This window comes from Electrophorus electricus, chromosome 4, assembly GCF_013358815.1.
Source record: "Electrophorus electricus isolate fEleEle1 chromosome 4, fEleEle1.pri, whole genome shotgun sequence".
Taxonomy (NCBI): domain Eukaryota; kingdom Metazoa; phylum Chordata; class Actinopteri; order Gymnotiformes; family Gymnotidae; genus Electrophorus; species Electrophorus electricus.
The window spans coordinates 9,048,150-9,118,611 of record NC_049538.1 but is presented as its reverse complement, the minus strand read 5'-3'; the positions used below and the strand labels follow the sequence as shown (position 1 = coordinate 9,118,611).

Below are 70,462 nucleotides of genomic sequence, written 5' to 3'. Positions count from 1 at the left end.
AATATGCAGTCATAGCTTTTTTTTGCAGTGTAGTTTTAAAATGCCAAAAACACAATATTGTTGTGGTTTAAGAATGCACTTGTAGTGAGATATAGTGTTGCCTTAAACTTTCATTTACACAGGTACTGGATGCTGGATGTAAGTAAAGTATATGCGAGTGGTTCCAATGCCTGGGACACAGCAGTTCATGATGCTTCAGAAGAGTATAAACACAGAATGGTAAAGTGCACCTGTTTTTTATGTGTGTACATGTTTGGATGTGTCTGTGTGTATTTTATGTAAATATTTTCAGTGTTGAGACTGAGAAAGCTAATTTATCTTGTTGGTAGTACATGCTCCTTATGCCCCTCCCCTTACACTTTATTCTTCCTTCAGCACAACCTTTGTTGTGACAACTGTCACTCTCATGTTGCTATGGCGTTGAACTTGATGCACTATGACAACAGCACCTCATGGAACATGGTGAACCTTTGCTTGCTTGCTCTTATCCATGGCAAGCATGTCAGGTAAGGTCAATGTAGAACCTTACTTTGGACTGTTTACTTCATATAGTTTAGGTTTTCCTGCAGCCATATGTTACATAATGTCAGATTCAACTTAAAATGGAGTAATTAAGTTAAATGCAAGTTTAAAGGTAGTAATACAATACATACAAATGTACAAGCCTATTAAGGAATACACGAAAGAAGATATGGAGTGGGTGGTTGAGTCTGTATGGGTGGGTGGATGGGGATTCTGCCTGTGTAGATGGGTGTGCATGCATCCACACAGAATAATTGGTGAAAATATAAAGTTTTCCTTTCTCTTGTTTAAGTACAGAATTGTGTCCAGTTCAAAACTGAGAGACTAAGTTTGAGATGTTGGAATGTGTGAAAAGGGTTTACAAACATAATTTGTGTGTCACTGTTTTAGGTAAATATCACATTCACATTTTATTACTCTTGTTGAAGTATTTATTGTATTATCATGAAATTTCTCTCCAAGGATCCCCCCTTCCCCCCCCGGTGAATAATATTGATGGTTAATAAAACCCAGTAACATTTGCATCCTCTATTGCACAGTCAATTGTTTGTATGCAACTTTGACAATTAAGGGCTAATGTGTAAACAGTCAGTACTTGCTGGCACTTTGCAAAACCACATCACACAAAATGTAGTCCAAAAATTTAAATTAGGCAGGTTTCAGTGAACATCCTAAAACATTTTGCAGACTTGTCTGCCATCTATCAGAAATATCAGTCCATATTGCTAGCACTTAGTTAATCTCACTGTCTAGCTTGTTGATCCATTGGTTCCTTTTTAAAAAAAATATCATTCATTTTTAAAGGAAGGTATTCCTGACAGAAACATACTGTGGCTTACATGTCCACTGCTATGGTTGTTCTACTGCTTTTCTCTCATTCCTCATCTAATAGTGTGATAATAAAGTTAGGTCAGTTTGGATTGCAGTGTGAGTGCTCACTTTCAGGAGTGCTCTTGGAAGGATCTCTGTCACGTGTAAGAGCTATTAGGTTTGTTTATGTCTAGACTGTATTGCATTATCGCAACACAATATTCTCATTGAAGAAGACTCAAGAAAATGGGCTAGCAAAGATTCCTTGTCTTGAAGCTGAACTGTAAATGCTAGAGTCTATAGAATTAGCAATACATTCTCTGTTATATACAGATAAGGCAATAAATTGCAAATAAGGCCATAAGTTCTGCGTTATGAGCATCCTTTTCTCGTGGACCATGTATGGTCTTTTAAAAGCAGGCAAAAATGAAAAGGGCAGAAGTGCCTGTCTTAAATGAACTTGAATGATTTGTTTTGCAGGTGTCTTGAATGTGGAAAGTGAGTGTATCCTGAAGTCCACTTATGGTGAACATAATGATGCTGATAATCTCACCAAATCAGAACTCCATAAATTATCTAAGAAAGTGAATACTGATTAGCATTATATAAGCTATATGGTGATAGTTTAATTAAATGTATGACAGTCTTTGGATGTTTTTTGGTTAGTCAGAAATTCAGTTTAGAGTAAATGTACAAGTTAATTAAAAAGTGGCAATAGTACAGTATTATCTTTATTTCTTTATCATGAGCTTGAGTCTCTTCCAGTTTGTCTCTACTGTTGACCTAGAGTATGAAAATTGTAGCAGCATTTGGTTGGATTTTGCTTCCTGCTGAACCTCTGTGTTGTTCAGAGATCGTAACAGAGATTCACCTAGTGGGTTTGATGGGACCACTCCACTTGCTGGACATGCATGTGCCTACAGATCTAGAAGTGCTTTGTACAAGGCTGATATGGATGAAAGGGATTTGTTTGCCCCAGTACCTGGAATTTGGATGCAATGTCAACAGACACACAGCAGGTGTGCAAGTCAGACTGAACCAGCTGGTGTCTAGATAAAGAGGATGAGATAATATGAAGCAATATTATTTTTACGACAGAGGTGCAAAGAAAATGCAGGCAGTCCTGATATTGTGACTGAAATTATGTTTATGTTGCATGTTTGTAACCATGGACTATATAGTAGCAAAAAAACAAATCTAAATGTGAATACAAACTTGTCTTGTTCCTGGATAAAAAGCTACTACTACTGTTAGTTCTATAAAAGCACTTTTTAAATTATCGCAGCTAGTATCATGATGGACCAATAAAATATTGTAAGCAAAAAAAAAGATATCTTAAGAATCCTGTGAAGAATCATACTGTCATGTTAGTACGTTGTCAAATGTATTTATATAGCTAGCACTTTTTGTTATATAACAGCTCTTGCAGTAATATTGCATACCTTCTATTTCTGATATCAAATCAATGTTCAGTTCTGCTGAGGGAGTTACAGCTCTCTCTGATCTTGTCTAATTCTAGTTCAGGATTAAGCATCAAAGTGCAATTGATTTTCATGATTTTACACTGATACTTTAAAACTTTATTCAAAGATAAATATCAATAGTGGGTATGAATACAGTGTTAATGAAAGAGCTACTTAAGTCCTACCAATGTCAGTAGCTGTGAAAGTCAATATTAAATACTTTGTGTGTGTGTGTGTGTTTGCACGTGCATGTGTGCATGCATGTGCCTTTGTGCGTGTGTGTGCATTGGCCATTTTTGTACTTGGAAAAAGCATAGCTAACCATCAGTTATCTTGAATCACTTAGTGCTATATGAAATAAGCACAATAATACATCTGCGTTTTACATTTAGTCATTTGGCAGACACTTAACGTCTTAACGTTTTTATTAGTCCTATGCATCTTCTACCTGTTCTTTGTCTGACCCACCCTTGCTCTTTTTCTTCTCCTCTCTCCTCCTCTTCATCTTTGTCTTCCTCTACAGTTGCGCTGGCTTTCTGAAGACCTGGCTGCCATTCCTGATACTAACCAGTGTGGTCGTGTCCTTGGCTCTCTATGTGAACTTGCGGTGACCAAAGCGGGACGCAGGAAGGGACTACAGAGCCCTGCGTCCTGATGGAGATCCAGGTCTCCACTACAAATGGGGACTCCAATGACTGTCCGGACCAGTGGGGTAAAGTCAACCCTGTCCTGACTCTAATGTAGAGGAGCCCAGTATAGGAACCCTAATGTTAAGCCTCTTTGTTGTAGGGTAAAGAGAGAAAACCTACAACAGGTTTGTCACATGCTGATGTAAGAAATGCTACACTCAAAAGCTTGTCTTCCAAGATACAGTTTTCATGTTGCTTTTAAAATCAGTGATGCTGCATTTTTGTTTGGTTGCAAATTAAATTATTCTGTCCCAAAGGTATTAATGTAGGGAATTTAATGGAAATCATTTTATCAGTCTCTGATATGTGTCTCTTCAATGCACATCCTCCTAAAGAAGAGACTGACATATGATATGAATTTCGTGATGAAATCTGATATAGACAGTCAGGTTCTTTACATTTTTTTCCCCTCCTTTAAGCGTTTGTCGTCTATAGCTAAAACCTGGATCTCTACCCATTTTCCTTTTTAAATTGGCAACATGGTTGATAAAAGCTTTAGTATACATTTTCTTCTTCTTACTGTGCTGCACAGCAGCATGCTTTCAAGTACATTAACACTTGTACATTACTGTAATTCTGTGTACTGATTTGCCCTTTCAATCTAACTATTAAGTAAGTCTTTTGCATTATATTTAACATTGCAGTGGCAGCATAAAGTTCCTTCTATATTAAGGGTATGTTTTTTTTAAAGCCTTTTTTTCTTTTGTTTATTTTGATAAAGCCTAAAAATGGAAACTATTTCCTTTAAGAATTATTTTTTGATACATGTATTAGATGGATCCAAGTACATATGCAGTACATCTAAGATTCTATTTCCATTGTATCCGAGCATTACTACTAAAACAGCGACGTCTTGTAACTTCTTTCATAACTGTATTGCACACCTGCAGGTGGTATGTATGTGGAATGCTAGCGCAGAATGTCTGTTGCTTCAGCGCTGTACCAAAATACTTTCATTTTTAAGTCTTTCTGTTGACTTGAAATACATGAATGTTAGCTGATGGCTACTCCTGTTTTTTCATGAGAATACATCACCGATGCAGCCGGCCACTGAAATGAAATTAGCCCTTCCCTTTGCAGGGAGAGTTTTTTCCAAATACAAGCCAAATCAGTTTCATTGAGGCAACTTAATGAAAATTAAATCTCTCAGTAATGACTCAGCTACATCTTTGTAACATCTCAAAACGAAGGCTTGACTTTATTGCTTATAGTTCTGCAGCAACATTGGTGGTGAAGCTTAAAGCCTGATCAAAGAAGTACATGAAGTGTCATCACACCTTTGATCCACAAGATGAAAATGATTGATTTGGGTTTTGAGTTTGGCCCCTTCCCCACTTTTAATGCAGGAGAGTTGTTTCAGGGTCAGTGGTGCCACAATATCAATGAAAGGAGTTCAAAGTTTTTAACACAGTACACACCTTGTTTACAAAGTGATAACGTCCACAGTGAATCCACATTCATTTGCAGTGAATTCAGAACATTAATAAATGTTAAACTTAACGGATCCAGATGTCAACCCGCACAAATGATGTTTTTAATGATTTTCTAACTAATAATTTTATTTTGCGGTGATTAGGTATAATTTCAGAATTGATTCCAACTCATTTTTGGGTATCTTCAAATCATTAAGAGTAATATAAAATTAAGTTTGTGTCCCACTGAAGACTGAAGTCTTTCTAAATGCATCCACATGGTGCTTGGATGACCTATGGTAAAAATGTGCTCTGCAGTTCATTCTGACCACGATGTCAAGCCTTATTGTTTCCCTTTACCCACTGTACATATTAACTTTGCATTTAGTTTCAAATACCAGTTGAACCCTGCTGTAATCCTAGACCATGGTCAGGACACCAAATCCGTTACTATGGTTCCTGTGTCTGAATCAAATCCCCCCATTGTTTGGAATCAAACAGAAAAGCCCTGAGCCCCCATTCCTGCTCTCTTGCTCCTTTTCGCTTTCACTCCTTCTCCCTCTCACACTCCCTCACTCTTTGGATGTGTTGCCAGGAACAGCAGGTAGCCATGGGTCCTCAAGCTCTTCAGAGGCTCCTGTTAAAGACCCTGGAATCTGCTTGAGTGTGTGAGGAGAGTGGCCCCTGCTGGTATTGGCCAGAGCTTATCAGATTAGAAACACATTGTGATATGTCATTGACTCTCACTGAGATTCTCACATATGGGCCTCTCGTTTTTCAGGCATGAGCCAGCAGACCTTGAGCACTTTTGTTTGCACTGCTTTTCCCAGTCAATGCAGTTCAAAGACTCTCATTTTCATTTTGATAGGCCGGTTTTCGAAGGTTTTATACTTTTATAAGGTACTGGCATAGACGGTGTAATGTTTTAGGAATGCATGTTTAAATTTATTGATTTTAATGTGGTAATAATTGTATGGCTGTTGTTGCATTACTTCAGCCTTAGGTTCTTTGTCCCCTTTTTTTGTTGTGTCAGTACTATACTGTTCATGGCATTATGTCAGACTTTATGGCATAATTCATACTCTTTGTTTCTACTGAGTATTAGATGTCTTCATTATATTTAGCTTGTATGATGTGCTCATCAATCAGACGGCTTGTACAGCCTGTGTGATTTGGGTTACTCATGTGGTTTGAGTGCATGCACGGATGTCTGCCTGCCTGCTAGCATGTTCTTTGTGTACACCTTCACCCATACACCTGTACGTTAGAGGGTATGAGAGAGTGGTAGCGTGTATGTCTACATGTAGACATCATTAACTCTGGTACTAGATTTTTTAGGTATTTAACCTATTTTCTGCAGGTTATCACTATTTATATGCATATTTTGATATTAAGATATCTAAAGATTATTTTTAAGGTTGTATTTTACTGATTGAGAAATTAAAGTAGCACTATAAATAAATGATTATGGTTTGCCTGCTTGATATGCATTGTTGACCCAGTTGCCTGTGACAAATGGCTGTTGAGGTTCAATAGATAAATTAGTCTTTATAAAGAGCAGAATGTTTGTTCTCTCCCTTGCTTACCTCAAATGTGCTAAAGTGGCTGCAAGAAACATGCAGCATGTAAGACACAGTGAAAATGTTTATTAGGGCCTCTCTGTTTTGATTTGAACTAATTCCTTAATCTGTTATCCCTGACTATATAATAGATTCATCATTCTGGAACATGAGGTATGCTATACCCGTGGGCGTAGGTGTTGGGGTTAGCTCTCTTTACGACTACTGAAAATAACCTAAGACCTAGTAATGTCTTATTTAAGAGGGATTTGGTTTATATAATACATTGCCTTAGCAGTGTATCCAGGAGGAAGTTTGTGGAATGTGGATACCTGTAGTTTAACCAAGTACTCTGAATACAAAATGCATTGTTCTGTTAAGACCCAGTCATGAAGAGGTAAAAAAAAAAAAAAAAAAAAAAAAAAAAAAAAAACTACCTGACACTTTTCCACTTTACTCTTGATAATGTCAAATGTTACCTAACTGGTTTGATTTGTCAAATAAAAGATCTTCCAATAATAATGTAATTTGTGCATTGTCTTTTAGTTAAAATAAAATAATATATTGATAGTGTCAGTGTTTTTGTTTTATTGAATATTATATTATTTTTATATGTTCTGATATTAGATGTATATGACCCTTTCTTGGTGAATGAGGACTTATTTAACAATTTAAGACTGTTTACTTTGTAACATTAAGGTCTGATTATCTGCATTAAACCATTTAAAGACCTTGTCTAAGACTAGCATTAAAATATGTTAGAGACATCAGTCTAAGATGTAGTAGTCTGTCAGATTCTGTAAACGTTGACCAAATATTGGCCCTTGACCTTAGCTGAATTGGTGTTGCTAGTAACATCACACCATTTGTAGCAGCAAACTCGCAGACGCCTGACAACGATAAGGGGGCAGATTTTAACAATGAAGGTTTTACAGTCCCAAGATTTGACATTTGGCTGTCAACAGACGACCGCTATAGTTGATAAGCTTTTGTCATAAAATTCAAGGAGTCCCGTCGTGTTATAAAGGAGAGGCGGGGAGTTCACAGGCACTCGGCCCTGCCCTCTCCATAATACATACAAACCCAGCGACTCCTGTAAGGTGATCATCCTTAAGCAATTGCTCTACGCTGGTCTTCTGCAACATTCTCTACTGTCCGAGACATTTGGTGAGGGGTAAAACACAAGTGGCTCTTTAGGGGAAAAAGATTTTTAGGACCATTTGCTAATTTAATCTAGTAACTGAAACTGAACGAACGCTGTTCGCCAAAATAGTCAGTGGTTTTATAGTCTCATAAGGTACTCTACACATTTCAGATTTTATGGAATAGCTAGAGAACAAATGTTTTTAGTGCTCTTTTAAATGACCAAATAATAAATGAGGATATTGAGCACTTTAATTAGAAACAGCCAAACCGATATAATATGCAAAGCATAGCTTTTTATTATACAATGTTTCCGTAATACACTAAGTGATATAAATGTGTAACGGTTTGCTATAAATACGTAAAGCACACTTGTATACAGAACTTATCTCCATCTGAAGTGCACGGCGAAGTGAAGGTAAGGAGCGAGCGCGGAGCCCCTCCCTCTCGAGCGTGAGGAGCGACGGTTCTTTAAATGCATTGTTGCAGAATAGCGACGCAGCGGATCAAACGCCCTTAACCGCCAGCCCGCTTTTCTCATGTTAATCAGTGGCTGCCTCTCACTTACACGTGGGGTTTCAGAGATGCAAAAGAGCAAAGCACACGGAGTGGTCGTTCATAAGTTAACCTAAAAAGGACTACGCGAGATTGATATTATTTGGAGGAACTTCGCATTACGTTCCTGGCATTTAAGGGAGGTCCTGGCGTATATATGTGGGGATTCTGAACTTGTTCGATATTTATGTTTGGGTTTGGTGGTGGGGGGGGGGGGGTTTCTAACTAGGATGCACAGAACGGAAAACATCGAAAATATCCGTCACGGCTGATCTTTCGGAATGAAACTTGACTGTCAACTCTTAATCTACTTGAAGTCAGTTGAGGTGAAACGTTTAATTTAACGAGCAGCGTTTAAAACATTAGGCTGCATAACTACTTAATCTTCAGTCTCGTGTAGTTTTCCAAAATGCCCGACTTGCGGATACTGTTCTTTGCACTGTTTTGTGTTCACCCCACGCGGTCATCGTTGTGTCCTCTTGGTTGCGAATGTTCAGAAGCCGCGCAAACTGTTAAATGTGTTTCTAAGGATCTTCGGAGTATACCGTCCGGCATTCCTGGTTACACGAGGAATTTGTTCATCACGGGTAACCAGATTAGGCGGATTGGTCCACAGGCATTCAAGGGACTCGACAATGTGACAACGTTATCACTCAGCAACAACAGGTAAAAGGACATTTCAGCATGCATTTGAACATTAATGTTCTTTCATCGATCATTTTGAAGTTTGTCTACCTTTGTTTTTACTGTATTGTTATGCATCAGCTAATTAATTTATTGATATGTACTGGTTCAACACAAGGTCTTAAAGACATTTTTACATTTTTGCCTGTCTACTTATGACTTAATGCAGACTGCAAAGCAATAGAATTTTATTCTATTTTTCTGTGGTGTAGAATATGTGAGGTGGAGTCTCACACCTTCTCCACCCTCCGAAGCCTCAGATCATTGGACCTGAGCAGCAACCAGCTGGCAGTGATCCACCCTGAGGCTTTCACAGTGCAGAGCCGCATGCTGAGAGAGCTGAATCTCAGCAGGGCGCTCTATAACCACTCCTCCATCACAGACCTGGCCACGTCTCTGCGCTGGAGCAGCCTTGAGGGTCTGCTCGGGTTGGACCTGTCCAGCAACGGCCTTGTCTACTTGCCCCCTCGCATCTTCTCTCACCTGAGCAGCTTACGCCGTCTTCAGCTGGCCAACAACTCCATAGTGTCGATCTACAACGAGACCTTCTCCGGTCTGGAGTACCTCGAGGAGCTGGATCTCAGCCTTAATGCCCTTAAGACCTTCCGGGAAGAGGGGCTGTTAGAGTTGGAGCACCTTCCCAGGGCAAAACTGAACCTGGGACAGAATCCCTACACCTGTACTTGTGGAATCGAGCCCTTTGCAGCCTGGCTAAATGTCTCACAGGGGAAAGTGGTGGATGTGGAGCGCCTGATCTGCATGTTCCCCGTTGATCTGCGCAACACGTCCCTGCTGACGGCGGCGAGGTTGATTCTGGGGTGCCATCGGGCAGGCGAGGGTGACAACCTGGCTCTGCAGACCTCCTATGTCTTTTTAGGAATTGTGCTGGGCTTTGTGGGACTCATGTTCCTCTTTGTGCTTTACCTGAATCGCAAAGGCATTAAGAAGCGCATTTATGATTTGCGTGACACTTGCAGAGAGGTGTGGGAGGGATATCATTACCGTTATGAAATCGATTCTGATCCCAGGCTGGCGCAGGTCTCCACCACTGCAGATGTGTGATTTGGATTCTTGTTATGAGCTAAGCTCTTCCAAGCCAAGCTCCTCATCTGAACTTGTTTTCTAGCACATTTATATTGGGAGGAAATCATGTGTCTTGTAAATACATGGACATGTTGCTATTAAAGTAGTTATTACATAGGTTTTTTCTCTCAGTCTATGAAAAGCATGCACTGCCTTTTCACGTTTTCAGGAGCCATCATAACAAGCACACTGCACGCTCAGTTTCTGGCTTATAAGTACATCCCACCCTCCAACTTCATTCAAAGTATTGTCGCCCAGTGACAAGGCTAAGATAGTGGATTACCCCATTAAAATAAAGATGCATTCTCTCTGCTTTCAAATGTTCACCACCTACAGAATCAGAGTACAGCTAAGTGCCTTGGTCAAACATAGATCTCAGACATCATGACCACTATGACATTCTATCCAGATCTGAGGCTGCACATTGCAGCCTTGATAAGAAGTAACTTATCAATTGCACATTGATTTTTAAAGCTTTGGGAACTATTCTAATGCATGCTGTTGCTGCATGTTCCTCTGAGGTCTGTTGAGTGGTAAAGCTGCCCAGTGATTACCAGGCTGAGCAGGCTGTTGGACTTCTCTGTCCACGTGCCCATGGGGAGCCTGCTAAGAATGTGGCGCCCTTTCTCCCCGAATCATTCCAGCATGAGTATAACCTCTTCTAAGCTCTCCGCGGAGCCGAGGAGAAAGACGCTTCCTTTGTGCAGGATAAACCAAGGGAGGGAGAGAAATGAAAAGTAGGATCTTTTGGGAAAGGGAACCAGCTGTGGAAATCTCTGGTCCCCTTTCTCTCTCTCTCTCTCTCTCTCTCTCTCTCTCTCTCTCTCTTTTTCGGAAGAAACTTTTGCTTTGTTTTTACTCCTCTCATTTTTATTGTCAGGCTGATGAGAACCAGCCCTGGAAGAGGTTTCCTGAAGACAGCAGTGAGCCTGCTGGCTCTTTGAAGGCACAGCCTGGCTCAGCTCCTAGTACGCTCAGCAGATTTTTCTGTTTAAGGGACTTTGTGGTGATAAGATACAGATGAAACTGGAACGGCTATGCTTAAGGGTTCCTTTCCTTTTTCTAAGTACAGACATGTTCCCGATGTGCTAGAGATCAATAGCATGGACTTGGGCATTAAGGTTTTGGACATGTTTTTCAAATCAGTGCCAGTGAGTATGATTAGTCTGACATTTTTAAATTAATTACTTGGTCCAAGCGATGCATGTACATGTAGAAAGGGTTTCCCTAAGGGTTTCCTTTAATTCGCCATGAATTAAATCACAAAGTTAAGGAAATTCCTTAAATCTGCTTTCCTAAAAGTGTCATAGTATAAATGTTATTATAAGGTGTTAGTATCATTTTGTGTTGAAACCTTGACACAAAATGTTAATTTGTGTCTGTAAAAGGCAGTCAGGGAGCCTCTGCAGAAACCTTGTCTTCCAAAGTGGTTTGTTGTAGCTCTTTACTTGACTTTTACTGAATATTTCGGTAAAGAGAACATAATGATGCTTACAGGTTGCCAAGTGCAAAAATTCTTTACTGAATTCTTCTACATTTATGAGGTATCCATGCATGTCGTGCATCAAATAGACAAACTCATTGGGCAGAGTTTCTTCTGCATGCTTAATAAAATTTCAAAATGTAAATTTCTGCCTGTGTCCTTTTACTTGGATACTCACCCGAACAAGGAAAATGTTTTTGGGATCATTTTTCTTTAATTCATTATTCAGGTTTTTAATTTGTTCCATATTTATATGCAGGCACAGTGAGGACTCTGGTTTTTCTAAAATCCAAAGCAACTGCACCACAAGAGTCCCTTGGAAAAGGCTTGAGATATAAGTGATACCTCACAAAAATATTAGTCTTTCATTTATACAATATGCTCATTGTGTTTCTGTTTCATTTGGACTGTTCGGTTTTCAAAGTAAATTAATGGATGAAATCAGATATTTACAAAGAGATAAGAAAACAAGTAAGCCTACTCCAGTCATACAAAGGACTGCTGAACTAGCTCATAGTGTGTGTGGTGAAGTGGCCTTTGTCTTCCTAATGCTCAGATGCCTTGTGATAGTAACTCGCCACACGCTCATCCACAAAAGGTTCATTATGTGACCTCACACATGCAATCTGTCCTTCTCTGCCAGTGGCCAGGGGCATGGTGAAAGCACTCTGAGAGGAGAGCTGTCATTCTTAAAATGGCACCTCAACGCAAGTCTGTTTGGAGGTTTTGTTGCCTATGTGTCATATTTGTGTCATATTTAGCACGTGAACTGAGACAGGAATACATTTGTCACCTCAAATAGCGAGGTGCTGTCAGGAACATCAGAGGTCAAACTAAACTGGGTTCCAGGGAAGACACTGGAGGTGTTCCATATCAAAGTCTGTATGTGGCAGAGGTGTTCTGGACACACACTGAGCTTTGACCTTGTGTAACAGGATGTTCAGTACAGTCAAAGTTTAACTCATATCGCACATTTAAAAAATATATTTTGTCCAAAGTGATGTACAAGAGTTCAAATCAAAATAAGCAGACACAATATAGTCAAGTAGTAGAAAGAATATTAGCAAAAAAAGGGCTATGATAAAAGAAAGTAATGAAACAAAGTAATGTTTACAAATAAAACACTGCAGACCTTATGTAGAGAGATAAACCAAAGAGAAAATATAGGTATTAAGGCAGGATATGAAAGTGCTAAGAGAAGGAGAAAACCTGACCGAAAGCGATAGTGCTACCTTTTGAACTGAGACCAATGAATATTCAAAACCAGTTTGTTTGAAGGCCTAAGAGGACTGACTAAAGGCAGAATGGGACCAGATTAGGTCTGAAATATGGTGCAGTTCAAAAAATAAATAAATAAAACCTTAAATTCAGTTTAAATGTAACTGGTAGACAGTGAAGATAGTCTAGTACAGGAGATATATTGTCGTCTTTCCTGGTACCAGTTAAGAAACATGCTGCTTTTTGGAGCAGCTGGAGGCATGAGAGCATGACAGACTGTCTGATCCCAACATTGAGAGAATGAAATTATGAAATAAAGTCATGGACAACAATTCTCAAGTCTTTAACCAAAGGAATGGATTTAATTTGCAGATGGTTCCAAATCAGAAAAAAAAATTGTCTTACTACAGAGTTTAAATTGTTGGTCAAATTTTATGTCCAAAGATAACACCAATATTTTTTTTACATAGGTGTGTAGATTACAGGACAAAAGGCCTAGGTTGTTACTAATGTCTTTGAGGGACCAGAGGTCCCTTTCATGTAGAAAATTTAATTTAGTAAAAGTAGGATTATTTTTGTCCAAACACCCTTACCTAGAATATTAAGCCTATGGCTATAAATGAACTTGTGTTGCAGGTTATGGAAGACATATGTGTATTGTTTCTTAATTAATAAATCCTGTTAGTCCTTAAAAGAAAAATATAGCATCCAACAAATCTTAAATATACTGGCTTACACTGACATTGTACAATGACATTGTAAAAAGTGGACAAATATATATTAAATTGATAAAAACAGCAGTGGCAGCAGTCTTGATGCTGAAATTTTGTCTGTCTATTTTTATATATTCTACTGTGTCATAGAAAGCACATAAGGAAGTACCTTTACGATTACTCAACAAATCAGTTTGGTTTGGAAAGACTTTTCGTTTCCGCCACATAATTCATACAATGGTACATGTTGGGCAAAAGTCTTCCTTATTTATTATCTATATTATCCTGGACCTCAAGTGCAAAACTAATGAACAAAATTTTAACACCACACATCTTCACTGATCAATCACATTTCAGGTCTAGTAAATTAGGTCAATTAATTTCAGCATGCTATTCAATGACTCAGTGATTCACAATTTAATATACTTAGGTTTGAGAGACCTTCGTAGAGGCTTTTGTGAACTGACAGGTGAACAGGTGAGCAGGTGGACTTCAAACTACTGATGTCCTTAAAAACAACTGAATAGTGCTGTATGCATAATATTATGGCATGCGTGTTAGAATGTAAGAACAACCCAATTAGTCATGACCCCATGATTGTCCGAGGAGCTAAAAGTAGTGTTTCGTTGCATTGTCTGCCTGGATACCCCTATGCCAAAAATAAATGTATTTTTTTTTATCTCACTAACAGGAAAGTCTGCTGAGAAGACAAAATTTTGTACAGCTTCTAATTTCTTTTGTTGTTTTGAGGTGGCTATTAACGAGCTCAAAGCTATTTCATTTAGCAGGATTGCTGTGCTGCTTTTGGAGCCAGTTTTTACACTTTCCAAATTGTATCTTTTCATGAAAGCCCTGGAGAGGTTTTGCTATTAATTTTTTAAAAAAAAGCCCTCTGGGGATGTTTCTACTTTGCTTTTTGAGAAACATTCATATGCTGTAATTAGTCACTTATTTGTAGTTCTGTTGGGGTGATGTTTTTGTGTGTGTGTGGAAACATCTTGGCACCATTAAGTACATTTAATAGGCATGACAGAGAATATAACTTCAAAAGTGAATCCCACATCTGCAAAGAATTGAACATGTTAAAGGGAAACCCACAATAGTCATCGTCATGACGACAGCGACTTAATGGCATCTGGCTTACTGTAGGGTTTGTATTGCAGGAAGAGCTGAGAGCGACAGACAGCTGTAAGCTTTTTGTCTTTCTCTCTCTCTCTCTCTCTCTCTCTCTCTCTCTCTCTCTCTCTCTCTCTGATCCTCTTTTTAAAACGTTTCTGTGTTAATCTCACTCAAATATTTCTATTTTACATTTGCTATTACAGCATTTGATTTTTTTTCTCCTCCAGATGATTCACTTCATGCACTCTTATCTATCTCTAGCCTCATACTCCTGTAAGATCCTCACCTTATACAAAAACACCTGCACTTTTTTAAACCTTTAGAGGTGATATGCAAGTCACAGTAGTCTAGTTTAGTGGGTCACGTCTGCCTGTGAGGACAGTCATTGGTATTGCTGAAACACGGCTTCTCCCCAAGGATCCAATCTACTGCTCTCAGCAGTAATGGCTTATAGGGAGCTATGGATTGCATAGTGTTGCTCCAAACACTGTGCCTACAGGCTCCATTTCTATCTATGATCAGTTCAGTTTCATATGAAAAACAAAATGCTGTATCTAAAGTGATCTCAATTTTGGACAGCTGTTCCAAATGTTTTCATTCTTGTTTTTGGGAACACAGAGCTAATTAATTTGATTTTCACATGCTCACTTGCTCTTTGTATGTCCTCCTTGACCAGTAAAAGTATCAGGTTTACTCAGGATAGCCTCCTCAGCCTCCACCAGGATGTTCAACCTTCCCAATGACAAAGGGCAGCTCTAAGCACTACTGGTTGCTAGGGTTGTGTCCCATTGTCTGACTGTTGGCTTGATCAATGAGGCCTTATTGTATTCTGAGGGTTGTAAAAGGAGGAGAGTTGGTACAGCTGGATGTAGAGCCATTAATGCCTCTCTGGCTCTATTCATCACTTTCCATATTGACTGTCATACACATACTCACCAGGCTACACTGGTGTATGTTTAAGCTACACAGACTCAGCCTTATTGTTTATACATTAGCCTACACATATACCTGCATAAAATATAGCTACACCTGTTTACACATATGTGTGCATACACATGAATACATGTTCAAACCCAAAAAATATTCAATTTCCCAAAGTAAAATAGTACATTGAGTAGATCCTTGACCATCATATCCATGTGTATCAGTATCTATGTGTGTGGGATTGCAAGAGAAATGTGATAGTTTCCCCAGGTTATGGTGTTATGTGAGACAACAATAATTAAATCTGTAACAGTTCAGAGAATACAGAAACAAGCAATCAATTACCAGTAGAGAAGGTAATACTGAGACAGTCATTAAACAATGCAAATACTGCTGCAGCTGAATGGAAAAAAAAAAACTATGGATGAAATTCCACAGTCATATTTTTATTCAAAGTATTAAAATATTGTATTTTAATACAATGCCTACAAGCCTATAGTAAGACTAACCACACTTTATAATTAATCATTATGCATGTGAAAAGGGTGATTACCCGTCTATCATGGTAGAAGAACGTATAAGAGATATCTTTACTCACTATGTCATACTTAATATGTACTCACATTATTCACAGTCTATTGTCCATGAACTTGGTATATGCATTATTAAAAAGATGTTGTTGAGAACATGAAGTGGAACAACTGGATACTTTCGGTCTTTAAGATGGGACAGGTCAGATGAGATCTGACAATGGAAGGATATGATCAGTTGTATTAAGGATGCTTCTTTTATTGCATACATTTTAAATGATCTGAACATAATACATTCATTGTACTGTTTTGCATAACACCAGAAAACACCAAATTACTCCAGACAGCTTGCAATGTGCCAATGGGGGAGCTGCCCACTAATGACAAACAAACACATCACAAGAGTCCTCAAGAAATATGCCTGGTTATATCTTTATTACAATATTTATTTTTATGAAAATGACATATTTAAAGAGTTTAGAAGTTTGAAAGACTAAAGAAGTCAGTACAGTGATTATTTGCTTACAGTTGGTGTCATCAAAGCATTTGACAAATATCCTTTCTGACACAATGCTTGACTTTATACAGTCACAAAACTCAGGAACTCCTACAAGTTGGCACAAATATGGGAAATGGGTTCCAAAACCCAAACAAATACACATGGAACCCAAAGAAACTGACCACAACAATACAACCACTCAATGACATCCTTAAAGCCTGACCTCAGCAGAGCTTTTTGCTTTTTGATCTGTGAGTGCATTCTAACTGTGCTTTGTTCTTGCAAGATTCCTTGGGTTGATGGCCTCCCCCATGTCTCCTCAGACCTTGGTATCCCCCCCCCCCCCCCCCGAGCCTGTTGTGGGTTCAGAGCAGAGCCTCCTCACTTCTCCCTTGTCTGATGATGTATCTGACCATAATACTTGTAAGAACATTTAGTTTGCTGTGGTTGCCTACATGTACATAATTTTGTAATTTTGCATCAGTGCAATGTCTGTGACATGATGTGTTTGTAACTTTATTGATTTTTAACTTTAATAATGATTACCTGCTTTCTTGTGCTAGAATTTAAAAGAACTTACTTAATCTCCCGTTTCATATTTTGATTTCTTTGCATTGCATGTTTTGTTATGTGTGTGGTCGTTCAAATAGTTGTGAGAAGAAAGCACATACCATACCATTGACACTTTCAGTTCCACCCCTGACATATACTTTAGTGAGGTGCTCTGCGGGAAGAAATACTGAATACTGAATCTGTGAAGATAAATCTGTCCAGTGTAACTAATGCACAATCAAGCTATCAATCAATAGGACTTACTCTCAAGGAGCCTGGAAGATTAATGGGGCTAAGTCCTGCTGTTTGAGCGTTTATGCACCACTCCATTGTGCTACTGTTAATTATATGTCCTGACCTGTTTCCTAATACAAAAAGAGCAATGTTCAAACTGCATCCATGTAATTCATGCTACTGAGCTTTAGCACAGGGCAAATAACAAATCTAGCCTCACTTCTTAGCTTAAGATACCAAAATGCTTACATTAAAAGTCTTCATTTCCCGTACTGGGCAACCATGAGAAATCTCCAGGACTGACCAGTGACAACACTCAACTCACTTCTTGCCTCGCAGTTTGCATGGTTTATGAAGAATACAGAATGATCAAACAACTGTCTGAGATTTTTCAAAGTGAACAGCAAAAAAAACCAAACAATTCTTTAAATAAACAAAAGACAGCAAAGTATATGTCTCCCCATCATGGTAAAGCAAATAACTAGAAATAACTATCCCATAGGCCGTTAAAAGCATAACCCCAGTAGCAGTAATACAGAAATGCCAAAAAGCCTGTGTTGCGAATAATTATTGATGGATTAGCATAGCAAGTGCAGGGTGTCTCTCTCTTCAGGTAATGTGACCTCTTGTTTCCTGAAGAGGAATGGGTATTAAGCTCCTTATGGCTCAGGTTATTGTTATTACCTCCATTATTTGAGATGACCAGATGCTTGAGCAGGAGGGGGAACGGCACACCCCACTGACAACGGTGTTGTGTGATTGGCTTGGACTAGAAGAACATTCTTGAGGTCAAAGGGCAAATTCTTCCAGAGCTAACATGCCATCTGCCCGGCGGAGGACTGCTTCTACTACTCCTTTTTTATGTGAAAGCCTCATTTTGTACACTAAGATAACTACAAAAAACTAAGATGACAACTATCTATACGTACCCTATAGCATATGGCTACAGCAACACACACACACACACACACAAAAGCAAGTGCATATTAAAACCTTATATACCATAAACTGTTAGAGCTGCAAAAAGCAAAGGTTTTGGAGCCTTCTAATCTGAATGATTTCACTCTATTTATACAATGAAACAATATATCAATTATGCCTATCGACATAATCTATTGACATTGTTCTTCTCACAGTCAGCATATGATGTGATGTCTAGACAAAGATATCTGATCTAATTATATTGTTTCTTAACATAGTCAAGAGATACAACGGAGAGTCAGCTCCAACGCTATTCCATCAGCTCCATTATTTTTATTTTTATTGGCTTCACAAAAAGCTCTTTCAACTATTCTTCTCCTTTTTTCTAGCCTTCATGTTAGAACTGCTATTGAAACGTCAGCATATTCAAAGTCGCATTGCTCATTTATGTATTTATTTAAACAGATTCTGTTAAGTTTTATATTAGGCAGCACCACAATGATGTTTTACAATGATCTGGGTACAGATCCTAACGAGTTACCCAACGGTGAGAACAGTAAAGAAACACCATCAACACATCATCCTCCCAGACAGTCACGCTGCAGGCAAAGAAGGCATGGGAAAAACATACAAAATATAATTAAAAATGGAGACATTTGCATGATAGAGCAAAGATCTATGTGGGGAGTTAATAACCAACATTAAAAGTCTATCGATTATCTAGCAGAACTAATAATCTGGACAGCACACAGAATACTAGAAACACGAGGTGATTACAAGTTGGGAGCCAGGTTTTATAGCTAACAAAAGATGTGAGAGCATGAAATCAAAGGTTGTCCATGGAGCATCCGAATGAGATTAAGGGAAGTCAGCAATCTGCAGCAGAATAATGAGTGACACATGCAAATAGACTACAAAGCAATCAAGCATGCCAGGGTTAGAAAGCAACCAGAGTCACAGCAGGGATTCTACTGCAAGGTCTCACACTGGGGTTATATTAGGCATCACCACAGAAGCACACATTCAGAATACAGGCAAGAAATAGACAACTCTGAGTTTTAGCAAACTGTAACCTAATTAAGAGTACAGTAAATAGTGGGGAGAAATAATATCAATAACACAAAGTAGCATAAAAAGACACTGACAAGTGCAATTTTCTTTACAATTATTTCCTATATTGTGGCACATCTGTAATGATTGTGGCACAATGTGTCCTTTACAAGAAGTGATGGGTGATGGAAGCTGTCCAAACTAGGTGTGACAATCTGTGTGTGATGATCCAGGTATGTCATAATGGTGTGGGATTTTTTTAAAGCTGCCAGCAATAGCATGATCAAGAGCCAGCAATTATTTTTTATCTGGTCTTGAAAATAAACTAGATGATTTTTGTTCTTAATAGTGAGAGCTTAAACCATTAAATGAATATGTCAGAATACTTTTAGTGGTTTAGAAAAGGTGGATATATCTACTTCAACTGAATGTAGTTTACTGTATAAAAATGTATTGTAACTTTTTAATAGGCAATTATGCCTGCAGTGGATAGGTTATTTACAATGACCAACAATGATCCCTTCAAGAAATAAAACTGAGCTGATTTAGTATTGGGTGTTTTTCTGCAATTTGTTTTAGGTTTTGTTACAATTAGTACTTAGAAGTGTCACATTTCTGAATATAGTTGTCTAGTACAGACACGTGGTCTGGCTTTGGTTTTGATGGGTTGTTAATGAGCTGTCAGTTCTATTGGCTGCTACAGGAGTTTGTACACTGTCTAAAAAACGACAGTGGGTAAAATACGTCTTTGGCAACCCACAACCGAATATTTAATAAGAGCCCATATCTAAAGTTGTTTTTGTCTAGCTGTTAAAAAAAACCAAAAAAAACCCAAACAGTATATTTCTATTAACCTACATAAAATGGATTGTTTCTTCAGATTAAACTGGAAACTGGGAAGCTAGTTTAACCATTCTCAGTTTTTATTATTTTAAAAGCTGATGAAGTCTGAAAGTTTTTTCATATTTTATGAACAGTATCCACCAAGTGAGGCTTGGTGTCATCTATGGCTCATCCAGCATGGTATGTTAACTGTGGTAGTAGGGCACAAAACACTACTCATCTGGTCAATCAGGCACAGCTGACATCTGATCCAGCTGGTTAGTGTAAGCTCTAGGACTCATGACAGGTGCTTGCTACAAGTTTCCTTTAGTTTTGTTGTGTACATGGAAGAATTATGTCACTCAAAGCATAAAATGTGTTCAGCTTGCTGGGCAAGGCACTGTGCCATACACAATCTTCATGTACATGATTTGCTTCAAATGAATACTGAGCTGCCAGACATCTTTCTGCATCTCTAAATGACTTAGTTTTTATCTTTTACCTTTAGAGAATAGAATAGCTTTGTTGCCAATGTGTAAGAACAATGACTCTATGGGTAACTTGTTGATCATTCCAACAATCAGACTTCAAATCATGTGAGCTCTTAAAATAATTTGTAAAAGATGCTACTGGTGAATTTCAGGCAGTCTGGGTAACATTCACTGGAGCTTTAGGACTTGGACTTGAATTTAAAATGGTGGTTTGAAATGCTGGCAAGATTTTCTTCAAATTGTTTCTGGATTGGCAAACTTGATTTCTTATTGGCAGGTTTGGGGAACTGGATTTGTTCCAGGATTTTGTATGTCAGGAAAATGTATTTCTTTGTGCAAATTAAAAACAATGTACTGAACTACCTGATGATATGTAAAATCAGTCATAAACTGCAGTCTAGTTCACTGCAGGACAGTGTTTTCTGCATACATTCCACATGCTGCGGGGTTTTTCTGAAGTAATGCATTTCTTACAAAACTCCTGACAAACTGTTAGATTTACACAACAGATACAGATTTTTTCACCTCTGATGAGGAGTAATTTCCACTGATTAATGAAACATGCTTTCACTTTGATTTATGAAATGTCCTTTTCCTTTTCTTTTCTGTATCCTCACACTGAGACTCCTGATTAAATAACTTCTGTCAGTGGGAGAGTTTTTGCTGATGCTGGCAAAGGAAAACACATTTCACTTCTTCTCTCTCTCTCTCTCTCTCTCTCTCTCTCTCTCAAAACCTACCTTCAAAACGTACTGGCACATAATGGCCACTGACTCAATGCAATGCTCACTGATAACTGCAGAAAAAGTCATTTCAACTCCATGTAAATTTCACATGAACACACGAATACTCATTCTAGTCCCCTGCTGTACAGTAGTAGTGTGCCTGGGGGTTCCTTCTCATGCAGAAGACCTTGTTTCAATGTCTTGGCTTCTCTAGGAACTAGTGGATTGGAAAAGGAGCAGTATCAAGGATGAAATGACTTGCCAGGGAAAGTAGGGCATCGTGACAGATCTTCTCTACAGCTGGCGTCACTGGCATTGGGAGATGGACGGGTTCCTTTCATTCTGGACCGTGTGAGGAAGACACTAATGATCCCTATCAATCAAGAGTGCACTAGCCAGGATGGAATACTGTGAGAGCCATGCGTGAGTGTGTGAGATGGAAGCAGAGGTGTGTTGGTTTCGTAGATATGTACTCTGAAAGTTGTATTTATGCCAACAAAAAGTTCACAAGGATGAACCAGAATTATAGCAGCTGGTTGTGAATAATTGTTGAGAAATATTTGGGAAGGAAAATCTAATTTGGTGGTGGAATACTTATTGACACAATATGACTTGCTTCCTAGGTGACAGGATGACTAAATATTAGGGAAAGACCCAATTTTATTCACTTTATTGTCTTTCAAATGGATTTATTAAAGATGAAGAGATATTGAGGGTTAGATCAAGGTTGTGCAGTGGAGCAAAGATTTTGGTCACTTTTAAAGAGGGGTTCATAAATCACACTAGGAAACAAGCTATAAGACTAGGAAACAAGGCATAAGAGTCACAAAAGCATGGTCTAGTCAGAATGTATACAAAGGCAGCTTTTAAGTCTATTTATTACTTCTAACTCCAGAATCTCTGACATTCTTACTGGAGAGCTGCACTCTATGACCAAAGGTATATGGACATATGATCACAACATCTGTGAGCTTGTTGGACATCCTATTCCAAATACATGAGCATTAATATAGTGGTATTGTTGAAATTTGTGCCCATTTGGTCAAAAAAGTCCCTGAAATTGAATGAGAAGGCCTGGATTGTAACGGATATTCTAATTAATTTTTCTAATTAATTTTTCCATGATTAATGTCGATGCCAAAATATACCGATTATTTGTGCAGTAAGCGCAACTAAACCAACACTATTACAATTTAAAAACACCAGTCTGTCAATCAATGTTTGAAAACAGCTACACAATAGTGGCAAACAATTTTTTATTATATACACTGGAATTTCTTCTTTGCTTTTTGGATCCGAATCTCATTCATTTACACCTGTGTTGTCACTGTAATGAAAGTCCGCAGAAACCTGCGTTACAAACGGACTGTGGAAGTTCGCTAGTGTGCAATAGCCCACTTACAACACAAATGGAAGAATTTAGACAGCCATCCGGTTCGGAAGACCGGAGGTTTAGGTTGAAAACTGGAGTTCTTTGTTCAAAGTCATGTGTCACTTGACGATAGCTACCTAATTACCGACTTGTAATGATAATGACTATCAGCTGCAACTAACTGGCATACAACTCTCTAACTTGAATGTTAGCGGTCTTTTAAAGTTATTTTAGTAGTTGTGTAGGAGAAAGTAATAAGTTCTCTCGCAAGTGTATGACGATTTGTGAATAGCGTTGTATTTTTGGTTTGTGCGTGCCAAGATGTATTCTGGGATCCGTTTGGGGTAAGTCTGATGTCAAATAAGTGAGCTGCTGATGTTTTGATTTGGGATTACTCAAGCTGTAATTTTTTTTTTTTTTTTTTAAACAGGACGTTACTTGGCTTAGTGTTTTTACCTCATGTGAGATGTTCTGGAAATATTGTGGGTAAGAAGTTTTTGCTAAATAAATTGATACATCTGTTAGAATTTACACTCTGATTTACAGTGATCAATGATCATATAGAGCCTGACTAAGCTTGTATTTACTTCATTTTGCCTTTCTTCAGATGGAACCGCAGGACGTTCTCTAAATTTTAAGTATAACATGGGCAACAGTGCAAGGCCACAGCAAACCTTGGGTCAAGTTTTTTTTCAAAATCCACAGAATCTTACCCCCAGCTCCTACAGCATAAGCTTTAGTCAAGGCACCCACAGCAGCTTGGTAGCACCTGGCCTTTCTCAACCTTTGCCTCCCTATAAACGTGTTTCCTCTTACCAAATGTCAAGTCCCTCCAAAAATATCTGGCCATCCAGCAGCAGTGCCACCTTATTTAAGATGGCAGATTCTGGATACTCTATGCATGGGCTCCAATATGGCTCTGGTTCTGAGCATATGAAGCCATATAGAAGTGAATCCAGATCGAATATTGCTAAACCTTCCATTGTCAGTTCTGCAGAGATAATTTTAAGACCAGAAACTGGAGGATCCCAGGATTTTGTGGACCCAAACAATCCTGGTGTTGGCAAACAACTTCCTGTGTACAGTACTGTGTCTAGACCAAGTCCTTATAGATCTCAAATCAGCCACAAGTCTGGGAATATCTGGCCAGGCACCACTGCTTCCAACTCATTCCAGAGTGACGTTCTTCATTCCTCTTCAGCTGAGGTAATTTTGTCTAAACCTCAGTTTAGACCTAAAAAACCTTTTAGTCATTTTACACCTGCTCATCATTTTACAGCCAGTTCTGGAGCAATTCATCTAGTTAATGCAGTAAATCCTTCTGCATCTGATGGACGTGTTTTGACCAGTTTTCGAAGTCAGAGTGTTCCTGGTCCAAAAGAAATGGGTTCGTCCTCTGCAATTGGATATGGCTTTGAGTCAGGATACCATGACCAGGAATCACATGGTAATGGTTTCCAAGCTTCTTTCAAACCAGCCTCTATGTATCCTGTCCAAATGTCAAAGCATGCTGAACAGACCCATTTTGGAACCCTAGCTAAACACATGTCTCAGCCAATAGGAAGTAAAGCATCTGGCATTCAAGATGGCACTTGGATATCTAAATGCACTATTGATATTCCATCTCATTATGGCCAAGGTTCCATCCGAAGATGTGCTCTCCTTAGCAGCAACCCAGATTTGCTTCAAAATCAAGGCTCCACTAATTCCACTTTAACAACTTGGATGCTGCTTTTCAGTCAGAAAAAGCCAACTCGTAGTTCAGTTATTGTCCCTGATGAAACACTGCAACCAATTGCAGTACAGAATGCAAACCCTTCTATGATGAGCTCACACGACAAATTTGGTAACAGAGCACAAACTCTTCAGAGCCAAGACATTTTCCAAGGTGTAAATATGTTTTCATCTAGAACAAATGCCCAGGGACCAGCCCGGAGAGTGAGTGTGCCTGCTCTACCAAGTGGTGGTAATGTATACCTTCCACGTGTAGGCTCACCTCAGTCTAATATACACAAGAGATGTGAAATGCATGGAAGTGCACCACCTGCTGGCAGCTCTGTACCATTAGCTTGGAACAGGGGAAAGTCATTCAAGTCGTAATGGCCACAACTCCATGTGTCAGTCAAACCAACAGAGTAGAGGGATCCAATGATGCTGTATACAACTTGGTTATGGAAATGCATTAATTCACTGCACCATAGCACACCCCAGAGAAGAGACACAAGTGCTTGGAGTGTTCAGTCATTACCTATGAGAGTGCGTTGAGTCAAAATGGCTAAAGCAAGGCATTCTTGAATAGGTGTCTGCTGCCTCTCCACAAATTCCAGGAGCTGTTTCACATGGATTTTTTTTTTTCCTCTTAGTGGTGGAACAATGGAGTATAAGTCTAGGGGAACCCTGAACCTTTTCCCATTCCAGTAGGAGGAAGAACTTGTTTGTAGTGAGTTTGTCTGCCAGTTGGACTGCACTTTCTCCAGGGAGCCATGACGACAAGTTTGTGGTGAGGAGTCCAACACTGACTGCTGAAAGTACAATGAACATGAACTTGGAGTAGGTCAAACCTGTACAGTGCACGTAATTTCTCAAATTCTTGGCATGTACTTTCCTGTGAACTGCTATGGGACCAGACAAATAAAATTTTGATGCTTTAATTTTTGGTCCATTTGTCTGTTTCCTGCTTCCCACCTTTTGAAGTGCAACCTGTTTCTAGGTATAAAGTTAATCTGTTTATGGTCATTGACTGGATGGATAGATGGGGCTATTAAATCACTTGCAGATTCTGTGGGCTAACTCGAACGTCTACCTCCTCTGATTTGATCAGACAACGTGTTCTCGGGTGTCGCAACAGAAGCACGTTGGTGCCATCTACTGGAAAGTGTCTCTCACACTCGCGCTCTCTCGATAGCTCGATCGCTCGCTCGCTCTCGGTTCAAAGGGCTAGCCGCCTTTAAACGTTTCAGAGCAAAAATGTATATGGGTTTGCGAGTTTGTTACCGCAGTTGAGGTTTCAAACGTACGCAATTCTAAACGTTTTAACGTTATTACTGCGTCACGTCACCAGCAGTGTTGAGTTGGGAATCTACCTGTTACTGCAGGTAAGTTGAATTAACGTTAAGAAGAGGAAGTGTAAAGGATAAGGGAACTGTCGGATATTAATCTTACATATCTATGCCGTTTGACATGAATCAATAGACTGCCATAATTGCGCGCACACTATTTTTGAAATAACCTTAAAAATCCAGGAGGAGAAAACATTGGACTTCCGGAAATCTTTCTCGTACTCAATTGACTGCGACGTTTCCTCCATATGCCGTGAGTAAAGTGTGTTTAGTTGAGGTGAAACGTGGTATTTGGATTATTATTTCTAACAAACAAATACTACTACTTATCAATTTGAATAATCTTGAGTTTTTCTCAGACTGCAGGACAGTGGAAGGTTTTGTAACATCTGCCATTTTCTTGGTCCTCCGGTAAATGAGCTTTATCGGCGGTTATATACGTATAGGCCTATATATTTTTGTAATGTGCTTGTTTGAAACTCTCAAATAATTCATGTGAAATTATCACCCGCCTCCGTTTAAAAATATCTAGTTTCTCTTCCTATCTGGTATGCCTGATGATGGTTATAATGTCTCTAAAGCAACTCGGCTGCCGTGGGTACAGACGTTTGTTTGTTTTTTCTGCCTCTGTGTGGTTTGTGCACTGCTCGACGGACTAGGCGTGTTTACTGCTATTTAAGGCTAAAGGTTGCTGCTTAAATGAAACGGACTGAAGACTTACTGTTCAAACAGGCTGAATCAAGTGTGAGAGCACATTGATCTTTTTCTCAGACCATGCATATGACAGGTTTACGCTGTTTTGCATGTTCTGTGTTTCTCTTCTTTTGTGTTTGTTAAATGTCGCTGGGACATTATAAATTATGGCTCCCTATATAAAGCAATACAAAAGCAACCTATTTCGGATGGCGAGCAAATGTGTAAAAAGTAACCACCTTCTGCATGTGTTGATAAAGCTACCAAACCGGTTAGTTTAGATCCCTTTGGTGTGGCAGACGTCAGGTCATATGCAGCTTTCATTATCTCCGTTGCAATCTACACCCGAACTGACATGCTTACCAATCCAAGCTAACCCGAAGTCCTGTGTCTTTTTCTTTTTTAACAGACTGTGACATTACTGAGTCATGTCATACAGCTCCAGCAATTGTGAGGGGGCAGGGGGTCCTGGAGCTCATCCCAAGCATCGTAGTAGCATCAAAAACAGGCCATACCAAGAGCGCTGTGTTGACCCAGTCAAACCTGAGACCCACTACCCTGGAGCAGTCCATAAGATCTGCCACAGGGAAGCTAATGGCAATGCCGTTGAGCCAGAGACAGTCAGGTTTTTACCTGCCAAAGTAGAACCTGCATCAGGTTCCTGTACATGTGCTCCCTGTGCCTCTGTGAACAGTTGTAGGACATTTGTGTGTAGCGTGTTGACATGTGGACTGTTCCGAGTGTGCAGGCGTTTGCCGTGTCTGATGCCTGGGGACAACTCGGGGGATGACACGGAGGTGAAAACTGTGTCCGAGCCAGGTAATAACGGCTTCTATTCGGATCTTCGTATTCGCGGCATAAAGGTGGACACATCCGTTATCGAGGAGGACCAGGAGCAGGGCTCATTTAGCCCTTCTAAGTTGGAGCTGGACAGCCCAGCCTATCCAAGCAGCAGTATCCATTTCAGCAGCCTACAAGAGGAGCACTTTATTTACGAAGGAACTGATGAGGACGTGGACTCATTAATCACACGTAAGCTCCTGGAGGTGTTCTCGGAGTTTGAGATTAATGAGCTAGCAAAGTGTACGTCAGACTCCATGTTCCTGAAGCGCTCCCAGGAGATCAGTCAGCTCATCTCCGACATCGTCCAGGAGCACCACATCAAGGAGCAGGAGGCAGAGTGCCGGTTGGTGCGCGAGATCATCCGCATCAGCACGCGCAAAAGCAAGAAGAAGCTGCCCATTCGGCAGCAGGAGCCCCAGAGAGACAGCGGCAATGACACGTGGAGGAGCGGCAATAGCAGCAGCAAGAAGAACAGTTTCAACTCCATCGGTGATGGCAGTAAGTGGCACCCTGCTTGCTACTCTCTGCTACTCCTTAAGTGGGCCCTGCTAAAGATGAAGAGCTTCCATCTTCACTCGTGAGCCTTTATTTGTAAAGTTAGATCTGTGACGTTAAAGCTGTATGGTGATATTATGACTTCTGGTACATGGAGAGATGAAGGGTATGTCATTTTTAGTACCTGTATTGCAGGAAAATGGGGTATGGCTAAGGGGTTGGTTGCAAGGCTATAACAAGTATTGCAAGTTAGTTTTCAATATCAAGTTGGTCCTGGTCATTCTCTTGTTTGTAATATTAAAGATCAGTGGCTTTTTGGTTATTGATGAATGTATTCAGTATGTTTATGCAATGGAGTTAACACTCCTTGCAGTTCTTGCAATATGTAAGTTAATATGGTCACTATGATGCAGACTCTCTTCATGTTTCTTCCTTGTTTTAGGCCTGAAAATTTCAGAGGAGAGATCAGATGACATAGAAGCCAGAAAGCTGAGAAACAACAGTAACCAGTGTAAGATGGTCATGGTATTTTTTAACTGCTAACCCAGGACTGTTATTACCATATAATCATATCAATTAGCGACTGAATGCATTATATAATTGCTGTTTAATCTGATAATCTGCCAGTGGGCTGGTCCCCACCTCATTTTTATACAACAGTAATCTACCACTTTGAAGGAGCAGTACCGCTCCCACTGGTTCATATTAAAGGCTGTTGACTGCCTCTCTCAGCTGACTGTACATGATACACTGACCCAGCCACTACTTGGCTTGAATAAGAGAAGGGCAAGACCAGCTCCTCTCCCATCTGTAGATCATGAGACGTTACATAACCCAGCCATTGTCTCATACAATGCGCTCTTGTTTGGGGGGGGCTATCTAATCAGTTGCAGAATTCTGAATTTAAATGTCTCTCCCTTACTTGTTTGAAAATGCCTACCCCTGCTAGTTCTGTTTAATGTTTTTATTGTGGCTTTTACGCTTAAGTGTAATATACTTTTTTTTTTTAATGATGTAAAAAGGTTTACTAATCGTTTGAGAATTATGTGAATTCATCTGGTTTTTGCCAGTTGTGTAGTCTTGGTGTATAAATGTGTATGAACATATATTAGATTTAAACAGTCCATGAAGTCACACATTTATGACTTTTCCTTTTGCCTGTTTCCTTTCTGCTCACTCGTTCTCCTCTTCCCTATTCCCGGGTTCTGCCGCCCCACCCCCAGCGTACTCTTCGAGCTCCCCTGGGCCATACTCTCCGAGCTTCCAGGGTACAGTCACGCCTGTCACATCGGACACTCCTCTGCTACCTTATAGTGTGCGAGCCTGAGTTGGCAGTTTGGCCTTTTCCGAAGAGACCTCCTGACGACTCGAAAACTAATGAAGTAACTTGAGGAAGAGAGAACGTATGCTGAATATGTGTATGACCTAAAGGGATGGATTGCTATCAGTTCGTTTGAAGTGTAGCATAGCAAGGAATTATATTTCTATTTGCAAGTAGAACAGTTGCTGGATTTGTTACTTTGGACTCCACTGCTTCTGCTTGGAGTTTGTTTCATCACTGCCTGTCCGTGATAACTGAACCTAGTAAGAGTGGTTAAACTCTTAAGAAAGTGGCAATAACACTCAAACATTCCAACTTCTATATAGCTGACATCAGTAGCATATTGGATTTGATATCCTTTTGATTTTTTTAATTCTATTTGTTGGAAGAACCACTGTTGCACTTTCTTTAAATGGGCACTGAAGGATATACACTGTCAGCTTTTTTTTCCCTCATAGTTCTTTATAACCTGTTGGTGTGAAGTACAGCAGTACCTCAGGGTCATCTTTATGTACCCTGTGTATGGACTGCCCAACAGACTATGGAGGTCGTTTAAAAAAATTATGCTAGTGCTTGATTGTTTTACAAAGTGGCACTGTGTTCACTTTTTGTATATAGTAATGTCTTCTCTTCATGCAAATGTCCAGAGTGTAGATTTGATTTTGTGTAACTTTGAATGATATGTATATTTTAAATGCAAAATTTAATATTGTCACACTGAAGGATGACCCAGTAGATGTGTCTAATCTCTACATAGTTCTAGACTAAATTATGGTGCAGTTGGAGACAAGGCTTTGTCTCGGATAGAAAACCTTAAGAGTTCGATAGAGCAATAATATATTAATTCTTTTTACTCCAAATAAACTTTGTATGAATGTGACTTTTGAAGTGAAAAATATAAGCTAAATGCAGGAAATGTGGAAATTCTGACGATTGTACACTTTTTTCCATTTTTAGTGTTATATGGGAAATGTTTTGTAAATAGTCATTGTAAATGAAATGAGTCCATGAGCAAGAACCTCTACTGTAAGACCAACATTCAAATATATGGGTAGTGTTTTGCATGAACTTGGTGTGAAGAACCAGTAACCCGATATAACCTACTCTCACAGTTTCCATGGTGGAGCTATATTACAAGCTTTTTCAGAGGCTCTTGAGGAATAAAATCTTTTGCAACAGGAAAAAAAAAAAACAACTCAGAGGAGCAAATGGTACAAGCGTCTGCTTTCATACCTCTATTATTATACAGGTGCATTAAAAAAAAATTAGAATATCTTGAGTATGGATTATAGCTCATGAAAATCAGAAGTCCAGTATCTCACATTTATTAGAATATTTCATATTTCATAAGATAAAACAGAAAAGGATGTACAATACAGAATTGTTCTACTTCTGACAAGTATGTTCATTTATGCACTCAGTACTTGGATGGGGCTCCTTTCCTATGAATTACTGCATCCATGCGATGTTATTGAAGTCCAGGATGCTGTGACGGTGGCCTTCAGATTGTCTGTGTTGCTGGGTTGGATGTTTCTAATCTTCCTCTTGATAAAAGTCCATAGAGTCTCTGTGGGTCCAGTGCGGAAAGTTGGCTGGCCAATCAGGCACGGAAGTATCATGGTCAGAAAACCACTTGGTAGTTGTTTTGGCACTTCGGGCAGGTGCTGAGTCCTGCTGGAAAAAGAAATCAGCATATCCATAAAGGTTGTCAGCAGATGGAAGCATGAATTGCACTAAAATCTACTGGTAGGCAGCTATGTTGACTTTGGACTTGCTAAAACACAGTGGACCAACACCAGTAGATGACATGGAACCCCAAACCATCACAGACTGCGGAAACTTCACACTGGACTTCAGACACCTCTTATTCTGTGCTTCTCCACTCTTCTTCCAGACTCTGGGACCTTGATTTGTATATGAAATTCAAAATTTACTTTCATCTGAAGAGATAACTTCTGACATCGTCTCTAGGTAAAGAGTTGTAGCCCCTTTCCTGGTGATGTCTGTGTTTGGAGGCTCTTGATGCACTGATACTAGCCTCACTCCATTCCTTGTGAAGGGAGCCCAAGTCAATCAACTTGTCTTGATCCTCTCAAGGCTGCGGTCATCCTTGTTGCTCGTGCACCATTTCCTACTACCCTTCCAGTCAACTTTCCATTAATATGTTTTGATACAGCACTCTGTGAACAGCCAGCCTTTTCAGCAATGACCTTTAGTATCTTACCTTCCTTGTGGTCATGTCTTCCCCATGATTGTACTTGCATGTGCTGAACGAGACCAAGAGATACACGGTATCTGTACTGTTTGAATAGTAATTTACTCAAACTCATAATTAAATATTCAAATAATTTGATATACTGCATTTTGGATTTTCATGAGCTATAAGCCATATTGATTAAAAGTAAAACAAAAAAGGCTTGAAATATCACTTTACAGCTAATGAATGTAAAATTTGTGACCATTTCCCTTTTTGATTTAAATTATGAACCTGTGTAAAGAACAATCAGCATGTTGGTTTTGTTCTGTGATAGATATTGTAGCTCCTGTAGGCATATGTAGGGTTTGCATAGCTTTTTATACCATGTCTCTCAAATCTCCAAAATATGGTCTGCAACATTCTTACTTGAAATGTTCTTAGAATGCAAATAAAGCCTCATTATGGTTTCACCTGGAAATTAAGGTTAAAACCAATGTGACACATGGTGGAACACCACTGGTAATGGCTGTGTGTGTTTACCAGATATGTCCACTGAAAGCCAAACCAGCCAACTGAACCATCCTGGAGTGATGTATTATCTACAGCTCTGTCTCACCCATCCTGGAGAGCTGTATTATCTGCAGCTCTGTCTCACCCATCCTGGAGTGCTGTATTATCTACAGCTCTGTCTCACCCATCCTGGAGAGCTGTATTATCTAGAGCTCTGTCTCATCCATCCTGGAGTGCTGTATTATCGACAGCTCTGTCTCACCCATCCTGGAGAGCTGTATTATCGACAGCTCTGTCTCACCCATCCTGGAGAGCTGTATTATCGACAGCTCTGTCTCACCCATCCTGGAGAGCTGTATTATCTAGAGCTCTGTCTCATCCATCCTGGAGAGCTGTATTATCTACAGCTCTGTCTCACCCATCCTGGAGAGCTGTATTATCTAGAGCTCTGTCTCATCCATCCTGGAGAGCTGTATTATCTACAGCTCTGTCTCACCCATCCTGGAGAGCTGTATTATCTACAGCTCTGTCTCATCCATCCTGGAGTGTTGTATTATCTACAAAAGGGCTGCACAAAGGTATGCTGACAGTATGCACAACACATTGTGATAGAGTTGTAGTTCTTATTATGAGAGGGTGTGGTGTTCTGTATTGAGAGAGGGAGTAGTTCTGTTATGAATGATTTGGTTTTTCTCTGTAGTCAGGCTGTGTTGTAGAATCAGAGGTCCAGAAAATGACAGCACAATTTATCAAACAACAGAGCTCCTCCCTGTGAATCCCAAAGGCATTTATGGTTGGTTGTTTAACGCTATGCCATTAAAATAACCACCTATATTCCTAATAACTGAAATATTAATAACTAGGTCCTTTAGGGACCTGGTTCTACTCTACTATAATCTGACTTTATATGCCACATATTCAGTGCTCTGGTGTAGATATCCATATGTGAATTCCCATATGATGAATCAGTCAGTCTTTATTTTGAATTTGCTCTGTAAAGTTACTAAGTCACTAATCTCTAGCCTAGGCTGCTCCTTTGGTCTTTTCCTGGAGACATACGAAGCCTAGCCTTGGCCTGTATAACACTGTCATACTCAGCATTACCAATTCCACTCACTTGCCATCACACTTAACCTCACTTTTATCCATCCATGTTTATTCAGTGTGGTTCATTGTTTCAAAAAGAGATCTATTAGCACATACAGGACATTCCTGGAGGCATTGTGCAGTAAATAGCCTATATGTATTTGTTCCATTACCACTGAAACTACTGTACCTTATTATACCTGCTGGTGGGGAGTTTATGCTGAGATAGAAAGTATTTTCCCTCCAGCATTGAATTCAGTGAGCGCATTCCTTCCAGAGACCAAATCTGTTGTTTGTACAGGGGACATTAAAAACGTTCACACAGGTATTACAAACTATTGGGACAGAACACTTAAATTATAACATTTATTTACTGAGAATAACATTAAATAAAATAAGCAATAATTAGAGAAAATACATTACATTCACTGTTAACTGAAGAGTGTCTCTAAGTGTGGCAAATGTAAATAAAGCACAACTGGTTTGACCAGGTCGACTGATGGGAAATATAAACACTTAAGAGGAAGTACTGTTTTAAGTCTCAATATATATACAGAGCTGGGGGGGGGGGGGGTTGGTTGGGTGACTGTGGGCTGATACCTGATATCACTGTACTGCATAGGAGGTTGGGACTTTTTTTTGAACTTCCTATCCATTTACAGTATTTACAAGCCCTGTGAAACGAAGAGTCATTTTAATGATCTTCAGAATTTGTTAAGTGTCACTCATATTACACATTTATCAGAATAAATTATATCTTTAGGTTAGTCAGATATTGGCGTATCCAGAATTCAATTCTCCAGTCATGACAAGAGATAACCGCAAGAGGGAGACCAAATCACGACATAGCGCCTTGACTCAAAAAGAACGTGTTGAAGATATCGTTGCTTAATCAATATTAGAAACCTTTTATTACACAAGGGTTACCTGAAAATAAAATGAAAATCAAGCAGATCCCATCTCAACATAATTAGCCTAATTATATGAGAATATACAAATGCTAACAATCATTTTATGCATATAAGTGACAGTTCAACTGTTATTTCTCACAGACAGTATTGAGTATTAAAATCTATATCCAAAAATGTTTTACTAAATATTTTTTCCTTTACTTGTCCAATAAAATGCAAATGTAACTGGAGTAATATAGAAGAAAGACAGTAGAGTATAAAGTAGACAACGTCACTCAAAATGTATTTAACGTCTGTAAAAATTGACAAACAAATACCTAAATACAGTAACGGAAGTATAAACCAAATAAAATCATCCACTTCAAACAGGTCAGAAATTCCTATTAGCTGAAGAGAATTTCAGTCAGTAGTTCTAGAAGGTCTGTTTGGCCAATGACAGGCCTGAAAAATAGTTCTGTCACAAAACTTTGGGCCACTGTCCTTAGAGAAGACGCTGTAAGCAGGACGCAAGTGAATCGACCATGGTCGTTTGGATGAAGAGTCTGGATGACTTCATGCAGAACTCGCTGAGACTCCTTCTGAAGCCCCTCAATGTGCTTGCAGCTCATTAGACCAGATACATCTGTAAAAACAGCACACAAGCAGCCTTTTTATGTGGTCGCATTACACCAAATCTACAATAATCAAACCCTTTATTCTGAACTTCTATATAAGTTATGGTTGTATCACCAATAATTACCTTTTATGCACAACGATAAAACAAGAATTAAATTGCTTGGTTGTTAAAGAATGTTACCTGGATTGAATAATATTGCACCTTTGAGATATGCATACTCCTTAGCAGTGAGATCAAGGCTCCATAGTTTGTTCAAGCAGGAATTCAGGTTATGCACAGCTTGTAAGGTGGTTGGAGAGTCATCTGTCTCCTGCTCGTTGGTTCTCTTTTGGTGGTTCAGCAGGAGGTTTCGGAGGATGCTAGCTGTGGGTATGTCTGTTACCTCGAACACCATGTGCTCTTGTGCCAGGCCCAGGACAAAAAGTGGTGCCCAGCAGCTCTGAAGAAGCAAGAGCTGATCGATGCATGGTAGGTGGTGGAAGGAAGGTAGGCTTTTCATAAAATGAATGGTTTTTACCAGCACTTCAGATGCTGCTTGGCACGTACTCGCTGAGTTCCTCAAGCACACTAGTTTCCGTTGCTCGCAGTGACAATTGTGCATCCCAGAATAATCCCAGTTGTCGTGTCCTAGACCACAGCTGTCTTTGCGGTTGAGAATGTTGAAAAGGATGGCATGAGGATGCCGATCCCTGAATTCAGTACAGTAACAGTCTCGTTTATTTTCCTGAGGTGAATACATTTTTGACAACAAAAAAAAAAGGGCTTTTATAAGGCAAATTAGATGCCTTCTCACAAATCCAAATACAAGTGTTTTTCCACGCGCCACTTCAGAAGACTGGGTAAGGTGTTATTTATAGTGTGAGCCTCTAGCTATGACGAATTGTCAACCTTGACCTCGATCACCACCCTGAGCTACGACTCGCGAGCAAAACAACATGACCCTGGACCGCGTGCAGTGGGTTACATCTCCGCTACGTGGAGGCGATAAGGCTTATTCAGGTGAGCTTCAGTAGTGGCTGAACTGGGACGCACGGGCGAGAGTGCCGAAAGAGAGGTAAATGACATTTATCATGTTTACAAGCCATTCACTCTGTCTGTACCAAGCCACCAAGGACTGCGAGAACGATTACATAGGTTATAGACTTGGGCTTCGGGCCAATACACTCCACAGCACTGGATAAGACTGTGACTGCATAAGACTGCAAGAGCACTACATCAAATCTACTAATAATAGCTAATCAGGCTAATGACACTCTGAACGATCACATTGCATAGAAATCCCTTATTGATCATATTTAAACATTTGTGTTCATTTTCAGATGAAGTTAAAAGTCTACAGCATGAATTTTCAAATGTGTAAAGACAGGCCTGCTAGTCACAGTGAGATGTGGCTGTGGTACACAAAGGTCTTTTTAATACTTGCAACAAAATGCTTAAACCACTGTAGAAGGTTGTGTCAGTTAAATGTTGGTTGATCAAAAACAGTAATTCTTATTACAGCTACATTTTTAAATATCTTTCTAATTAAAGCTACAAAAATTGTTAAGTATTGGATGTACTTTATTTAAATTGCCCCTTAGTGTACCTGCTCAAGCACAATTTAACTGCACTTTAGCCTATTTTACAGTGTACTTGGCCAAGGGTCACTTTATTTTGAAAGTCTGTTGTATTATTCAAATACCATTAAATAAAGTACATCTAATAATAACACTAAACCTGTGTAGAAGTAAATGTAGATTTAGTTTGGAAGTATACATTCTTTAATTAATTTTATTTCATGCTGGCTACCATTTTTCTCCTTTTTTTTTGGGGGGGGGGGGTGATTAGAAAGATAAAATAAAATCTGTAAGTTATTCTCAAACATTTCAATTAAATTTCAAGACTGTCAGACCCGATGCCGCTCTTCCTCCTTGTTGAGTTTTGTTTATGCTGTCCCAACTTTTAAAACAGTAAGGACGTTGCATTTTGTCTAACTGAGGCATAAATTCAGGCACAAGCATTTTACCCAGTTGGAAACATAAAAAGTTCACTTTGCATGGCGGTAATTTTAATATTCAGAAAGGTAGCTAGTGAGAAAAGTGTTCTCACACAATCCTACAAGAACTCTGTGCCAAAAATAGATGCCATTGGGTTATAGGTTTTAGAGACTCAGCTGACAAACTATTAGGAAAGGCTTCAAAACAGATCCGTTTAATCTCATTGTCCCAGTTCTTTATATTCTGGACGTTTCTAGAGAATTCTCCCAACCCTCGTTTTCACTCTATGAAGTACTTGAATATGCGCTACAGGAATTACGTTTTTAAAATTGGACCTCTTATTGGCTCTCTGTTCCTTTCTTTAACTGAAGGTTAATTTCATTGGTTCAAGAACTTTCCGGGTAGTGTTTGTAGCTAGGACGTGAAAACTGTACACCGGTAGAGCGTGATTACCCTTAAGCACAGACTTATTTGTTTAAGTATTTGTATTTGTCTCAAGACGGGTGGAAATCCTTAAGATGGGTGATGATGAAGAAAAGTATGATGGGATGCTGCTTGTTATGGCACAGCAGCATGAAGGCGGAGTACAAGAGGTAAATGTTTAAATGGATAGCGTCAGATGAGAGAGCGTCACATGCGCAGGAGTTGCAGGCTAGCTAGCTAGCTAATTAGTTTATTGATCATATTTAGAGAGTTGGCTGTCTTGATCTTTATTGTTGCAATTAATGTTTAGTTACAAATTAATGTATTATTCCACCACACATTATTTAGCTATGATGAATAACTCATAACTGTTGCTGGAACGTGGCTAGCTATCTATCTATCTAGCTAGCTAGCTAGCTAGCTAGCTATCTATCTAGCTAGCTAGCTAGCTAGCTAGCTATCTAGCATGCATCATTGTGTGTGTGCAGATAGGGCCTTAGTACATTACAGCTGTGATTTAGCTAGCTAGATTGACACATAGTAAAGATATTTAGCCCGCATTAATTGAGCCGTGTCACAGGAGCGACATGATAATCATAACAATTCACCCGTTGTTCAGCATTTTAGTGATTATACAGTTAGTTAATCTAGTTATCGTACATGTCTGAACGGCCGATTTTGCATTGGTAGCACAGATTTAACCGGTAATTTGTCTTGCATGTGTTCACTGTGTTATTTTGACTGTTAACAGTTGGTGAATACATTCTTCAGCTTTCTCCGACGAAAAACTGACTTTTTTACTGGAGGCGAATCAGGAGCTCCTGAGAAGGTGAGATGATCTCTATGGTACTTGTACACTATCTTCAGGTCGCAGCATATACAGTAAAACGTTATTGTATATACTGGCGTTGAATATTGTTGTTTTGAGAACAGTATAACTGACACTCAACTTTTCCTCATCAGTTAGTAAAAGAGGCTTTTGCTCATCACAGTCAACTGGCTTTCAAGGCCCAGAAGGAGAAACTGTCCAGGCAGGAGAAAGAAAAGAAGGAGAAAGCTGAACGGTCAGATAAGCTGAAGGCTGAAGAAGAGCGAAAGAGGAAAGAAGCTGAAAGTGAGCCCAGAATCAAAGAACTTACAGAGGAAGAAGCAGAGAGACTGCAGACGGAAATAGACCAGGTGAAAATAAATAAACAAAGAAATTGAAAGAAATCCATTTAAATTGCACATTTAAATTTAAATCCTTAAGTAAGGCAATATAACTTAAGAAATCATCAGAGCAATAAAGCAAATTCTGTTATTTTTTTGGTTTTGGTTCTCTATAACACCTGTCTGTCTGTTTGATGTATAAGAGAAAATCTTTTGTAAACTGAACACCAGCAAGTGATTTTTTTCAATATGCTCACATGTTATTTCACTACTGTCTTCAGAACAAAGAAAACGAGGAAAAAAAAGAGACTCCTGCTCCTGAGAGCAGTGTTGCAGATACGTCTGATAAAGCAGAGAAGGGGGTGAGGGGTGTTTACGTTATACAACACCTTTTGATTTAAACACTTTCTCAATTCTACCTTGGACTACTGGGTTCTCAGCTAATTATCAGATGGTTATGACTCATCTTTTACATGAATATGGCCGGGTTAACAATAGCGATGAATAAATTAGTGTCCAGTTGACCTTTGATAAAATGCAGGTTAATGACTAATGATTATTTCTGTGACATTTAGTCTGACTCAGAAGGAGAAGAGGATGAGAAGGATAAGAGCAAAATGAAGCCTAATGCTGGAAATGGAGCAGACTTGCCCAACTATAGGTGGACACAGAACCTGTCTGAAGTAGATGTAAGCATTTAAGTGGTTTTAACATATTTTGTCTTGAATAGAAAACCACACTGATCTGCATATTCCAGTGTACTTTGAGACTGAAACCTAAAGATGGTCTGAACAATTTGAACATTTGGATAATTCTTTCACTACTTTGCTCTCAGTATCCTAAATAAATGGCCAAAGCTTCCCAAACTAAAATTAACTGTTAATATATACAAAAGTTACAATGTTGAATGTGCATAAATTATAGCTGTTAATGTATTATAAATTTGTCTCTTGTGTCCACGTTGCCTATCAGTACACCGTAGCTTGTGGCCATAGAAGACAGTGAGGGCAAATATACTGTAGAAGTCTACTGTTTGGGAACACTTTAAATTACTATTATTAAACTGTTGAGACAGAATATTTACTGCAAAGTATGTGACATGTATTATATGAATTATAAGGCATACTCTGGAGGCACTGCAGGTTTGGTGTCATTTTAGAGCATTCTGAAGCTCATCCAAAAAGACCCATGAGCATTTAAATTATTTGAAACCTTTAAAATGGCATTTGGACCTACTGAAACAATTTAATTTTAGGGTAAAATGTATACACAAGATGAGGTCATTGTCCAGACACTCAGCTAATGGTTTTGCTGTACTTTTAAAAGTGTGGTTTCTTGGCTTGCATCCTTGTCACTTATTTTATGCCCTCGTGAAATGTGCTGTGAAGAAAAATGCTGCGTCTGTGGGCAGTGAAAGGAGTGATGCCACCCCTGTGGTCAACGATCTAAGTCTTTTTAATTATCTCTCCAGCTCATGGTGCCTTTTGATGTGAAGTTCCGTCTGAAGGGCAAGGATGTGGTTGTGGATATTCAGAGGCGTTCTCTGAAGGTTGGGTTAAAGGGCCACCCACCTGTTATTGATGCGCAGCTCTATAATGAGGTGAAGGTGGAGGAGAGCTCCTGGCTTATTGACGATGGGAAAATAGTAACCGTTCAACTAGAAAAGGTAAGAGATGGTAAAAGGAGAGATGATAATACTAGGTGTGTGAATGCAGATACTTGTTCCTCAATATGTATATTTTTAAAAATTTGTGTGTCTTGTATAGTAACCAAGGCTCTGAGCAAGACCTTATTACTTTTATATAATTATGATCCCTTTTTTTTTTTTTTTTTTTTTTTAAGTTGTGCCTTCATAATCGATTCAGAGTCATGAACTTCCCACTCATGTGCTTTTGCTATTATCTACCATTCTGCTGTAATCAATTGTTTTTAATGAGTACATTTTTATGCTGTTTCCAGATTAATAAAATGGAGTGGTGGAACAAGTTGGTGTCCACAGACCCTGAAATCAACACCAAGAAAATCTGTCCAGAGAACTCTAAGGTAGTGAATGGCATACCAATCTAACAAGTTATGATCTGCCTTTATTTCCCTAAAAGATACCTTTATACATCAAACTGTCTGCATCAACACTACTAGAGGTCATATGGATGGAGACATTGTTTTAAAAATGATCTTTTGTAATAAGATCTAAATTGTCCTTCTCCATCATGTCTTTTCTCTTTTTGCAGCTGTCTGACCTGGATGGCGAGACACGCAGCATGGTTGAAAAGATGATGTATGACCAGAGACAGAAGTCCATGGGCCTGCCTACCTCTGAGGAGCAGAAAAAGCAGGACATCCTGAAAAAGTAATAGGCACACGCATGCTCACAGTATAGAAGCCTGAAGAAATGTTAGACTGTTTTGAGTTTTATAAGAAAGCTTTAGAAAGTGGTAGACTGTGTTGTCAGCTGTTACAAACCAGGGACTCGTGCACAGGGTTCTCAAAGGCAAAGCAAGGAAATAGGAGAGCTTAGACAGTCAGTGGGTGGCTGGCTCAAGATAAGGTGCAGTAACCTTGCATATGCATCTGTAGTAGGCTGGTCTTGCGTCCAGGGACGGGTGTTAACTCAGTTCATGCAGCTCCTGGAGCAGAAGTGGGTGGAGAAAAATTGCCACCAGGAGAACTCGCTGAACTTTGTTACTTGCACACCAGGTCCTTGGGTAGAAGCATGCGGTCTGTTGGCTACATCTTATGTCATTCATAGTAACACTCCATATGACAAGGTTAAGGATAGGGATATCACTTTCATCAATAATAATACATTTCAAACCGTGTGAATGCTTAATTCATTAACATTTTTCATATTGACCATGTGAGTGAGTGTGCTTAAGAAATCTGTGATGGATATTTGTTGAAAGTTGCCATTTGAATGCTGTAAATGCTAGTCCTTTTATATTGCATATTTATTTGCAAATACTACAGTAATAGATAGCAGCCCTTTGGTATTATTTAACTACTGGCAAGCTAATAATATACAGCAAACAGTAATATTATAAAATTAAGTGGCTTATTTTTTTATGTCTATTGGGTGCACAAGATGAAAACACTTAGAGGCTCCTGAATATTCATTATTGTTGTTGGATTCAAAGAGCTGCGTTTTAATACTTCTAAGACTATTAGTTAGTGTTTACTAGTTTCTAGCTAGTGAAGTCTTGACAAATCTTCCAAACTGTCTTCCTTGTAAGGAATCACAATATTAATTATGGCCGGCACCTTTGTTCATGGATTCACACACAAATCTTGTTTGTACATCTGGAGGAGCTGGAATTGTTCATCTGTTGCTCTGACACAGATGAGGTGTTCAGCGTAACATGGTGACATTCATAATATCCTGAATTTTGTTTATGATGTAAACATTCTTGGCAGTTATTGAGTAATGTGTAATTTTCTTGTAATTTATTAACTACAGTCTAGTCTCGTCAATTGTGTGAGCTACACTGAGTTTTTATTCCACGTTTCGAGGTGGACTCTTCCTGCTATATGCGCGGGCAGATGTGGATTAGGCATTGGCACTGGATATGTTGTACTTCTTGGGTCGAGGAACTTTTACAGAGGGTTTTATAGACCCAGTTGCAGGTATTGTCATTATAGAAAAGTGCATGAAATTATACGAGTTAACCGAAAGTACCGTGGAGGTGGCCCAACTCCTACTGTTGCAGTCAAGGACAGTTCATATCTTTTAATAACAGTCATAAAGTAATTGTCTGTAACGGTCTGTGCCTGCCTGTGAAGTTATTTGAGCTGGCACTTATATACTGTTAACAGACATTCATTTTAAATAAATGAGCTGTTGCTTGAAGTTTAAAAAATGTACATGGTGCAGACTTAACAAATTCCAAGGATCTTTGTTACTCGTAAAAAGCAAAATATAATTTTAATTTTAGTAGCAGCTTGTTTAGTTTTAGAATAGTACAATTACTTTTTACTTATAAAAATGGTATTGCAAAAAAGTAAAGCTTTCTGAAGGTAGACAGTTTTTCCATTTAAGGTAATGTAGGTGAAATGTGAAGGGAAGGAGAGATATTGACTAGACTTGTATTTGTCACCGACATTTGATAACAGGGAGGTGTGTGTGTGTGTGTATGTGCGCGCGCGCGAGCGTGCGCAGGATAATAAGGAGCAGTTGGAGACGGACACAGGGACACCGCTTATCACTTCTAGGTTTGTTAACCCTGCGATGTACTTGATGAAGGAAGTGTGCCGCTGGGTCTGCTTTATTCCCCCTCAGCCTTGTTACACGCCTCGTTCAGCTCAGCCAAATAACGTGTAGATGATGCAATTGTTCTAAATTGGATATTTCAGAAATTATAATATAGTGCCTTTTCTTTCTCTTGCACCTTAGATGCTATGATTTTTACTTTTTTTTTTTTTAAACATGCTTTTATTCCACTCTATGAAGTGTTATATTACGGCTGGGGCTATACAGCGTTATGGATCTCCAGCACTACAGCTGGTCAATATCAGTAAAAAGAAAACGCATTTCTAACTATAATATCTGCCCTTGAAATTAAAATGACTCCAGTTTTGACTGCAGACTATTCCTTGCCTAATCCAGTGAGTGGGGACAGCTCTCTTGCCATTCCTTAATGATCACTTTATAATGAGACACATTTAGAGCTAAAATTACAGTACAGCCAAGGTAGCTGATCAGTGTGTTTAATTTTCAGATTTGTGATTTGATTGGAATTTGTATATTTTGGGTGATGGTTCTCTTTTCAACTCTCCTGCTGCAAATTTTCTAATACCAGAAAGACGGCTACTAGCAACATAATACAGAACCAGACAAAACTTGTACATAACTACTTTACAAAAAACACACACAACTTTCTGTTCTCTACATTTATAATTATAAAACTGTTAAGTAACACATGGTATTATGCAGTGATCAAGGAGTGTTCTCTGGTTTCATTTTACCAGCATGATGACGGCTTTTCACATTAGCACTTTCTCATCCAGCTTCAAGCTGATGCCACCTGACAATCATTTGCTGCAATCTGAGTATGTCTTGGCTAAGGACCTACACTACTGCTGAGCAGGCATTCAAATCATAAGGAAAAAGAAAATGAATACATAGGCATCAACTTTGACAGTTCAAGCTTAAGGCTTTTGATCAAATTATCTAAGGTTAAATGCAATACATTTAGTAAGGTGTGTCCGGTGACTGTGGACTGACTTTCATTAATGAATACATGAATGTGTAACCTATTGATTGATCATACTCGAGCTACCAGGATATAGTGGTAAAGCCAAACAAATGTAACCTCTTTGGCGTCAAATTTAAGAGATGTGCTGTGTATATACTTTTGCTTTATATGTTAGGGGAACTAAAGGTGACTATCAAAGGCCAGGATTTGTCATTGGGCTTTAATTTGCGCCACATCCACCGAAAGGATACTGTGCGCTGGCATGGGTGGTCTCCTTGCTGGCGGGAAGTGCTGACTCAGCTATCCATTGGAATGTGGCTTATTGAAGTGCTTGGCCTCAGTGTGTGCTGTGAGGTGGATCTGCTCAGCAGATTACTCAGCATTTACTGTTCCTGACCACAGCTGCCTGAAGAAGAATTGGAAATGTGTGGTTTTAATGCATTTGATTGCTTTAAAAAAAAAAAAAGGTTAAAAATCCCCCCCCCCCCCCCCCCAAGATTATTTCAGAACCATACAGTAAATCTGTAACTAGCCATGTTGTTCCTTATTACCGTGTCCTGTGTAGAGTAGCAAATGTGGTTGTGTTTGTGTGATGGCAGGTTCATGGACCAGCATCCTGAGATGGACTTCTCCAAAGCCAAGTTCAGTTGAGAGCTCCTGCCATGCTGCTGAGGTTCGAACTGCAGGCCCGCCATGCGCTGCACATTGGAAACCAGGCCTCTGGCTTTCTCTCCCATGCTCTCCTTTCTTTTTTTTTCTTTTTTTTTTTCTTTCTTTTTTTTTTTGGCAAAAATAGAAGACTGTATGTTTATCTAGTCTGACTCGTATTACAGAGGTTACTGTATTCGGAATATTTAAAGCGTTTGTTTTGTTTGTTTGTTTTATAAATAAATTCAAATCCCACCACCTGGTTACCTAAAGCCGTCTGACCGGTGTCTGTTTTTATATGAACGCATCATAAAAAAGTTTCAGTGTGACCTGTTTGGAAAGCTTTAGACATTTTATTTGCCCTATTCCTCACTCATACTTTTTTTTAATCACCTGAGGAGTAAGAGTTTACAGGGCTGCAGGTGGAGTTGAAGGCCAGGGAAAGGGCCTTGCTTCTCTGGGTCATTGCTCTTTTGTGTTGTTTTTGGATGAGCACAGGGCCCAAAGGTTTTTATTTATTTATTTATTTATTTATTTATTTTTTATGACCATTAAGCAGCTACTATGCTCTTAATCTTCTTAAAAGGACAGAGCACTTTCCTCTAAAGCTGTTTCTTTTTTTTCTTTTTCTTTTTTTTTGATGGATCACTTGGCTGGTGAGAATGTATTAATGGTTTCTAATAAAATTTTTAAAAAAAACAAAAAAACACTTTCTTTAAACAAATACCTAAAGTATTTGGCAATGTGAAATGCACTGCAGGAGTGGCAGGATGTCACCTGACTAGTTATGTAGTATTTCAGAGTTTATGATAACAGCAGTGACTTCTTTTTGTTGTCCTTCAGTTGGTGTCATGCTAAATATGATCTAGTCTAGTCTGAGCTATAGAAAAGTTAGAATGCCACATTCCTGATTATGCGTAGTTGTTTAAGTTGTTAAGATGTTTAAGGATTAGTCTGAATCGTTATTGTCAGTCTCAGACAGTATTTGCAATAACCAAAAGAGCTTTTGTAAGTCCTTCATGAAATGGTCATTCCGTTGTGCACTATGTGGCCACAAGAGGGAGGTATTTGACTGTGCACCACACCCACTGGCTTCGGGTAGAAGCTCTATTATAAATGACTTCCTCAGCAGGGATTGTTGATATACCGGGCCTCTGAGTGTTGTGTTCATGTATATTCTTATGATGGCATCTAGATTAATTGAATTGCTTACATATTTATTTTTTGGGAATGATTCTGAAAGTAAGAAAATAATGGACAAGTAGTAAATGATACTGTTGCACTTGGTCTCTTTCTCCTTACTCTTCATTAATAGCTGTAGAGCCAATTCCATACTCAGGCTTGACGAGGCACTTTTTATCCATGCTAATGGTTCAGAGCACACCAAGCAGTTTGTTTACAGCTCTTTTCAACACTGCAACTGTCTGCAGTTAACCTAGTGGGCCTTGTCAAGATGGTGAGAGTGTCTGTTACCAGCTTACTGGGGACTGTCATGGACATTAGCTTGTGCCAGTTAGTGTGTTCTCCTTGTATGTGAAATGGCACATATGTTTCCTAAATCCTAATTACTCTCACAGTTATGTTCCAAGCAATAATGTATATGCTTTATTGGATGCTGAAATTCCTACATATTGAGCACATCATTTAATCTTGGGGTTAGAACAAAGTAAGTGGGTTAGGCCTGTAGCAGGATTCTCACAAAGATTTCACCACTGAGAGTTTCCAAGTGTCCAGTATCCTTGTGACAGGAGATGGATTCATAAAAGACGTGGCATATTGGAAGTGCTTTCAGAGCATGAGATGTTTTCCTTTCTGAACAAATTCTCCACGTGGAAAAAGATGAAGCTAATTTCTATTTGTCATCTGTAGCACTGTACTACTGGAATCTGCTTCCAAAATTAGCCTGGATCTGCCTCTACTTAGCCCAGTCATCGGCAGGTTGTCAGGCTCTGTGATTGGCTGGGGCAGGGTTGGCGTGGGGCTAGCTTCTTCAGCGCTGAGCTGGCCCTTGGTGAACGTGTGGTCCAGAGAGCCAGTCTCCTCAGCTAAGAGCAATGTCTCACCGAGGTATGAGAATTTCTTCATTAACGAAGGCACACAGACATCAGAGGGCAAGGTGGGTTTGTGCATGGGGGTGGAAGGAGGTGGGGTGATAGGCAAACACACTCCGCTTCGATGACGGGCCTGAGCAGACTTGACGACTTGTTTTTGGCAGCAGGGTTCCATAAATCATCCACAAGCCCTTGCTCTCTGACTCACTATTAGGAGCAGGGTGTTTATCCAGGTCTATGTTCCCATCTACGGCCAGACTGAGAAGATTCATATGCCAGGAAATGGGAAATAGTTATGGGAAGGTACTGAAATAAGTTCAAGATCATTGAGGTGCCTCCTATGATATAACTTAGTTATTTTAGGATGATAATGCATTGAGAGTAAAATTGATGTATGATGCCCACAGTGCAGAGGCAACAATAAGGAAATAGCAAAACGTCTTCAGTGTCTATGTACTAAACCTTGATCTGATTTGTAAACTATGGTGTAAAGCATGCAATAGCGATATTCTGAGAAGTAATGTCAAAAATGGAGAGCTTTAATGTATATTCTAATCAAAGGTCTAACATGGCCACCCATCTCCTCACCTGTTTGTCAGGCACACTCTGTAAAGTGTATTTAAAACACACATCAGAGAGAAGGAAGAGGGAAAGCCCAGTAAAGCGAATCCCTAACTAGGGTCAACACAGACAGCAGACTTCTGCGAGATTGTATTTGTGTTTTTATAATGGCCCAAGTTCCGACTCTACTAACTGTTTGTACAATCTGAGTCTTCAGTAGGTTTGTGACCATAACTGCACATGGGCCATAACCCTCTAGGAAACTCACTTCTGTATCCTTCATTTCACAAGGATTTGTGTATTGGGTTTGAGCAAGGAATGAATGAATGTTAGTTCTATAAGAATCTTGTCTCTTCTGCATTCTGCAACTAATTTATATAGTATCCATGAACACACAAATAAAAGGTTCACAATCAGTTTCTCAGAAAGGAAGTGTATTTTTCTTCCATCTCACCATCTCATCATGATGAACAAAATGTTTTTAGATCTGTTTACATTCTGATTTCATTACATTTTACATCTGTTTACATTCACATGGGTGGGCTGCTGATTATTTCACTGTATTAATGTCAACATTACTTCAGTAGATCTGTCTAACAAGTGACATATATATATATATATATATATATATATATATATATATATATATATATATATATAGTTGTTGTTGTTTGTTTGTTTATAATAATATAACCATGCAAATGTTAGACTAAAATAGTGATGTATTTGATGTAAGCAAAGGCTTTATTACAGCAAAGACAGATATTTTGAAAGTTTTCTTTATGGGGTACACTTTGCTCTTGGGATCAGTACGCATGGACATGGGTTCGCCTTTGCCAATTGGCTGTTATATTTCTCTATCAGTGCTGTTTGCCTGTGGCCCTGTAACCCCGTGGTCTTCATTTACACCCTGGTGTGGACTCTTCAATCACAGCCTCTGAGCCCAATCTGTACTCCTGTCACAGACTCAGCTAGTCTCATATATGCCAGAGGATTTGGATTTATTCTGAGACAAAGTGGAATTTGTTAATTCAATAACATCTAAACTTGTGCTCTAGAAAACAACATATTCACCAGTATCTGGAGGGTAGTTTATGACATTTCAATGCCACATTGTTTTAAAAGAGAGCAACAGCATCAGATGTCTGTTTTATTCCTTAAATATATTTTCTTTATTATTGATATGCACCAAACTACAATATTTGTTCAGTTTTCAATAGGAGCATATTTTAGAAGACAAACTGCAGTTGAACACAGGAGATGAGTTCCTGTAAGACAATGAGAGAACTGCACTGACTGATCATTGTATTTCAAAGACTTGGAAGTTCTGTAATTTTTAATTCTATCGCTGGTGTTATTTAGTCAGGAACACTTGGAAGTTTAATATTCCTTGTTTGTTCCCTCACCTTTTCCTGAATGACAGTGAATCCTAACTGTGCAGACCTGGTGTCACAGTAAGCTGCAGATTCTAACGAAACAGCGTGAGAGAGAGAAGCCCTTCGCCCATGCAGTGCTTCTGGAGCAGCTGTAGCTCTATACCACTCCACACTGGGATTTCACTTAGTAAAGCTGTGCTGCCTCCATGCTCTTATTACACTCCTAGAAAACCAGGGCAACTGACTGAATTTAAAGAGACAGCTTGTTATGGGAGGAAGCTAGCTAGACCTTAATGACCTTGTTATAAATGTACTTGTACTAAAAATACAAAACAAACCTGGATTTTTTTAACAATCAGAAAATGAAAACAAAATTACAGTTCAATTAAAAAGCAAATAAATAGGTAAAAATGGCATATCTAGTGCTTGGTGGTTGATTAAAAATGACAGAAGAAAGAAACAGCAAATAAGATAATCTAGTATCTCACAGAGAAAATATTGACAAACATATCTGCTAACCACCTCCAAAGACAGAGTTGCAATAAAAACAGAACAATTCTTTCTTTTTCTTTTTTTTCCCTTCTTTTTCATTAACCTTAACCCTAATTTGTTTTCTTGTTGTTGTTGTTGTTGTTGTTGTTTTTGAGGGACATAATAAATAGCCTTGCAGCATTTTTTTTTCATTATAGAAAAGTAGACCTGAGTCAAATTGTTATTAGTACAAAGATTATTATATGACCTGAAGTAAATCTATAACTTTTGGGAGTTTGAAGAGGAAGAACGTTTGAACCTTGGTTAACAAATTTTATTATATTACAAACTTACCAAATACACTCAGTAATGCATTTTTTTTCAGTACTTTCTAATTACTCTTTCACCCAACTTCAGCTTTTAGCTAAGACGCATTTCCTGAAATAATGCATCATATTTCCTGAAGCTGTAAAAACCTTGTTCTGAAAAAGCACTGCATTTGATTCTTTGTGGTAAAAGGTTTTATAGTAGCACTATAAATTGATCTCTCAAGTCTGTGTATTGCTTGGTCTTTGTGTGGCATTTGAAAACAAAGTCTGATTTAGATGGAAGATAATATGCCTTTGGAACGATGATTCTGTGCTGGAATTCTGTGTGGGTTCTTTACAAATTAGTGTGTATTTTTGGGTTTGTGTTTATAGTTTTGAGAAAATGGTAGTGTTTCATTAAAGCATTTGAGAAAAATTGTGAGTACCTAAAAATACATTTTTAAATACATAAATATGAATATTTTACATTTATGGCACTTAGCTGACATCATTAAGCTGAATGTTTTACATATCTTTAACAGATACCTACTTAAAGTGATGAAAACAAATGTATTTTAATTAAACATGTATTTTAATTAACAGCCTATTAAATTGGAAAATAAAATTTTTACCTAAAGTAAACTAAAACAAATTTAAAATGGATGTATCTTGTGATACTTTTTACATTAAATTCAAATCCGTTATTAAAATCAGGCCTAGTTTTTAATGGACAGAGCAATTCAATTTTACAATAAGTATATTAATACATATTATTTAATATTTATAAATATAAATAACGTAATAATAAATAAGGACGTTATTACACTTAAAGTATCCACAAACATACTCCTAGAATGAACAGGCATATGAGTTTGACCTAAATATTGTCTCAGGAACATCCCTCTTCAGCACTAGTCTGCCAACATCAAGGAGCTCAACTTTTATAGCATTTAGCTGACCCCTTCATCCAAAGCAACTTACAGTTATAAGTACAGTTTGAGCAATTGAAGGTTAAGGCCAACAGTGACAACTTTACAGTTGTTGGGCTTGAACTGGCAACATTCTGATTACTGGTTGAGTAACTTAATATTGTTGACAGATTTTTATTTCCCACCTAATTCAACAAGTCTTTTCAGCGAATAAAGATTAAAAGCAAATCCTCTCCATTATACTAAGTTGAAGTATCTGAATAGCTAAGTATAACTTAAAAAACACCTAATGTATCAAAACTAATGACTGCAGAATTAAATCCTAATGTAAAAGTAATAATTTTTGTTATATTAGTACGAGTCATTTTAGCTTTTCAATGTTTTACCTTTCCAGAGTCAAATTGCTTTACCTGATGGTTTCATTCTTTTTAACAATTTATTTTATTTGACTTTTACACATTACACTTGCACAGTACTAACACACAATTAAAGAGGCTAAATGTAACTATTTATTACCCATCACATTAGGATTGCTTAGTGGTCAGAAATGTTAGGAAACAAACTCTCAATGCCAGATTCTCACAGCAAGTGAAAAAGTAAATATAGCAAGTGAAAGTAATACATTTTAATTTTATGTCTGTATATGTCTACATATATTTTTCATGGGCAAGAAACAATAAACCTAAAACATTTTTGACAAAGAAAATTAATTTATTATTAAAATGACATAAATAAAGTTCACAAAACATACAAATAGATAGATAGGTATGTACATGGAACTTGTGTGGGCAAATTACAAGGTACAGGACTTCCCATATTGCCATATTAACTGTGGAGAGGATACAAGGCACTTGTAGTTTTTTTTTCAAGCAGACACGTTTCTGAAGATTAATATTTTATACGACCAACAGCGAGAATGAACGTTAACTTAAATTTATTTACACACATTTACATTTATTCAGGCAACAACAACCTTTGATCTTATTAATTAGTTACATATTGGCCCCATAAGTTATTTTTGGCTTTCATCTATGTAAGATATGGGCAAATGCAAGGTCAGATGATTGCCTATCACCATTTAAAACATTTGTTCTTCCTCTCTAAAATTCTAAAGGATCTTAACCAGACTCTACCTAGAAGTCTTTGCCTAGGCCTTCTCGTTTCCTTTCTTCTGGAGCATTAGTCAGAACAGTCTTTTCTACCACATTCAGGGATCTGAATCTTAGACCATGGTTCTCAATGTACCATTAGCCATGTACTGGATCTTCAGAACAGCAGGATGAAGCTTCCTGGCTCTCCAATGGTTGAGGGATGGCTGGCGTATTCAGTTCTCAATAGCTCTGTGCCACAGGTGCCCAGGAAGCTGTAAGCCTAGCAATGGAGCTCTCGAACTGGGCATCGCCCACTCCCACCTCGCCTAGACCTGGGTCGTACATGGACGAGGGAGAAGAGACGGGCAGAGAGGAGGTCAGACCTGAGTAGGAGACTGAGGAGCCACGCAGAAACTGGGAGGTTAGACCCCCAGCGATTGAACCTGAAGTTGATCCGGAGGGGGTGAGAGTCGTCCCGGCAACAGACCACAGGCTGGGGTACTGGCTGTGGACACAGACATGAAAGGAAAGGTTAATGAGGTAATCTTTGACTGATTTGTCAGTATAAAAGTGAAATAAAAAAAATTAAAGTGAACATGAAAAAGTGAATTAACTAAGATTAAATTAATTGCTAGATTTGAAAGGTTTGTCTGTATGGATGTGTATGTCTATATGAATGTGTGTGTGTGTGTGTGTGTGTTTGTTTGTTTGCATATGTATGTATGTATGCGCGTGCGTGCGTGCGAGTATGTGTCCACTGACCTGGTATTAGAGGTGGAGTTAGTAGTGTGAGCAAGGGTGCCCATTCCACTAGAGTTGGGGATTTGAAGGGCTGACCAGCTGTCATGGGTAGGAATAGTTCCTGAAGAATTATCCATGTAGTTGTCTAAATGAATAAATTAATGAATACATGAATAAATAAGCAATTGTACAATAATAAAAAAGTTCATTATTATTCAATTTACTTCTTATCTTACATGTAACAACAAGCAGTTCAGTATATTCAGAGTGCTGAAAATATCCAGATTAGAGTGATAATACAAATCCCCTGTGGGGATGTCATGCCAGAGCTCTTACTGGTGTTAGTGCTCCGATGAGGGTAGTGGCTGGGGTAAGGGGACGCCCGGTGACCCCGTAGCCCAGAATAGCGCTCGCAGTACGGGCTGGAAGAGTGTGCCGGGGTGCCACTAAACTGTGGAGGGCTGCTGCTGGGGCAGATGGGGCCGTTGTTGGGCAGGAACCAGCCGCCGACTGCAAGGACAGGAAGAGAGTAATGAGGAGCTGGTTTACAGCCCATGAAGACTGCAGCAAGAACAAAACACTTCTTGGGCTCATGGAGTCCATACTGAGGTGATTCCAGTGGCTAGAGTTAAGTGAACACAAGGCTGCTTACGTTGTGAGTATGCAGACTGCTGATTGTCACTGCTGTGATCTTGAGCTTCCTTGTGGTCACTCCTGAAATAGTGTTACACCTCGTTAAATCCTGAATTTAAATCCTAAATTATATCTTCTAGTATACAGTTAATATACTGCAGTAAGTTAAGCAAATTAATTTATAATATCTTTTTTTCCCCCTCATACCTCTCTTTAGCATCCAGGAAAGCTTTAGCAAAGGGGTTGTGTTTAATTTTCAGGGCTGTGATCTAAAGAAGAAGTAGAGACGTTTGTTTACATATTTTTACCATTTCTGCATAAGAGTGTAAGCAGTGAATGACTCTTACTTCCTCATTTTGGTAGGCAGTGACTGCTATGAACTGAGTCTCTGGGAAAGACTGGCTGCTGATCATCTTCTGAATGCCACCAACTTTCACAATGTGTATCCTGGGCTCATACTTGTGCAAGGAGTTCAACATAATCTGCACAAAGAAAATGTAACTTTATGTATAATGAAAAAATATTTATAGGACTTTTAACTTACATTTTTGTAATGATTTCATCTGTGTTTATTCATTAGGCCTGTGTGATTAGGAATTCTAACAATCCAGCCTTACCTGTCCTCCACCATTAAGTTTGTTAGAAAGTTTGACTTTGCTAAAGGAGACGGGCGCTTTCATCCAATGAGCGCCGAAATTTGGCGAGTCCGGGTGGATGTAGACGCAGCTCGGGCTCTGGGGTTCCGGCTTGCCCCCCGGAACCCACTCGCCGTTCACGTACTTCCAACGGTTGTTGTCTGCCGCCACAAAGTCCAGGAGAACAGAATACATGGCGTTTGGGTCCAGGCCGGTAACACTTGCTCTAAGCACGGGGAACATCCGTCTAGAAACAAAAATAATAATGACAAACAATTTATTCAAATGTTTTTAAATATTGACATTACAAAATGTATCAAGTGAAAAAAAAGTTAGCAAAATTTACATGTTGGTGCTAGTTGTGCTAAACGTATACAGCATATAGTGCTAGTGCATATAGTTTTATCTTGTTTTGAAATCACATTACAAACTAACCTAAAACAAAAATCATCATAAATCATTGCCTAGGTTATATCCTACTCTGTTTCTACTCCAGTTACCAAACGCAGTCGTTGTCTAATATTTCAAAAATGAGAGCGTTGAGAGCTTTTAGCCTGTAGAGCTGAGAGCCAAGACAGGCTCATTTCAACAACCTACCTCCCCGTCTTCGTGACGATCATTTCATTTGTTAACTCTTTAAATTTGTTCCATAACTCCGCATCCTCTAGCGTTAGTTTAATATCCCGCTCGGAGGCATCCCCTTTCTCGCTGCCTTTCTGAAACTCGCTCTCCACTGCGCTAAGGAGATGCTCCAGGCGCTGATCGGGATTGCTCGAAGTCATATTTTCCAGAAATGTCCCGGTACAAATCCGATCGTGATATTGCTGGGCCGGCAGTGTGGTCCAAACTCCAGTGTGGTCCACTTGCTTTGACGGGGCACAACGTTCTGTCTTATTTACGTGACTGTCGGGTTTTTAAAAGGCGAACAAGGACCGCATGCTGCTATGGGCGTTACCGAAGGGTAAGACCAGGCCCATGGCGACCTAATGGGCCCCCATTATTTGGTGCAACTTAATAAATGAAGGAAAGGTTGCCACGACTAAAGGTTCAGTAGCTGTATATGAATGAAGCAAAAACGCTGAACATTGATATAATAATAATAATAATGATAATAATGATAATAATAATAATAACATAAAGGATTATATAGGCCTGTAGGCCTGTACATCAAACACATCTTTACTATAGATTTAGCCTATAAAACCATCAGTCTGCAAAACGTAGTCTATACTTTATTCATTTTTCAGTTTATAAGCTACGAAATTAGGCTGTGGACTGTGAAAGATTAGCTACTAGCTACGATGTAAAAAGTGTTTATTTTCGTGCTATTTTTCCAAGGAGAATTTTACATTAAAAAGTTAATATATTATTTAGGCTAAATGAGCAAAAGTCTTTTTTCATACTTGAAAAGGCTCAGCTTTCTTAAAAACAAAAGGAAGAGAACGTCCGTGTCCCCATTGTCTTTGAACTCTGTTGTATATTTGTGAGTGATGTTAATCTTTTGTTGTCCCAAATACACACGCGAGAATTCTTGTGTTTACTACGGACGGACCATTAAGTAGCGGCGGGCGAGTACTGTATTCCTGTACTCGCCGAAGTGTGGATGGCTACGAGGTGATAGGTGCATTTCCTTAATGGGGCCGCCTGACGAGCGTTTAGCCTACCTGGGCATAAGTTATTAGAGATCAGGCCGAGCCAATTTAATAAAAGCCCCAGCAAAGCATCAGTTTAAACTAAGATGCTTTATTGCTGTTTGTTTAAGTAATGTATTAGATACTAGTGACTTAAACTAAAACTAACAATTTTGGATATCTTGGAAGTTTTAGTAAATTGAAAATGAAACAGAGCTTAATAGTTTTACCTTAAAAAAAATAAATCCGATTTTATTTAAAAAAATTAAAAAAAAGGTTAATTGGGCCCTTTTTATTTACAGAAATACCAAGCAAGCAGATGAAGTGTGAGTGTTAGCATTTTCCCCCTTGAATTTTTAGTTATATTCTGCACAGTTAACCTATGTGACAACTGACCTTAAATTAGCTTATACTCTATAACCTAAAAATATTTAAAAATTGTAGGGAAGGAGGTACCCCACCAACACACACACACCTACACCCCCACCCCCATCTCCTGATGGACACTGTATTGAATGGAGAATGGAGGGGTCTGAGAAGGGTTCTGTGGAGTGTGACTCCTTTACTACACTACTTCCTTCTGCACTCCACAGAGGCCATAAATGCAAAGAGCTCCCTCACACCTTTCCATCCCACGCATTCAGCTAACTGAGTCGATCTTTTGTCTTTTGTGTTTGCTTCACACCCACCATGTCCAGTATGCTCACCTATGGTCGGAGTTCGTGCGACAACCCCCAGGAAAGGCCTCTATCACTATCCCAGGCATTACCTGCTGTTACAAAGACAGAAAGCACAAAAACTTTGAAAACATATGTAGATTAATATGACTGAGACTGGTAACTGAAATGACAGCATCTTAAAGGGATTGATGGATTTAAAGGGTTTACTGTGTCTCTTTTAGCCCGGATCCAGATTTTTAATAAATTTGGTTGGTCTGATGATAATGATCCAGTTATTTACCAAACTTTAGTATCTTCATCTGTGAAAATCACATTTAATAAATTTAAACGATGTCATTTTGTAGCTGCCACTCACTTGGTTCAATTTTATGCTATGTAGAACTAATATTTAATATTTTATATTTATGCTTTATAATAAGGACGGTTTAGCTCAACTGGCAGACTACTATAAATGATGGTGTGAATCTGCCCACTCTGCAAAATTTCTAAGTATGCATTGGTGTCTGCTTTAGTTAGAATCCCAAACTTGTTTTGTGTGACTTGCGCAGACTGTATAATGTTGCATATATGCTGTGCTGGCCTGAGTGCAGTGGGAAGGAGAGGGCACGCAACCCTCTGTGTCCGTAGGGTTAAGAGATGCCGGTTCTCCCTGGCATAAGCACACTCTCACCTGGGTGAGAAATATTACAGAGGCCTGGTGCTCCACAAAGGAGCAGTTATAAGGGACGATGCATATTTTCCACCGTCCTCTCCTTGCCGGCCTAAATAAGTAAACAAGGGAGGTGGATGAGTCAGGCATGGGAAAAGGAGACACACATGCACACATATTGCACACAACAACCCACAAACACACACACATACACATACAGAAAGACACCGACCACAAGCATCTTTATCCAAAAGTTCAGTATAAAGAGCAATTTTACAGCTGTCTGGATTGATCAGAATGTTTCATGTATATTGACTTTTTTTGATAGACATCATTGCTTTCTTGATGACAAGAAAATCATTTGTCCTGTATAGTCTTGCAGCTGTTTGGACCATTAGACTGTGCTGAGAGTGTTTTTGAAGCATCATTTTAGATTGAATGTGTTTCTCTTCTTTGTATCCTTTTCACTAAGACACTTTTCCCAGTTGAATTGTTTATTGTGGTTTCAGATTGTTTTCCTATTGTTTGAAAACTGGTTCTGGTTGAACTGGTTGCATTGTATTTTAATGTTTCTTTATGACTGAAAGAAAAGGTGGTACGTAAGAGGAGAGGACGAACCTGTATATAGTCTGTGTCATTTTACTGTATCTCCCCTTACACACACACAAAAACACCCTCACTCATTTGCTCACTCACGCAGACTACCCCGGCAGATGTGGATTGAACTCAGAGATGCGTCTGTCACTTTTGCGTTTCCACTTCAAGTTCAGGAAATCTAAACTTTCCTCTCCTAATCACCCTGTGCTTTCAAAGGGATAAAAAGAATTAGCAGGGTGGGTGATTGTTCCCTCCACCCCCCTTCTCTGCCCCTGTCCTCTACAATAGTGCCACAGCCTTTGGGATGCTAACGAGGGGAACTGTGGCTCTCACTTCGAGTGTTATGATCAAATTTATCCTGAAGAGTGAGGGCCCAGCAGAAAGAAAAAAAAGAGGACATAACTATAATACTATAGTAATATATAGTACTATAGTATACTATAGTCTTACTATATTTCAGTACGGATGAAACATTTGTCATTACTTTTTTGCAAGAGTAATTTTTAATAAATGCATATCCATGAAATCAGTCAAACAATATATGTGTCATGAGGCAAATGTAATACTCATGGGTCACTTTATTTAAATAAAATAGTTCTTTGATCCTAATATTGGGGGAATTAAACCCACTGTCATACATACAGCTTCGTTGATCTCACTCTCATGGTAAAGGTGTTAGGAGAGGCCAGGTCAGACAGAGAGGATCACAACAAGATGATTTACAGTTGTTCCAAATTTAGGTTGCCCAGCAACAGAAGCACAGGATAAAGTAATTATTCTGACAGGCCAGAAGGGCTTATAGCATGCGCCTGAGACAACAGTATAAATGCACAAGTAAAAATTGTGTTGTAAAAATTGAAAAGAAGTTTGAAATGCTTGTTTTTAATGTAAAAAAAAGAAAAAATGTGGGAAAAAAACATTAGTTAATAAGCTCTTTAAAAAAAAAAAAAAACACATATTAAAATGTTTAGGGATGTGTTTTGCAAATTAATTGTACATAGAGAACCTCTAAATGGTTCTCTAAACCAAACCCTAAAAGAGGGATTTTATATATACTAACATCCAAATCTCTGCTGCACACCCCTGCCACTTCCAATTTAAAAATTACAAAGAATATGTAAAATATGTTATTGCTGAATGTATTTTATTCATATATGTTTTATCAGGGTTTTTTTTTTTAACAAAAACGAAAGTTTGCATGCATTAATAAAGAAAGTGTCCGGATCATGTGGATTTAACATGCATACATGAATAAATATCCAATGAATTAAATACGGTGATAATAGAATGTGTTAACCTGAGGATGAAACGTTCTCCTGGAGATCCACTTGTGTGTGTCCTTTTGCAGGTTTTGTGTTTTGTGGTGTAAATATGTACAGCTGAGGTCAGCACTCACCATTGTGTGAAAAAACATGATTAAAACCCCTTCCCTATAGTCACCAGCTGTACCATCAAAGCACACGTGCTAACCTGTTCCAACATATCTAACACATAAGGACTGTTTTCAGCAGTCACATCTATTGGAACATTTAGGAGTTAATTTTTAAAAAAAGGAAATTATTATTTATACATGTATAATTACAAAAATCTTACCCCTTTTTTTCTATCCAGCTATAAAGGTGACACATTTTTCCATTTAAACACAACAAACTGATCTACAGTGTAATCTAGCTGACTTTAGCTTGTAAAATCAAGTGGTCACTGAAAACCTTAGCAGAAAATTTGCAGCAAGAGGGGATTTTTTTTGTTGTTGTTGTTGTTGTTGAAAATATTGTGGTGTTTACAGAGCTAGTATCTGTGTTAAAGTGTATATTTCGAACTAGTACCTGTATTACTTAGAGTGTATATGTTAAACTAGTATCTGCATTAGACAAAGTGTGTACGTTGAACTAATATCTGTGTTAGCATATATGTTTAACTAGTATCTGTGATAGCATAGTAATAATAGTATATATATTGTCCTATTCAACTCTTCAAAGTAATCTTGATAATAAGGTGATAAGATGAAGTCACTCTGCACACCTACACTCACTGGACAGCCCTGTTTCATGCTTATCTTTCCTTAAATGTTCTGTTCTCTGATACCTTACACAGTTTTCATTACAGGGTCCCATGGCCAAGTAACCCAAATAACTGCAGTTACAGTGTTTGCAGACTGCTTCTTTGCTTTAAAGTCACTTTAAAAATCTGATTTCTCTTTTTAAAATGTATCAGACAGTGCTCCAGTTCTGCTCTTCATTTTGTGCCATTACAACTCGGAAATTACCTTTGGGGCTGATCTTAGATTAACCCCTTTGTTTTTAGATGCTTCACATGTAGCAAATCGGATTCTCTTCCTCTCTTAGTTCATCGAGGAGGTCGTGAAGCCGTCTGCTGAGTCCTGAGTCCACTGGTTGTGGAGAGGAAGGCTGCCCACAGGAGCTGGAGGACAGACTATAAAAACAAGGACAGACAAAGGGGGCAGAGCCCCAATCAGAGGTTCTTTTTACTGCATTCCCACAGCAGCGGCAGCGGCTCACCGGGACGTGTTACCTGCACAACGCCACCGCTCCCACATAAGCCCACACGCATCAGTACCCCCCCACACACACCTCCAAATTACCCAGCAGTACCCTCTCCTGCTGCCCAGAGACAGACCTGCACCAGCACTGCTATGGTCCAGGTGTACAAACACTAAATGCTGAGTCCAGATCAAAGACGCTCATTAAAGCACAATAGATACAACCCCCCTAATCCCAGATCTTTTACTACAGCCGTATGCTGGCCCGCCCCGCCTCCTCACCACGTACCTGATGCAGTGCCATCTGTAGGTTAGGTCAGTTGTTACAGTTGGTAGGGTAGGTCAGGGTGCAGGGCTGTAATGCCGCCCCTAGTGGTTGATCGACCAGAGATGCACAAGAGGCTGAGTGAGTGTGTTGCAGTTTGAACTCTTTTAACTTTAATGTAGCTTCATGTGAAGCACTTGCACTTGAGTTACTCATTAAAGGCAATAAAGCCATTAACGAACCGCTACAACATGGTGGTGGGCTAAATCTCCCCCATTTTAATTAAAGTTCTGATCTAATTCAGACATGTAGATTCTTAGAAATGCCCCAAGACATTGGCATTTGTGCTGCTAACAAAATTCAGCTGCAGTGCATACTTCACACAGAGGTGTCTAATGTGAAAATATATCTGGGCTCTTCAGCTGAAGTGAGCAGGTGGAAATTATATACCTGATAATGAATGGATAGTCCTCATGACTCATGTGGTCTGATTTGTACAAGAGTTTTATCACATATAAGTGCATGAATTAATCTCTCATATAAGTATGTGTCTGTTATTCTAGTTGTAAGGAAGGTCTTTATTTATGACTACCTAGAACTACTATCCAGTTACTTTCACAGTCAGAAAAAGTCCCTGAATCGTAGACAAGAAACATTAAAAATTTCAAGGAAATAGCATCCTACAGTTTATTATAGCTACAGTCTAAAACATTTCTCACTGGACAGGTTTACCTATGGCTACAAATCAATTGTTCCATAGTGATTCTCTCTCCTTGTAGCTGGCAAGCATTATTGTTAAAGTCTAATACTAATTGTTAAAGGTAATACTTTGATGCTAACATTAGAAACAACTCTCTGTTTCAAATGACTCTCCAGGAATATGCAAACTATTTGAGAAGGGAAAAAACTAAATATACAGACGTAAATAAATGTAAAAGGTGAAGGACCTGGCTCATCAACCCTGGCCCATCATTAGCCGAGTGTCCTGGGAAAGCTGTGCTAGGGACAGGCCTGGCTGCTCCTCTGCAGGCTGGGCCACTCTTTGATGGAGTCTGGCTCTTTGTAGTCAGCGTAGAGAGAGCCTGTTAGTCAGTAAAAGTGAGAGCTAAACGGCTCCTTGGCAGGAAGTGGTTAACATGGTGACGCTCAGCCTGCCTGTGTCCCTCATTGTGTCCCTCATTGTCCCTCATTGTCTCTGACCCTCTCTGCGACTTCATCAGCATTTCCATAAGAAAGGAGCTGTAATTGCACCTTTTCTTCTGATGTCCCTTCATCTTCAGACTCTGGTCCTCTGTCTTTTTTTTTTTTCTTCTGCCCCTTGCTCTCTCTCCCTTACACGTTCTTCTGCACTCTGTCCCCTGTTCTCGTCCTGCAGACGAGTCAGTGTAACAGTTACAGGTGTCGCTGCTTTGATGACACTCGTATTCAATCAAGCTGGGATAACGTTCCTGGCTTTTAGGCCACAAATCCCTTCTTTTTGCACTTTTTATCCCTGTGTCTTGTTCTGGTTGTGTGTTTTTCTGTAAGTCACTCTAGGAGTGTGGTATAATCAGGCTGTCGTATTCTGCCACAATTTCTACAGCATTAATTTTGGATTACAGCAATTGCAGATGAACAGATTAATGGGGGGTTTTTTCAAATACTTTTATGGCATACAATCACATTAACACAGATAATGTCAACCTTAAACCTAATCTTAGGTAGAAATGAAAATATTTGATCTGTATTTGTTAGTCATTCTTCATAACTACTCAAGCAGCCAGTCAAAGTTGGCATGAAGTGGAAGAATTGACTTGTCTTTTGTTACTATGCCAGACTGGGTTAATGAGACCAAGACAAATGTGAAAGAGAAAGGGAGAGTTCACTGTGGGCATAACTAAGATTTCCTACTTGACCTTTAACTGTGTAGTGGCTAATGAGACAGTACATCCTCTCTGCTCCCCAAATCTGAACTCACTGTGTAGTTGTTAATGAGACAGTACATCCTCTCTGCTCCCCAAAGCTGAGCTCATTGTGTAGTTGTTAATGAGACAGTACGTCCTCTCTGCTCCCCAAAGCTGAGCTCACTGTGTAGTTGTTAATGAGACAGTACGTCCTCTCTGCTCCCCAAAGCTGAGCTCACTGTGTAGTTGTTAATGAGACAGTACATCCTCTCTGCTCCCCAAAGCTGAGCTCACTGTGTAGTTGTTAATGAGACAGTACGTCCTCTCTGCTCCCCAAAGCTGAGCTCATTGTGTAGTTGTTAATGAGACAGTACGTCCTCTCTGCTCCCCAAAGCTGAGCTCACTGTGTAGTTGTTAATGAGACAGTACGTCCTCTCTGCTCCCCAAAGCTGAGCTCATTGTGTAGTTGTTAATGAGACAGTACGTCCTCTCTGCTCCCCAAAGCTGAGCTCACTGTGTAGTTGTTAATGAGACAGTACGTCCTCTCTGCTCCCCAAAGCTGAGCTCATTGTGTAGTTGTTAATGAGACAGTACGTCCTCTCTGCTCCCCAAAGCTGAGCTCACTGTGTAGTTGTTAATGAGACAGTATGTCCTGTCTGGTCCTCAAAGCTGAATTCACTGTGTAGTTGCTAATGTGGGAGTACAAGCTCATTCTCCTGCACCCAAAATAAGATCAATGAGAACACTCAAGCTGGGATTTGCCAGAGCACCTTATTAACATGAATGTAAACAAATGTGAAATCACATGCCACCTTACCATATTACACAATGTCCAACACATTTCTCCACAGCAACCGTGGCTTACTTGGCATGTGTGCATTTATATTTTTTCAGTAAACTACACGTGAAGGCTATATTCCATGCTGTGGATGGCAAGCCGTTGACACTGATCATAGAATCAACTCTATTTTATAACTCCGAATTTGGAATGAATCTGTTAAGTCAGATCTGGTAAAGCAGGGGAGAAAGAGTGAAACACTGGTACTGCACTGCACCTGGGTGTAGTGTGATGAGCCTCTAGCAGGAAGGCCACTACTGCCACGTGGAGGAGAGCAGGAAGAGAGAGCCGCTTGCTCCCCGCCCCGGCACTGTAAACAGCTGCCCTGGCTTCCCTTTGAACTGGGAGTGTGAGAAGAGCCACGCGGAGGGGCCGGCAGCCTTCGGGACTATGCGGAGAGAACGGCTGACAGCCCCCTAATCCCATCAAGCTCACGGCATGCACGCATGCACACACACCGAGCTGAGCACACTCCCTCAGCCTCCCGCTCCCTGGGGCCCCTGCCGCCCAGCCAGGTGGGTAAACACAGCCCGAGCTCACCCTAAGGTGGCCTTTTCCTGTCAGCATGTGCAAAGTGTTGCTAAATACTGGTCCCTAATTGTCTATCAGTATGAGTTAGTGAGTGGAATCATGGTGCGGATGCAGAATGTGGAGAGATTTGGCATGGGTCTCTTTTTGTGTCTCTTTTTCACAATGTGTGATGTTTAAAGGAGATAAACACTTACATCAGGTCAGTGATACACATATACCTTATCACAAGCAGAATAAAACAAACAAAAAAACACGTACTATTTACAGTAGTTCTTTCAGAACTACTGTGGAATTTTGTTTCCACCAGCATAATATATAAATATATTAATCTTAAATTTAGCCATGATATCTTAGTGGACATTGGCCTTCTACTAAATTCAGACCATTTTTAGCCCACCATAGACTGAGAATAGTAAATGTTTCACACGAAGGTAGGAACACAGCTCCTGTGGTGTATGTAGAACTGTTACAGTTCCTGTAATACATATAGAACTGTTATAGCTCCTGTAATAAATATAGAACTGTTACAGCTCCTGTAGTACATGTAGAAATGTTACAGCGTCACAGCACTATGAAAGCAGCTCCTCAGTTTCCAACTTTGTTTGCCTTATAACATTACTGTGTCTACTCTAATCATGAATCTTGTTGTCTTTGTGTGTGTGTGTGTGTGAGAGAGAGAGAGAGAGAGAGAGAGAGAGAGAGAGAGAGAGAGAGAGAAAGAGAAAGAGCGAGCGAGCGGGAGGGCAGAGTGAGTTTAGCTGCCATACCTATTACACTGGCCCCATGTGGACAGGTACAATAACAGTGGGTTGTGTCCTGCGTCTGGTCTATTGTTATGGATGAAGCTAGACTAGGCCTGAGTCGTCCAGAATACTCTAGGCCTGAGCAGGCCACGTTTCAATATTTAATTAACTAGTTATCTATAGAGGAAATGTTCAAAACAGCCAAAAGAGAAGTTTTAATGTAAAACTGACAGTTTAAAAGTGTAGCCAAAAAGCACTTTGGTGTAAATCTCTTTGCATTTGTGGACTCCAGCTTGTCCCGTGTGTCCTGAGAGACTCACATTACTAATTCTATAACCCTGCAAAGCCCAGCGTCGAAGGACAAGTTGCCACCTTAGTGCCTAATATTCACTGCGATTTATGGCTGACACTCATCGTCCATTCCAAATGAGTGCAAAAATCATATGCAGTGAATAATAGTCTTTTTAGGCCCAAGTTTTCTGAGTTTGAACACTAGCCATCAGCAGCGTCTTTAACCAAGGTGTGTGAGTACGCAGTGGCATGAGGTCCATTCAGGGCTGTGTGTCAGATGTACAGCTGCCCAGGCCTTTTTGGCGTTTGGTGACACCTCCATTGATCCCTCCTGATCTCTGTTCAAACTGGCCCCCAGTGTCGCTAACGGAATAAAGCCTGCCAAACACATCTGTACAAATGAGGAAGAGATTAAAGGTTTTAATGGGCTTGACCTTCCTAGATCTGAACTAAATCAGTGGAGTAATGTGTGCACTCACTCCTGGAACAAATAAGACTGAAATGGCTTGCTGGATCGGTGCTTTGAAGTCTTTGTCATGTGTTTAAAGCAGGCTTTGTAAGCAACGTGCTTTGAAGACTTCGCAGCATTGCACATGATCCAGCTTGTTTTGTGTTTTATTTATTCATTTGTTTATTCATTGTTTTGTCATTCTGTCATTGTCTTCTTACTTCAGGTTGTCTGAAGTTTGGCAATACGGTTTATTCATCTCCCTGAGCTGTGAAGCTGCTTTAAATTAGTCTGCCCTTTGCACCAATTTCACAACTTTAAACAGGATGAAATTCACAGGAATATAATCTGGAATAAAACCTTTAGTTTCACCTCTGTATGCTGACTAAGAACACAGCCACAAAACAATCGAAGTCTGGTACCAAGAGTTGAACTTGGACTGAAACCTCCCCAAACCTAAAGAGACCACTAGTGTAGGTACGCCCTCTGCTGGGCAGTGTTTTAAATAGTCTATTTTACTCTGTTTGCCACAGAGTTGACTTAGTCTTACCCACAGCTACATAGAAATGATACATGATAGACATGCAATTTAATGCACTGAACATTATTTAGTACACTTCTGGTTTACAACTTTCATCTAAAAACAGTTTTCTTCTGACATAATAAATTGTGAAACTATTTAAACTATGAATCAACACTGGCAAATCAACAATATATCAACACAGGTGAATCAACTATGAATCAACATAAGTGCAGTAAACTTTCTTGAAAATGGCAACCAGGGCCATTCTTGGTGCTACACCAGTGAAGCTCTACACTAGAAAGCTCTACACTAAAACACATGCATGTTTGCACTAGAACACTACACTAAAATGGGTATGGGTGTTTGCACTACGGCACTCTACACTAAAATATATGGGTGTTTGCATTAGAACACACTAAAACACATATGGGTGTTTCCACTTGAACACTACACTAAAACACATATGGGAGTTTTTGCATTAGACAACTCTACATTAAACACCTATGAAAAATATTAAAATGCACCTGCACATTAAAACACTTTTCTGGAGATTCAGGGGGGAAATAGGACCAGACGGATATTCACTGATTGTATTGTCAACTGGACTAACAACATGCAGCCCTGTGTTTAATTTCCTTTTCTTTATTTGCCATTTGTTTTCTATTAAATAATACAATTCATGAGAATTCTCCATCACTCCTGCTTACCTAATAGTGCCGAATATAAAAAGTGAGATTTGCATGAACATGAATGAATGAATGCAATCTAGCCCCTAGATTACACTCAACATATTTTATTTATGAATACTGTATCTACATTTCCAATAACACTTTTTGAAAAAACACGACATGCGTGCTTGCACCCCGTGTATGCTGTCACTGATCTTTCAATGGGTGTCGTATAAACGAATACACAGAAATTGGGATCGTTGTTCATGTTGGTTGTACTAGCCTTAAATATTTTCCTGTATGGGAGCACAGATTCCATTCTCTGTTATGAAATAAGTTACCTGCTCTCATTGCATCAAATGAGTCATGTAACTACAAATAGCGCAGAAGTGCACTCTTTCTTCCCTCTGCACTAGTTTCTGATAACATCAGATGCGGGAGACCCACTCTCAGGCATGGGGAGTTGTTTTTTGATTCTGTGTAGTAACCTTCCCATTTCTAGAAACATCACTTCAGAAATTTTCAGCTGCATTGAAATGGTAAGTACTGACATGTGGAGAAAATGACAACCTGCAATCACCCCTTCAATCAAGTTACTTTGTGACATTTTCTGCTGTCATAACGAGAAATACCCCTGGCAAACCCAACAAGCTTCCTTAATGCGAAAGCAATGGTCAGATTTTTAAATTCACTTTATTTGCAAGTAGGGAGAATCCCAGTACTTTTGGTGGGTTCGTGTAAGTATAAATGATATGCTCTATTGAAATAAACTGTAGGTGTTGAAAACTCAAGAGCCTGTGTAATGCTGAGACAGATCAGTCACTCAGCTGTGCAGATGCCGGCATTCTTTGATAAAAGAGCATTTGAACCGTGTGTTAAAAACATTTTTTCTTGCTCACTACACCCCAGCACACAGCGACAGCCTCACTGACCGCGTTACTCTCTGCCGCCTCTGCTCTCTTCATTCTCACACACTCCACCCAATTCGTTCGGTGTCATCTTCCCTCCCTCAGAAGCACGGTTCTATTCTTCACATATCCTTTCGGCGGCTCCAAACCATGACAAACCGCCGCATTAGCAGGCTAATTGGGGGAGATTGGGGAAGAGAGGGTCCTTATGAGTTGCCTCGGCTGCGTTTTCTAAATGAAAGCGCCTGTAATTTTCACGGGCGGTAATTGAATTGCCTGCGGAGAGTGGGATGCTGAGTAGGACTGGGAGAAAGAAGAGAAACGAGCACTGTGGGTACTAGACACGGACTTGCCACAGCGTTCAGAAAGCTTCACACTTTAAGTGGCAGGGGTTCCTTTCTATTGTCTCGCTGTCACTCCACTGAACTGGTTTTCTTTTGCCTCTGAGACCCATTTTTGACCTCATGACTCCAATCACAGTGGTTCTGAGAGATTCTTGAGACCAACTGATGCTTGAAGGACTCCACCTAAATCCCTTTTTCAGTGGGGGTATGATCACAATTTCCAGTAATGACATATGCTCCGAGGTAAAGGCCCTGAAGTGTAAAAGCCTTAAATCTGCGATTCTGGTGTGAATTCCAGCTGTGCCCCATGTTCTTCACTGTGTGATCACAATTTTGAGAAAATGTGGGGGACATCATGGGTTAAAGGTGTTGATGTAAGCTGATGGAAGAGTGAAAAAGACCTATGAAAAAGATTTGGAAACATTACACTGTTACCATTAAACACTGTTACCAATACACTGAAATACAAAATATGTAATGCTACAGATGAGAATGGCACATAGTTCCTTGCCCAAAGATGTATGCATTTATATTTGTATCTAATCTATTACCTAATCAATTTTTATTAGATTAGAACATTGATAAGAAACATTGTAGGAATACCATGGAAATACATGCATTTGTGTAAAATGTTTAACATGCACTGATGAAGACCTTCAAAACACCTGTATCAGAGCTATGCAAACATCTACTCTTACAGTTTTGTGTCTTAAGATTGGCAAGTTTATAGTAGAAAATTAAAAAGAACCTAAATAATTAAAAAGAGATAATTGCATGCAAAGTCTTAATGAAGCTGTCAGTGATTAAAGCAGTCCTCAGTCAATCACATCACATGGTCAGCGGGAAAGAGACAAAGGAGAGAAGAGCGAAAATGTCAATCATATTAATTTTAATGAGTAAATTGGTGTGCACAGCTTACTGTCAGCACAGAAAAATCCTGATGTCTTAGCTATGACCTAGAAGAGACAACATATGTCCATTAGGGATGGATTGAAACACAAATCAGAGGACAAAAAAGTAGGAGGGAAGGTAACAGATTACAAAAGGTGAAAAGTGAAGAAACTTGGTCATTGAACCTTTTAAATAATCTGTATTAAAAGAAATTATTAAGCACTATATTCAGCTGTTTCATTTTTCATTAACCAGTCAGTCAACATGTTTCATTAATCACTGCTTCATAGCTACAGCACAGCGGTCCTGAGTAAATAGAAAGTTCAAGGAGATATCATACTGTGGTCCTGAGTAAATAGAAAGTTCAAGGAGATATCATACTGTGGTAAACACACTCACACACACACACACACACACACACACACACACACACACACTCTCTCTCTCTCTCTCTCTCTCTCTCTCTCTCTCTCTCTCTCTCTCTCTCTCTCTCTCTCCCACTGCAACTGTTTTCCTAGCCTGCTTACACCCTGAATAAAGCTTTACATTATGGAAAAATTCCAATAGTTTGACACTTCATCCGCCTGCATGCCTGTTAGCAGGAAGAGAGAAGAAAGGGGACGCGTGTGGCGTAATAAATCTTACCGTGGTGAGTTTAACGAGCAGAGTGCTGCTTCAGGCAATTCAATAAGTGGTCTTTTCCTTCGGCCCCTTAAAGGAAACAGAAACCGCTCTTGGCGTAGTGGCAGGGTTGGGGGCGCAATACTCTCTACTCAATAACTGGATGGGTTTTTGAGTCTTTTCTCACATTTGCTGTTGTATGTTTATGTTGCACATAACAGGCAACTTTACAGTGTACGGCATTATCATTATTATCATAGCGTGTTACAGCTTTTCAGCCACGAGATGGCACTGTTACGTAGCATATGTGCGCAATGTGTTTCCTTTTTTATCGTTTTCTTTTTTTTCTTTTTTTGGTCATTATTTCTTTTAATTACTCCGGTGATAAAAGCGTTTGCTGTTGTCTGGAAGTCTTTATGGACCATTGTCGCTGCATTGTTCCTGATAGAGGGTTCTGTTCTGCTGTCAAAGCATTTCTAAATTAGAGAGCCGCTTCCTAATTAATTTACAATTCTGTGCCAAACCCAGCGCTCAGAATAGCAGCCCTTTTCCCTACCAACCAGCCACGTTCTTGGATTTTCTTTTCTTTTTACTTTTTCCTTCGAATTCTTTGTGCCAAAAGATAATACCCTTATTATTATTATTAGGGGGAAGAACAAAGCAAGAACAAACGATGACGGTCCACCTTGTATTAATAGGCAAATGCGCTACTTTTTCCTAACCAAACTGCTCTCTGTGTTAAGAGAAAACTGAATAACATGCATATGAGTTTTCTGTTTCTCCTCTTTACTTCCAGGAGCAGCTGGGTACGTCATGTACAACACTGTAAGACGATGCTGTCTTACTGTTAAGAGATAGAACGACAGTGGAATACTTATTTGGTTATCATTCGGCATGCAAAAGCTACAGTTCTGTCCCCCGCATCCAAAACAGTGTGTGAATGTTCCTTTTTTTCCCCCCTTGTGTGACAGACAAAAAGTGCTGCAATTGGTAAAAGATTTTGACATTCTGAGTACTCCACTTGTCATTTATTGTCAATTATTTGCTGCTCTGCTGGTGACTCAGTGACTGTGGCAGGGCTTGTATCAGTCTGGTTCTACTCAACGCCTCAGCAAATCTTTGGCCCTGGTAGGGGACTGACCTCTCTCCTATTCAGTAGGCATTGTGTGGGAGTGTTTCAATGCCGCCACTGTGAATCAGGCTTTGAGCTCCTCTCTGCTTTAACAGCCATGCCACTACAAGTCTTATCACAGAAAATGTTGAAGGTTGCTATTGCTAAGGCTCCTGACCTTTGACACCCATGGGTCAAAGCAACAGGGTGACAGGTGAAGAGCACATTCTATGCATGGCTGTGCCAAGAAAGCTGTATGATCACCTATGTGATTTGGTACACATATGCAGTCAAACACTCCTCACTGAATGCACTAAGAGGTTTGTGAATTTTGCACAAATGCACTGTAAGACTTTCCTTTATGAGCCTTTTATAGTTAATTGACCTTTTTCTGACCATGGCATTTTTTTATAAGCAAATGTACACCCCTCTTTAAGCCCACAGAAGATAATTGTAATGTTCAATTACAAATTTTCTTTGCCTTTTGGAATCGGGAGGCAAAGATGGATGACAAACACATAACATGACACTGCACACAAAGGGATTAGTCTGGTATGACCTGATTTACCCCACAGACAAACAGGGCCTCTCTCTCTGTATATATGTCTGTCTGTCTGTCTGTCTGTCTGTCTGTCTGTCTGTCTGTCTCTCTCTCTCTCTCTCTCTCTCTCTCTCTCTCTGTGGGTGTGGGTGTGTGTGGGTGTCTGTGTGTCTGAGTCTTGCCTGGGTTTTATTAACATTTTGCAGCCATCTGAAATCTGAGGTAAAGATATGAAAAGATACAAAAAAATGACAGTATCTTATTTCCATAATAACACATATGAGAAAGAAAAGGACAAAATAAGTGCATGTTTTTAAGATTGCATAGGTTGAGGGCTCCAGGAAAGACTTATTTTTTAACCCCGAGACATCAATCTAGCCTGAATTCCTGGATTATGTGAAATTAATTCAGTTTTACCAGGCCACATAACAGATGGCTGTTTAATTCAGGACTCTGGCTGGTTTTGTTGCCTGGCAATCTCTCTCCAAAACCAAATCAGAGACCATAAACTGTCACTTAGGGCTGGTGGAATCTCGTTTTGCCAACAACCCCAACTGTGAAAACGTCAGTCTATCCTCATACAGAAGTCTGTGAAAACGTCAGTCTATCCTCATACAGAAGCGTCACTGCTGCCCCCAGTGAGACTCACCCATGCAAAAAAGCACAGAGCTGTCAGTTAATTTACACCAGGTTATTATCCTGAAGGACCCCACTTCAATACAGAGAAAATTTTCACTTTTGATTAATTCATGAAATACCCAAGTAACTTTTCCCATCTTGTTTTTGATTTTATTAATAGCATTGTGATTTTCTTATTTAGTCATGAAGGTTGGTCTGTAATGGTAGAATGTTTTAAATGGAACCACAGGCCTATAGGGCAAGTTAATGAACTGATTTGGTTTTCTATTCAGTATCAAGCAAGCTAACACATTGATTTTTCCTATGACCTTTTCAATTTGCCTATTTATTGTGTAACCAATATTAGAATTAGGAAAATTCTAAAATTCCTAATTTAACCATGCTTATATGTTTATGTGCTGTGGTAAAAGAATCAAAATTAAAATGATTGCCGCAGTAACTGAGTAAGAATTAAATTTACTTTCAGTACTTCATCGGGGCCTTTACGCGTTTCTATCTCCTTCTCCTTTAGTTAAGGCGGGAGTTTACAGGAACAGCAGGCAGGCAGGCCACATCACGCGCGGACCAACACAGGAATGCATTGTATGTATTAGGGAGACAGGGCAGACAGGCAAAATAGTACTTAAGTTAATTAAAATTTGTCCTACATTGTTTTTTGTGAGAACACACATCGAG

The 70,462-nt window shown here is 39.3% G+C and overlaps 6 protein-coding genes and 1 long non-coding RNA gene across 10 annotated transcripts in view; 4 read left to right on the top strand and 3 right to left on the bottom strand.

The window, feature by feature from the left end:
- Positions 1–6,887, top strand: part of tmem222b (transmembrane protein 222b) — a 10,733-nt gene extending 3,846 nt beyond the window's left edge. Inside the window, exons 4-6 of the mRNA XM_027020721.2 lie at positions 123–219; positions 376–506; positions 3,319–6,887. Coding sequence (XP_026876522.2) covers positions 123–219; positions 376–506; positions 3,319–3,406 — 316 coding nt within the window. The 3' untranslated portion in view covers positions 3,407–6,887. The remainder of the gene's footprint in view (positions 1–122; positions 220–375; positions 507–3,318) is intronic.
- A 1,263-nt stretch (positions 6,888–8,150) lies between these two features.
- Positions 8,151–11,509, top strand: tpbga (trophoblast glycoprotein a). 3 transcript variants are annotated; one of them, XM_027020710.2, is made up of 3 exons: positions 8,151–8,479; positions 8,683–8,819; positions 9,050–11,509. In XM_027020710.2, the coding sequence occupies exons 1-3, from the start codon at positions 8,435–8,437 to the stop codon at positions 9,897–9,899; spliced, it is 1,032 nt and encodes a 343-aa protein (XP_026876511.2). In that variant the 5' UTR covers positions 8,151–8,434; the 3' UTR covers positions 9,900–11,509. The 3 variants fall into 3 exon arrangements, with proteins under 3 accessions (XP_026876511.2, XP_026876510.2, XP_026876509.2); XM_027020709.2 differs by having other exon boundaries at positions 8,390–8,819; positions 9,092–11,509; XM_027020708.2 differs by having other exon boundaries at positions 8,390–8,819.
- A 13,938-nt stretch (positions 11,510–25,447) lies between these two features.
- Positions 25,448–29,984, top strand: kdf1b (keratinocyte differentiation factor 1b). Of its 2 annotated transcripts, none has more exons than XM_027020715.2 (4): positions 25,448–25,668; positions 26,735–27,666; positions 28,106–28,174; positions 28,887–29,984. In XM_027020715.2, the coding sequence occupies exons 2-4, from the start codon at positions 26,754–26,756 to the stop codon at positions 28,988–28,990; spliced, it is 1,086 nt and encodes a 361-aa protein (XP_026876516.2). In that variant the 5' UTR covers positions 25,448–25,668; positions 26,735–26,753; the 3' UTR covers positions 28,991–29,984. The 2 variants fall into 2 exon arrangements, with proteins under 2 accessions (XP_026876516.2, XP_026876517.2); XM_027020716.2 differs by lacking the exon at positions 25,448–25,668 and adding an exon at positions 25,845–25,885.
- Positions 29,985–33,801: 3,817 nt separating this feature from the next.
- nr0b2b (nuclear receptor subfamily 0, group B, member 2b) lies at positions 33,802–35,043 on the bottom strand. The gene is made up of 2 exons (XM_027020722.2): positions 34,485–35,043; positions 33,802–34,310 (listed from the first exon to the last, which is right to left on the bottom strand). The coding sequence occupies exons 1-2, from the start codon at positions 35,041–35,043 to the stop codon at positions 34,072–34,074; spliced, it is 798 nt and encodes a 265-aa protein (XP_026876523.2). The 3' UTR covers positions 33,802–34,071.
- A 1,610-nt stretch (positions 35,044–36,653) lies between these two features.
- Positions 36,654–43,961, top strand: nudc (nudC nuclear distribution protein). The gene is made up of 9 exons (XM_027020724.2): positions 36,654–36,873; positions 37,455–37,532; positions 37,667–37,882; positions 38,134–38,214; positions 38,428–38,541; positions 39,324–39,518; positions 39,812–39,895; positions 40,084–40,202; positions 43,641–43,961. Exons 1-9 carry the CDS (start codon positions 36,799–36,801, stop codon positions 43,690–43,692), a joined length of 1,014 nt encoding a protein of 337 aa, XP_026876525.2. The 5' UTR covers positions 36,654–36,798; the 3' UTR covers positions 43,693–43,961.
- A 6,755-nt stretch (positions 43,962–50,716) lies between these two features.
- Positions 50,717–53,267, bottom strand: tbxta (T-box transcription factor Ta). Its single transcript, XM_027020720.2, has 8 exons — positions 53,083–53,267; positions 52,468–52,732; positions 52,198–52,332; positions 52,058–52,119; positions 51,870–51,931; positions 51,554–51,727; positions 51,239–51,362; positions 50,717–50,981 (listed from the first exon to the last, which is right to left on the bottom strand). Exons 1-8 carry the CDS (start codon positions 53,265–53,267, stop codon positions 50,717–50,719), a joined length of 1,272 nt encoding a protein of 423 aa, XP_026876521.1.
- Positions 53,268–64,908: 11,641 nt separating this feature from the next.
- LOC118241256 lies at positions 64,909–67,577 on the bottom strand. Its single transcript, XR_004775938.1, has 3 exons — positions 67,521–67,577; positions 66,904–66,940; positions 64,909–66,385 (listed from the first exon to the last, which is right to left on the bottom strand). It is a non-coding gene; the product is annotated as an uncharacterized LOC118241256 (long non-coding RNA).
- Between the last annotated feature and the right edge of the window lie 2,885 nt (positions 67,578–70,462).

Excerpts from the sequence above, each read along its gene's own strand:
- tpbga (XM_027020708.2), top strand. The coding sequence starts at position 8,563 with ATGCCCGACTTGCGGATACTGTTCTTTGCACTGTTTTGTGTTCACCCC. Across the intron at positions 8,820-9,049 it reads TTATCACTCAGCAACAACAG|AATATGTGAGGTGGAGTCTC; the intron begins GTAAAAGGACAT and ends TCTGTGGTGTAG.
- kdf1b (XM_027020715.2), top strand. The coding sequence starts at position 26,754 with ATGTCATACAGCTCCAGCAATTGTGAGGGGGCAGGGGGTCCTGGAGCT. Across the intron at positions 27,667-28,105 it reads CAACTCCATCGGTGATGGCA|GCCTGAAAATTTCAGAGGAG; the intron begins GTAAGTGGCACC and ends TCCTTGTTTTAG. Across the intron at positions 28,175-28,886 it reads GAGAAACAACAGTAACCAGT|CGTACTCTTCGAGCTCCCCT; the intron begins GTAAGATGGTCA and ends CCCCACCCCCAG.
- nr0b2b (XM_027020722.2), bottom strand. The coding sequence starts at position 35,043 with ATGTATTCACCTCAGGAAAATAAACGAGACTGTTACTGTACTGAATTC. Across the intron at positions 34,311-34,484 it reads TGCAATATTATTCAATCCAG|ATGTATCTGGTCTAATGAGC; the intron begins GTAACATTCTTT and ends CTGTTTTTACAG.
- nudc (XM_027020724.2), top strand. The coding sequence starts at position 36,799 with ATGGGTGATGATGAAGAAAAGTATGATGGGATGCTGCTTGTTATGGCA. Across the intron at positions 38,542-39,323 it reads AGAACCTGTCTGAAGTAGAT|CTCATGGTGCCTTTTGATGT; the intron begins GTAAGCATTTAA and ends TTATCTCTCCAG. Across the intron at positions 39,896-40,083 it reads TCTGTCCAGAGAACTCTAAG|CTGTCTGACCTGGATGGCGA; the intron begins GTAGTGAATGGC and ends CTCTTTTTGCAG.
- tbxta (XM_027020720.2), bottom strand. The coding sequence starts at position 53,267 with ATGACTTCGAGCAATCCCGATCAGCGCCTGGAGCATCTCCTTAGCGCA. Across the intron at positions 52,120-52,197 it reads CTGCCTACCAAAATGAGGAA|ATCACAGCCCTGAAAATTAA; the intron begins GTAAGAGTCATT and ends CTTCTTCTTTAG. Across the intron at positions 50,982-51,238 it reads AACTCCACCTCTAATACCAG|CCAGTACCCCAGCCTGTGGT; the intron begins GTCAGTGGACAC and ends CTGTGTCCACAG.